General features: G+C 42.0%; 3 protein-coding genes across 16 annotated transcripts in view; all 3 read left to right on the top strand.

Annotated features, from left to right (window-relative positions):
• The window catches only part of LOC121548866 (protein enabled homolog), a 140,632-nt gene extending 126,080 nt beyond the window's left edge, over positions 1-14,552 (top strand). For 6 of the 13 annotated variants that reach the window (XM_045210151.1, XM_045210148.1, XM_045210150.1 and 3 more), the window contains 10 exons: positions 265-1,011; positions 2,915-3,219; positions 3,467-3,624; positions 3,862-3,910; positions 6,022-6,076; positions 6,353-6,419; positions 7,197-7,244; positions 10,700-10,784; positions 11,231-11,288; positions 11,652-14,552. In XM_045210151.1, coding sequence (XP_045066086.1) covers positions 265-1,011; positions 2,915-3,219; positions 3,467-3,624; positions 3,862-3,910; positions 6,022-6,076; positions 6,353-6,419; positions 7,197-7,244; positions 10,700-10,784; positions 11,231-11,288; positions 11,652-11,689 — 1,610 coding nt within the window. In that variant the 3' untranslated portion in view covers positions 11,690-14,552. The remainder of the gene's footprint in view (positions 1-264; positions 1,012-2,914; positions 3,220-3,466; positions 3,625-3,861; positions 3,911-6,021; positions 6,077-6,352; positions 6,420-7,196; positions 7,245-10,699; positions 10,785-11,230; positions 11,289-11,651) is intronic. The other 7 variants (XM_045210156.1, XM_045210157.1, XM_045210152.1 and 4 more) reach the window with 5 other exon arrangements.
• Positions 14,553-17,355: 2,803 nt separating this feature from the next.
• On the top strand, positions 17,356-30,296 carry LOC121548865 (delta(14)-sterol reductase LBR). Of its 2 annotated transcripts, none has more exons than XM_041860489.1 (14): positions 17,356-17,397; positions 20,778-20,952; positions 21,215-21,418; positions 21,742-21,807; positions 22,470-22,653; positions 22,868-23,061; positions 23,601-23,655; positions 25,459-25,653; positions 25,852-25,955; positions 27,448-27,573; positions 27,662-27,830; positions 27,956-28,036; positions 28,170-28,292; positions 28,493-30,296. In XM_041860489.1, exons 2-14 carry the CDS (start codon positions 20,782-20,784, stop codon positions 28,651-28,653), a joined length of 1,833 nt encoding a protein of 610 aa, XP_041716423.1. In that variant the 5' UTR covers positions 17,356-17,397; positions 20,778-20,781; the 3' UTR covers positions 28,654-30,296. The 2 variants fall into 2 exon arrangements, with proteins under 2 accessions (XP_041716423.1, XP_041716422.1); XM_041860488.1 differs by lacking the exon at positions 17,356-17,397 and adding an exon at positions 18,114-18,246.
• Positions 30,297-42,450: 12,154 nt separating this feature from the next.
• LOC121549346 (leucine-rich repeat-containing protein 15) lies at positions 42,451-45,785 on the top strand. Its single transcript, XM_041861203.1, has 4 exons — positions 42,451-42,750; positions 43,001-43,186; positions 43,471-44,169; positions 45,332-45,785. Exons 2-4 carry the CDS (start codon positions 43,003-43,005, stop codon positions 45,520-45,522), a joined length of 1,074 nt encoding a protein of 357 aa, XP_041717137.1. The 5' UTR covers positions 42,451-42,750; positions 43,001-43,002; the 3' UTR covers positions 45,523-45,785.
• The last annotated feature ends 26,304 nt before the right edge of the window (positions 45,786-72,089 follow it).

The following is a 72,089-nucleotide window of genomic DNA, read 5'->3' as shown; positions in this document are numbered from 1 at the left end:
TCCATGTGAACACATAATGACACATTGTTTATAGAGTCTGCCTCTGGTTTGGTCTAACCTTGTGTGCTAATAGTAGCATCCTTTCTGTCAGAGAAAGAACCAAAAAAGATTTAGGTCTGCCAGTTACCTGCTTCATTTGCCCCTTCTCTCTTCTTTCTGTTTCCCCCTTTCTCTCTCTCCTCTTCTGTGTTCTTTCCCTCTTGTGTGGCTGCACGGTGGCTGCTTCTCCCCTCCTGTCCTGTCCTGTCCATCTGATGTGTGTAGCATTTGAAAGTACCCTCTACACCCCTCCGCCTCCAGAGTACTCCTCCAAGACCTCCTCTACGTCTGTGTCTCCTACCACCCCCAACTACCCTCCGCCCACCACGTCACCCTCCTCTGCAACACCCCCCACCCCGCCTCTACGACACTCTGCCTCCCGATTCGCCACCTCTCTAGGCTCCGCCTTCCACCCGGTCCTGCCCCACTACGCCACAGTCCCCAGGCGACAGCCTGTCCCACCCACGCCCCCCGCCCCAGCCCCGGCAACCCCCACCAAGTCAGTGGTGTGGTCAGCAACCAACTTCAGCCCCCTGCCTCCCTCACCCCCCGTCATGATCAGCAGCCCGCCGGGCAAGGCCACCGGCCCTCGCCCCGTCATCGCCATCCCGGCCCCCAGCCCCCTGTCACAGAAACACCCCTCTCCCTCCCCCAATGGGCCCCCCATGTTCCCTGCTCCTTCACCTGTCACCATCGGTAACAGCAGCAACCCCACCCCGCCTCCCCCTCCCACCCCGCCTCCCCCTCCACCGCTGCCCCCTCTCTCCCTGTCGTCATCCTGCCAGCAGTCGCCCGTCGTCTCCCACATCGCTCCCCTTGTGTCCTCTCCCTCATCCCAGCCTGCTATTGTCCCTTCTCCTTCCACAGCTCCCCCTGCATCTACTGACCTCTCTGTAAACCTCTCTGTGCTGGGAGACTCCTGCTCCGCGGCTCCAGAGGCCTCTCAGCCTGCAGACCCTCTGGCCCAGCAGGGTAAGGCCTCACCTCTCAGCCTCTCTCTCTACCTCCACCTCTACCTCCACTCACCCACTAATGGGGTGCCAGGGAGCAGGGGGTCTGCCCTAACCAACTGGGCCCAACTCTGGGTGCCAATGCTGGCTGCAGCTATGACTAGCATGGCTAATGTGGCTGTGGCTGGGTTCTGTGTGGCTGCTGAGAATGGTCTGTACGTGCTTGTCAATCTATGTTGGTCAGGTGTGTCTGTCTGGCTCACCTTGGTCAGCATGCTCATACCATGCATGTCAATGCTGTTGCTCATGGTCTTGAGTTGTCTGGTGATCTCTCGTGGGTTTGAATGGAGTCTGGTTGTTGGGCCTGACATGCATGTGTGTTTGCCCTCTGATAGACAGGGGGCTCTGATCCATCTAGAGATCACTGGAAGGATCATTGTCTTGTTGTTTCTCTTTTGCTTGTTTATTTTCTCACCTCAAATTATTATTTTTCAGCAATTCACCATTTTGATGACCTTATTATTTTACCATTACTTTTCAACCTCACTTGTCATGTCAGTGTTAATCAAGCCTACTGGGTCTGGTGACAGTAGGATTGAATATGTGTTACAAATAGTAAGAGACTGACGGATGGAGAGTTGACTGACGGATGGAGAGCTGACTGAACAGTGCTTTTATTTCTGCTCCATCCATGTTCACTTGATTAGGTTTGTTATCATGACGCTACAGTACGTTTCAGGGGATGGGGAGGGTCGCTAATGCTGAGAAATTAACAGAAATGTTGGTTGTATTTCCATTATGAAATTACTTAATTGGCCAAACTCTGTGGCAGTCTTTAGAGGGTGTTTCACTGTTATCCAGGGTAAGATTAGCGGCTGGAATCAATCATGTATAAATTATAATTTCTCCCTCTGCTGAATATAATTATTAGCAGATAAATCACATCTGTGTCCTCTGCATTTGAAATGTATCATTAATTTAGTATTCAAGCCACCACTGCACTGTCTGTGTATACTGATAGAGCGTTCCTCTATTTACCAATTTGCATGTCAAATGAGGACAAGCTATTTATTATTCTCCCTAAACCTGCCCTCACGTTTATCTGATTACCTTATCAACTTTATTGGAAATAACATTTCATTCAATAGTAGTTCTTCTAAATCTTTCTGAAAACCTTTGCGGTTAGAAATTTTTCGAGTTACATAATTCAAATACTGCATTAGCATTAATTATACAATATTTTTAACTTTATAAAGTGCCATATTTTTGTGTATTACAACTTACCCTTGAGTAACTCTTTAGTAGCATTTATATGTAGATTCAGTCTATTTCTCCCACTTGGACTGATCCTCATTGACAGGAGCTCAATATGGGCACATTCCATTATGGCTTATTGATCCAATCATCTGTCTGTGTTGAGGAATCACAATGATTTTTTTTACAAGCTAATTATTAGAGTTAATACTTCTCTGTGGTTCAATGGTTTAGGGCTGCTCTTATACAGATATTGACCTAACTTAGGCTGCTAGAGTTCCTGTGTCCAATGCATTTTGCACTGTGCGTCTATGTGTTTGTGTGTACATTTTCTGCCTTGTTTATGTGTGGGATGTCTCCATTTGCTTCCGTCAAATGGATACATTTAGGCCATAACTCACTAATGTGCATGCATGTTGTATGACAAACAACAAGTGGATGTAGCATGTTCATACCATGTCTTCAAAATCAAGTTTTAAAGTATAAAGTTTACCAATAAATGGTCAAGCCTTATAATGTTAGTATTGACGGTAAATATAGAATGGGTACTTTAGGAAGCCTGAGTTTTGTATGTGAGGAGAAAACTAAACAGGAGAGAACTCCTGACTCTGCTCTTTCTGTGAGTCCCAAAGTTTGATAATGATCGTTTACTCTTCCCCCCCCCCAAACAGACACAGCATTGACTCTGGTGCTGCCCACCCCTCCTCCCCCTCCCCCCCTCCCTCCCAGCTCCACTGTGACCCACACGGCTGCTGCCCCACCAGGCCCTCCTCCCCCTCCCCCCTTACCCCCCACTCCTACCAGTGGCGGGGCCCCTCCCCCACCCGGACCTCCACCTCCCCCCGGTGGCCAGGCCCACCCTCCCCCTCCCCCAGCCCCTCCCCTGCCACCCGGCCTCTTCTCCCCGTCGGAGGACCGCCCCCTGTCCGGGCTGGCTGCTGCCCTCGCTGGAGCCAAACTGCGTAAAGTGCCAAGGGTGAGAGGCTGACCCACACAGAAACACAAACATTCCTACCCTTGCACAGACACAAACTGTTTGTCACATCCCATATCCTCATCCCAGGATAGGGGGCTTATCCAGCAACAGTCACACAAATCATGTAGCCATACTGTGCTTCACTCCTCCATATACTGTACTCCAGCATACCTGACCCCCAGTTATGTGCCTCTGTAACATGGCCTGCCACTACAACACTGTCATGTCCTTCTCTCTGTCCCCCCAGAGTGATAGTGGTGGTGATGCGGCAGCTGCTCTGGCTGTAGCCATGGCTGGTGGCTTGGCTGGCTCTGCAGGGGCCAAACCTGGAGGGAACGGTCCTCTGGGAGGAGCACCTGGAGGAGGGGGGCTGATGGAGGAGATGAGCGCCCTGCTGGCCAGAAGGTGACATTACATTACATCCCCATCTACAACATGAGAGGACAATATTGAGGATGGAGGAGGAAATGTCTTGTCACAATAAATCTTACCATATCATTGCAGACCATGTAGCTGTCGGGGTCAGCCAAATATTATTTAAAAGTCATTTGCTGTGAGAAGTTAGATTATTTTGGTTTAGGCATACAGTATAACGTGTTATGAGGTTGGGAATCTATCTTAATATTCTGTATTGTTTTTCAGGAGAAGAATTGCAGAGAAGGGATCATCGCCTGAGCCAGAGCAGCGAGCTGTGAGTATGACTGACAGACAGACAGACAGGTCAGGGAAAGGTAATCTCTGTATTTCCTGCCTGACAGCATCTACAGTGCCTTATTTCACATTTTGTTGTTACAGCCTGAATTCAAAATGTATTAAATATATATTTTATCCTACCTACACACAATACCACATTATGACAAAGTGAAAACATGTTTTAGAAATGTTTGCAAATTTATTGAAAGTTTTATACAGAAATATAAGTATTTACATAAGTATGCACACCCCTGAGACAATACGTGTTAGAATCACCTTTGACAGCAATTACAGCTGGGTACGTCTTTTTGGGTAAGTCTCTAAGAGCTTTACACACCTGGATTGTACAATATTTCCACATTATTATTTTTACAATTCTTCAAGCTCTGTCAAATTGGTTGTTGATCATTGCTAGACAGCCATTTTCAAGTCTTGCCATAGATTTTCAAGAAGATTTAAGTAAAAACTGTAACTAGACCACTCAGGAACATGCAATGTCGTCTTGGTAAGCAACTCCAGTGTATATTTGGCCTTGTGTTTTAGGATATTGTCCTGCTGAAATGTGAATTTGTCTCCCAGTGTCTGTTGGAAAGCAGACAGAACCAGGTTTTCTTCTAGGACTTTGCCTGTGCTTAGCTCTATTCCGTTTCTTTTTATCCAACAAAAATCCTATTCATTGCCGATGACAAGCATACCCATAACATGATGCAGCCACCACCATGCTTGAAAATATGAAGAGTGGTACTCAGTAAAGTGTTGTGTTGGATTTGTCCCAAATATAACTCCTTGTATTCAGAACATAAAGTAAATTGCTTTGTAATTTTTTTTGCAGTTTTACTTTAGTGCCTTATTGCAAACAGGATGCATGTTTTGGAATATTTGTATTCTGTACAGGCTTCCTTCTTTTCACACTGTCATTTAGGTTAGTATTGTGTAGTAACTACAATGTTGTTGATCCATCCTTAGTTTTCGCCCATCACAGCCATTAAACTCTGTAACTGTTTGAAAGTCACCATTGGCCTCATGGTGAAATCCCTGAGTGGTTTCCTTTCTCTCCGGCAACTGAGTTAGGAAGGATGCCTGTATCTTTATAGTGACTGGGTGTATTGATACACCATCCAAAGTGTAATTAACCATGCTCAAAGGGATATTTAATGTCTGCTTTTCTTTACCCATCTACCAATAGGTGCCCTTCTTTGCGAGGCATTGGAACACCTCCTTGGTCTTTGTGGTTAAATCTGTGTTTGAAATTCACTGCTCGACTGAGGGACCTTAGTGCACTGAGTGTACAAAACATTAGGAACACCTGCTCTTTCCATGACAGACTGACCAGGTGAAAGCTATCATCCCTTATTAATGTCACCTGTAGATGAAAGGGAGGAGACAGGTTAAAGAAGGGTTTTTAAGCTTTGAGACATTGATTGTGTATGTGTGCCATTCAGAGGGTGAATGGGCAAGACAAAAGATTTAAGTGCCTTTGAACGGGGTATGGTAGTAGGTGCCAGGCGTTACCAGTTTGAGTGTGTCAAGAACTGCAATGCTGCTGGGTTTTCCACACTCAACAGTTTCCCATGTGTATCAAAAATGGTCCACCACCCAAAGGACATCCAGCCAACTTGACACAACTGTGGGAAGCATTGGAGTCAACATGGGCCAGCATCCCTGTGGAACGCTTTCGACACCTTGTAGTCCATGCCCAGACGAGTTGAGACTGTTCTGAGGGCAAAAGGGGGTGCAACTCAATATTAGGAAGATGTTCCTAATGTTTTGTACACTCAGAATGTGTGTGGGGTACAGCGATGAGGTAGTCATTCAAAAATCATGTTAAACACTATTATTGCACACACAGTGAGTCCATGCAACTTATTATGGGACTTATATTTTACCCATCTATAATTCAGTAGCCTGGTGTTTGTTTTCCCTCTTCTGGATGTCTTTGGAGCTTCATATGTTTCTCTTTGGTGGTCATTAGTGACATTAAAGAGGACCAATGGCTCTCCTTCAGTGGATTATTAACTTAAAAATAGGTCATATTTTCTCACCTGTTTATCTGAAGCTGCCTGACCTATAACTTCTGACTTTTGAACGCCCTGTGCTTCTCTCCAATAGGATGAGAGCGGCGAGGGCACCACAACTCCCAAAGTGTCAGCCTGTAGCACACCAGGTGAGTGGTGTTAAGTCTAGTATACGGTACAGGACTGTAGTGGTCAGAGATATAAAGGACCAGAACAGCAACATGCACCTTCCACATTCAGACCACCAAGATCCTAGTCAGTATTGGCCAGAAGTTAATGTAGTTTGACAGATGTATTTGTGTCTCTAGGTTAGCTAATAGTTTTCAATCTGTGGTTTATCTGTATCTGTATTTGTTTTGTCTCCTGATAGTGGTTCAGTTCTATCACTGTAATATATCTAATGTTTTTGTTTGTTTCTTCCTCAGACATGCCCAGAAAACCTTGGGAGAGGACTAACACTCTGAATGGTAGCAAATCCCCGGTCATTGGAAGGTAAATACCAGCATTCCATCCCATAAATGGGCTTAGATTTCAATCGTGTGCTTTCATGTACAAATGTCTATATTACATAGTCTCTGAGTGTAAACCCATAATTGGGTCAAACATGACTAGGTCCAAATTTCCACTGCCTATCTGAATCACTGACTGCCTCAGCATTGCCGCTCATCATCACGTGATTAAAGAAGGAGCACAGAGCATAGCAGAGCATGTCACACTGCTGGGGTTCGACCCCTGGGCTTGCTGGTTTAGGAATGGTTAATAACATGACTAAAGCACAGGGCTGCTGCTTACCGCTAGGCTACCACTAGCTAGGCTGTCCGTAGCAGTGAGTGTTCCTGGGATGTGTCAATCAAAGCCCACAATTCCAGGTTTTAATTGCAGGGCTCTAAGTGAGGGTTTGTCGGTGAGAAAGTGTTCTGGAAATACACCTCCAGCTTCTATGTGCAAAACAGGATGCTGGCTGCCCTCCCCACAATTCCTCTGAGAATGTATGATATTTTTTAGAACTTCTTTATAAAGAGGCCAGTGTTGCATTTTAGCATATAAGCAGGAAAAGACAATTACCGGATCCCTAAAAAATTCCAATGCTTTATCAATGTAAAGTTAACTTAAAACAAATCAATATATCAATACCTGTTGTTTTTCCAGATTCCCTGGTAGCTATACTCAGTCTGCTGTCTGTAGCCTGTAGGTTTGGTGTGGGCTTGATTAGGGAGGGGACATGGGGTTACAGGACAGCCCTTTTAAAAGCTAGTCTCTCTCTCACAGACGGGACTCACTGTGGAGAAATCCGATGGGTTCTGATATCGTAAACAGGTATACAGGCCTGTAGAGTGACAAATCTCCCTTTTTACTCCTTTTGTATAATTTGCTGTGCTCGAAGTGGGTGGGGTTGGGGTGGGTTAGTGCCTTGTAATTCCCATATATCTCTATTTTGCCAACAAAGTAATCACCTGACTGCTAATGAACACTGGTTTATTATTTATACAAAAAGAACCAATTTAAGTATCTATGAATTCATGTAACCTCTTCCAGTTGCTTTACTATACACACATACTCAACACAGACTCTGTGGCTGTGTGCCACTGTATAGTGAGCAAGATAGAGACCCCTCCCAGTGCTGTGAATATTCACGTCCGTGCCAACTGTCTCAGAAGAACCCCATAGATAAGGCCACACAGCCCTGCATTGGCAGATGGGCGGAATTAATTCCTCCCCCATAAACTGGTATTCATATCTGACCTATAGAGGAGGCAAGAGGACCAGAGACCACTAGAGCAGACACACAGACGCAAACAAACACAGAGACACACACGCATACACTACAGAAAGACAGCTGTTGGGAATCGTAACAAGCTAACATTCTTGTAACCTAATGTTACACCTCTCATATTCTCTTGGCTTCCACTTCCTCCCTGGCAACCTGTTGGCTGTTCACGGAATTCATTTCCTCACTGATTTCACACTCTGATAGTGTGACATTTCCTTTAATCATTTCCTGTAGTCGTAGCCCATGGTGATTTCCTTGTTGGCAATGGTTTCCTGTCACAGCTGATCCAATAGCAGAGAAGCATGGCTGTGTGTGGCTGCTGCATTGTGTGTGCATGTTCGAACTACATCGGCCTGTTTCTGAACTCTGACTCCCAAAGTCAACTTGATTGTGTTTCAATTGGGCTGAACTACCCAATGTTAGTTGTGTGAACTCATATGGTTGGTGTGTGTAGCATGTGTACTTTGGGCTGGCTTTACCTAAGGCATTTAGCTTTTCTACTAGTGATTCCAGTCATAGGACAGTTTCCTATTAATTTACTGGTTCACTTTGCCTAAATCTACACTGAACAAAAATATAAACGCAACACGTCCCATGATTCATGAGCTGAAATAAAATATCCCAGAAATGTTCCATATGCACAAAAAGCTTATTTCTCTCAAATTTTGCACACACATTTGTTTGCATCCCTGTTAGTGAGCATTTTATTCTTTGTCAAGATAATCCATCCACCTGACAGGTGTGGCATATCAAGAAGCTGATTTAAACAGCATGATCATTACACAGGTGCACCTTGTGCTGGGGAGAGTAGAAGGCCACTCTAAAATGTGCAGTTTTGTCACACAAGACAATGCTACAGATGTCTCAAGTTTTGAGAATTTTACAATGTGTCCAACCAGCCATACAACCGCAGACCACGTGTATGGCGTTGTGTGGGCGAGCGGTTTGCTGATGTCAACGTTGTGAACAGAGTGCCCCATGGTGGCGGTGGGGTTAGGGTATGGGCAAGCATAAGCTACGGACAACGAACACAATTGCATTTCATCTGCGGCAATTTGAATGCACAGAGATACCGTGACGAGTTCCTGAGGCCCATTGTCGTGCCATTCATCTGCCGCCATCACCTCATGTTTCAGCATGATAATGCATGGCCCCATGTCGCAAGGATCTGTACACAATTCCTAGAAGCTGAAAATGTCCCAGTTCTTCCATGGCCTGCATACTCACCAGACATGTCACCCATTGAGCATGTTTGGGATGCTCTGGGATCAACGTGTACGACAGCGTGTTCCAGTTCCCGCCAATATCCAGCAACTTCGCACAGCCAGGAGTGGGACAACATTCCACAGGCCACAATCAACAGCCTGATCAACTCTAAGCGAAGGAAATGTCAAACCAAATGGTGGTCAAACCAGATACTGACTAGTTTTCTGATCCATGCTATCTTTTTTTAAGGTATCTGTGACCAACAGATGTATATCTGTATTCCTAGTCATGTGAAATCCATAGACTAGGGCTTAATGAATCCATTTCAATTGACTGATTTCCTTATATGAACTGTAACTCTGTAAAATCTTTGAAATTGTTGCATGTTGCGTATATACAGTGCATTCGGAAAGTATTCAGACCCCTTTACTTTTTCCACATTTTGTTACATTACAGCCTTATTCTAAAATGGATTAAATAGTTTTTTTCCCTCTTCAATCTACACACAATACCCCATAATGTATAAATAAAAAACTGAAATATCACATTTACATAAGTATTCAGACCCGTTACTCAGTACTTTGTTGAAGCACCTTTGGCAGCGATTACAGCCTCGATTCTTCTTGGGTATGACGGTACAAGCTTGGCACACCTGTATTTGGGGAGTTTCTCCCATTCTTCTCTGCAGATCTTCTCAAGCTCTGTCAGGTTGGATGGGGAGAGTCGCTGCACAGCTATTTTTAGGTCTCTCCAGAGATGTTTGATCGGGTTCAAGTCCGGGCTCTGGCTGGACCACTCAATGACATTCAGAGACTTGTCCCGAAGCCACTCCTGCGTTGTCTTGGCTCTGTGCTTAGTCATTGTCCTGTTGGAAGGTGAACCTTCGCCCCAGTCTGAGGTCCTGAGCGCTCTGGAGCAGGTTTTCATCAAGGATCTCTCTGTACTTTGCGCCGTCTGTCTTTTCCTTGATCCTGACTAGTCTCCCAGTCCCTGCCGCTGAAAAACATCCCCACAGCATGATGCTTCCACCACCATGCTTCACCATAGGGATGGTGCCAGGTTTCCTCCAGACGTGGCGTTTGGCATTCAGGCCAAAGAGTTCAATCTTAGTTTCATCAGACCAGAGAATCTTGTTTCACATGGTCTGAGAGTCTTAGGTGCCTTTTGGCAAACTCCAAGCGGGCTGTCATGTGCCAGAACAGTCATATTTCTGTTCACTATAGTTTCAGTTTGCTCAGAGCGTAATGATACTCTAACTAACAAATCAAGTTCATGAAAGGGCCTTATACTGTATGTGGGCAGCCAAAGGGTTAGGTACCCTGTCAAATAGGCTCAGCTGTTTAACTAGTGTAGTTATCAATTTTGACACATGGACATGAAAATCATTATGATGGTACATTATTCTCTACATTGCCAGATTAGTATATCAGTTTCACAATACTGAATTTAAAAGAATGGATGTTGGGGTATGATGACAATTTTCTCTGTGTGTTAAAATCTGTAACCTCCTATGTTTTCTGCTGTGTTTTGAAATCAAACTGTCAATTTGAATCAATTTGCACTTTCTTTCAAGTTGTTTACATTGTAGTTGTAAAAAATGCTAATGTAACTTCTTTTTTTTTTAAAGTGATTGAATTGTCTGATGAGTGAATGCAGAATGTAGAGGGGATTGATCCAGCCACAGTAGATACTTTTCTGTCTGGTTTTCTTCCAAGAGTGACTTCTGGACTCTCCCTCGACAACAGCCCCAGTTTAGGTATACTACTGTAACTTTTTCTGTTTATCTCATCTACAGACCGAAGTCCACACCCACACCGACTGGATCCCTAAGTGCCAACGGGGTGCCAACAGAAGGTCTCGACTACGACAGATTGAAACAGGTATTCAAAGGAGACACGTAAAAGATGACTGACTTGCTGTTTGCTGGCAGAACAGTGGAGCTGTAGTATTTTACACAGAAAACTACAGAGCCCTGAGAGGGTGTGTCCAATGATGGTGTCCCATGCTGGGGAAATCCCTCCCTCCTCCCCTATGAATGAGCCTGTTAGATAAGTGTAGATTCTCCATATAGCCTCCCTATCTGTGTACACAGCAACAGCCTCAGTCAGAGACAGAGCAGTAACACAGAGCAGTGACACTATGGGCTTACTAACACACATTCAGCTCTCTGGGACAGTATCTCTCACTGATGCTAAAGTCACTGTCCCCCCCCCTGCTTTAGTGCAAGTTTCAATCCATTTCACATGTCCAAAGTGCCTGTTTGAAACAAATTCTTTGTTTTTCCATTGTATTTTGTCTCAAATTTTCTTTCCAACCTTATTTTCAGGACATTCTGGATGAGATGAGGAAGGAGTTGTCGAAGCTGAAAGAGGAACTTATTGATGGTAACTGATTGCTTGATCATCCTGATGCACATACTGAGGGTGCTTATAATTGTCCTGTTTCACTGCATGTACAGGTAACCTGTACAAGTGTGAGGTGTGAATTGGAAACGTGTTTTCTCCATATCCCAACTCCCCCTGAGACGCCCTCTGAGAGTGGGGTCACGGCCAGGGCTGCTGCCGTGTAATAGGAGGTGACAGGGCGTGAAATAAGTTCCTCAAAGCACAGAAAGATATTGTGTTCAGTTGAGGCCTACTGTACCTTTGTCATCAGAGAATTAGCATCGCACCATTCATGCCACTGCATATCACACCAAAGACAACACAAAACACAATATAACTGACATGTTGTTTGTCTGTTCACAGCCATCAGGGAGGAGCTGGGAAAGTCGAGCACGGCGTAGAAGGATCTCACCTCCCTGTACATTACATCCATTACCAGACACCTGTGACAGGTCAACTTCAGATAGGACAATATTATAAAGAAACGAAAAAGGAAAACAAAAAAAGTCTAAAAAGGTGGTGACGATAACAATAATAACCGTATTAATACAGAAGAAAGCATTTTGTGAGCGGAGCAGCATCAGACACACAGCTGGGGATGAGTGAGAGTGGGAGGCGAGGGAGAGCGGGATGCGTGTAGCATGGAAGCACTGCTGGCGTCCATCTTGTGAAGCCTGGCCGTTCCCGCCATTTTCCCGCAGCCTCACCAGGAGGACAGGACACAGTCTTAAGAGGAGTGACTGTCATTATGCAAAGATTTCTCTCTTTGTCGATAACACAAGAAAACAAGGAAAATCAACAAATAAAAAATAACACTATATTGAACTGTATACTGTATTAACCATTGAAGTGTGAGAAATCAAACAGACAGCATTTACACTAAGAATTGGAACGGTTAGCGTGCACTTGTGATTTCATAGCGAAAAGGCACATTTAGTGGGTGAGTGTGAAGTTTGGAGGCAGGAGAGTGAGGGAAGTAGGACTCAGTTCCCCATAGGGCCATAGGAGGGAGCCTCTGGGTGTGAATGAAGGACTGACTGATGGACTTGGTATAGTCTACTGCTGCAGGACTCTGTAAAGCTAGTCTTCCTCAAATACTATTTTAACCTGAATATGTACAAAAGAAGAAAAAAAGATATCTACAAGTCTATCAATCATGTCTGTTTTAATGTAAACCATGGCCATATCAAGTAGCTTAATCAAATCTTTACATGATGGTCTGTCTCTTGGTCTGTTTGGTTTAGTATCCAAATATCATTCTTATTTTTTCTATAGAAACAATTGCTCTAATGAGCTACTGTAGTGCATTTCTGTGTGTTGCAGACTGATGAGACAGTCACAAAGGGTATGCCTTTCTAAACGTCAATCATTGTAGCTCTTTACCAAACAACCTCTGTCAATTAGTGATGATTAATAATGCTAAAGTCACCATGACCAGATCTGGAGATAGAGCTATTTGAAATCTCTGTACTGTTATTATGAGCTGAACCTTTTTTTCCTCTCCCTCGCAGTTTCTGTCCAATTTTTGGTGCATGTAAGGTTTTGTACGGTGAGGGTCGTGAGGCTATCACGAAATGTAATTATTGTCCGTCAGTTTATAAGCAATAAGTGTAGCATCTGGGTTGACTTTCCCACACATTATTCCTTTTAAATGTTCCTGTTCTTTTAACTCCATTCTGAACACCTGTTAAGGATGTGACTGTGACAGTATCTCCTCCTTTCCTCTACGTCCACCTCCTCCATAGATTCTAACTGTGTGAAACAGATGGGTTGAGAAAAGATGGATGGACAGACCCTCCCTGTTTATAGCCATAATGTACTTAATTTACTGAGGTATGTCATCATTTTTTCAATTCATGGTATTTTGTTTTGGGATTGAAGGCTACTGTATCTTATTATTGATATTGCAGCTAAATTCAATTTCTTCTCTTTTTTTTGCATTTGAAAGAATTAGTAATGAAAAAGGATATGAGGGACACCCCAGAAAGAAGTCTGTCTGCATGATGTATCCGTGGACATGCTTGTGGCATTAAGTGTTTCACTTGCGCTTCATGATTATTAGTAAAAAATTAAAAATAAAAGCCTTTATTTCCTCCCCTATAATATGAAGTTCTGATAATGGCACACCTTACACCCCCCACAACCCCCCTTTGTTTGACTAATTTGGTCATGGGAATGGCAACTTTTTATTGAAAATGTTGTTTCCTTTTCAAAACAAAACAGTGCCGAGTTTGCGTTCCTAAAAATCTCGATGTACAATCAACTGAGAGAAACCAAGTGAACATGAGACTAGTGTAAAAGAATGAACTGTCTTCAATGTAAAACTCTATTGCTCCTATTGCTTCTATTCTCTTGACTTGCTGGTAAGGGGATTGACTTTGATCAGGGATCTGACATGGCAACAGCTGAGGTGTGGTGGTGAGCATTATTCAAAACACTCCCCTTGTGTGTGTTTTGCTCAAACACAACTAATACCCTTCTCTCTGGATCAAAGCATAGGAAGGTTTGCACGCAAGAGTGTTTACAGCATTGATTGCACTTTATAAACCCATAGAAATTCATGATACTATGATGAACCTGCTTACAAGATGCAGCCATCGCCAATAGTGTGGCTATCGCACCAAAGGTTTCAGCTACAATCTCCTCCTACACACGTCACACTCTACTGAGTGGCCTTTTGTTTCATCATTGTCAAGAGAAGGATCTATATCGATTTCTTTGGATTGGGTGGTGAAACGTTCTGATCAAGGATCATTCATATCTACGGATAATTATGTTTGTGATCTTCATGGTTTGTGCCTTGTTCTGAATTTGCATTTAATATGTCAAAGATTTAAAGACTAGTAATAATTATAGGAACTGTCAATCTCACACATGATTTTTTTGTTGTTGCATCCTGGTATAGTTATTTTAAAGGGAGAATAAAGTTATCTTTCAAAGTACAGACATGGTGTATTTTCCTCATGCCATTTGTATGTTACAGAGCGGTTTATGTTCATGGCGCTTGGAAATCAAATTGTTGATTTAGTCCCCAAACTCAGATTTTGCCATCTCCTGATGGAACCGAAGTTGGAGGACATAATAAAAAATATTCGGGAGAAATTAAACTGAATGTCTCTGAAATTAATTTATCAGTTTCCTTTATTTGTATTATTTTATTCAAATTGTACCATACTGTTCTCATGTTAATTACAATTTTCTTACATGCTAACATTGTTTTGTTTGAGCGAATGAAATAAAAAATTGCAATACATGATCAAAAAGTACATTTGTTTTGTGTGGTCTTTAAATTAACATTGTTTTAATAACTAATTCCTACAACTTTTTAATCTGGATATTTCTCTCCTGTGGGACAGAATATGATGCACAGGATCTCTGAGACGGATTTAAAGACTTGTGCTGCATCAGCAGTTTCTCTCAGTTCTTCTCAGCCTTTGAAAATAACCTGTTTTAGATCTGCACCAAAGAGAATGTGTGGGAGAGCATACCTGTTTTACATGCGGGGCATTCATCAAATATTAAAAAGCTTGAAAACGATGATTCAGCAGAAATACTGAAATTGAGCTTAGGTGAGCACCTTGGACTCGTCTTGTCACACGGTTATTATAAGCCTTGTGTTTTACTCTTCGTTTCAGTGTTGAATACTTTGCAGATGTTGGGTATAAAGAGGTCATTACTGTATAGGGATTTGTCATAAGACTGAAGCTGCTTTACAATTCAGTCCAACTTGTTAGTCACTGCCTCAGCCACTTGTTCCTTGAGTAGGTCTAGGGAATTTCCAGCAGGCCTGTTCCTAGTGGCAGACCAATCACACTGGACGTTACATCACCTATTTCACACCCCATTAGCAGTGAATGTTTCTGCACTTCAGGTTTCGCTCTTCTACTGCCACATGTCAGCTAAAAGGAAGAGGCAGGACTAACTGAAGGCGAAGTAGAGAAATATCTCAAAAGACTTGCCTGTGCCATTTCCCCCCACACACACCCACAGTTGCTGTCTGAGCCCGAGCCCATCACAATTGCTAAGGGCAGCCAGTCATCTGCGTCTGGTCTTGCAGCTTCTTTTCACAGGGGTGACGATCTCACAGTGGGAGTCTACTACTGTGTGCATGTGTGCAGTTGTTTGCAACATTATGAACAGCATAAAGACACTTCCTGGAGGAGGGCTGAGAAGTCTCATTTGAGGTTTTGGTGTGGCAGCCGGAGTAGAGAGAGGGTTCTGCAAGGGCGGAAACTGCTGTAAGACAGGAAGACCCTAAGCGGCTGCTTTGCTTCATGACCTCAGAGGGAAAGAGAGGGCTGAGAATGCTGTAATTGGGCAGTAGTTTTTTTGAATTTTCAAAATCTTGTTTATTTCCTTACGTAGTCATGAACTGTGAATTATTTGACACCTCTGCTCAGCTGTTTTCACTCTCCATGCACAATCATTACTTCTGATGCACAAGATGTTTCATGGTAATCATCCTTCATGATCAGCCTATGTTTCAACATTACTTTGCAATGTCTGATTCCTTGAATGTGGTTTTGTAATAATTCTAAGCCTATAAAGCAACATCCAGAGTTGCAGTCAGTCAGGGCAATGTGTTGAAATTGAAGATTAATCAGAGCTTCATATAGTGAGGATAACACCAGCTGGTTTGTAATGTTGAAAGCAACTCCTGCAAAAATATGTTAATCTGAACTTGATCTCATATAAACATTATTTGGTTTCTTCTCATTTAGTTTCAGATAGATGAAATAACAAGCACAATACACTTTGGGATTTAATTAGATTAAACATCTGCTCTGGTCTAGAATGCATGAGTACAATACAAAGTTGGGAAAAAATGTGTTGGTGACCTGTGCCATCTAATGTCAAAATTGTTCAACAGGTGTTTGTTTCATGAGTAATCAACAGCCTGTAACAAAGCTACATGAGACCAATGTACAATGTATGAACAGCTATGTTCGAATACCCATACTAACATACTGTATACGACATACTTAATGAGTATATACTATTAGTTCATTTTAGTATACGGTAAACGAACGGTATTCTTTCAGGTGTTGAGCGTTCATAAATTCATCAGTTATTCTGCGCTCTGGCATAGGTACACTCAGATGAGACGAGTGCTCTGAAATCGGAGTAGATAGCCAGAGCAAATTTACGAACGCACAACGATTATACCACTTAGCTAAAGTAAGAATGACCGGAATAATCAAGTCAATAAACGTCGGGTAGTTAGTTAGATAGCATATAATTAATATACTGGCAAGTTCAACGTATTAGTAGCCAACTAACGTTAGGTAGCTAACATACTACTGCGTAGCTAACAAATTGTCAGCCAACATAACGTGTAAGGTAACTTATTTGAAAAGTCATTACTTTATTACATTGCTCAACATTTTATTAACAATTGTCATAATTAGTTAAAGCAATGAATTTGTATCCGCTCTCGTCGGACTTCGGCTACATATTTCCCGCAATTTTCTTCAAATCTGAAAACGTTGTGCAGCCACGCCTATTTCCCGAAGAATTGCATTATGGGCCCTAAAAGCGTGGAAATAGTGTCCACTGCTTGTGTTGTACGACATCCGGGAACTTTTGGCATACTAACTATATGCATACTATGACCAATAAGCATACTATACACTCAATTTAAGTCACAAATAGTATGGTTAGTATGAGTATTCGAACACAGCTAACTTTTCTTTACAGATTTCAGAATTTTCAACTGTTGATAGTTACTGTTTAAGCTCAAAATATAAAGATGTCTTGTGTGACCCACTGTTTGTATACACCAATATTTTATCACTTTAGGCAACAACTATTTGTTTTAATTATTATGATTTTTTTGTAAATGCTCTACAATTGACTACATAAATCCAGAAATGATGGTGTCTTAGTCTTCTCCATGCATACATTATGCTGCTGTCATGAACTGCACCGCTCGCAACCGCAGGGTTCTCCAGAGGGTGGTGCGGTCTGCCGATCACATTATCGAGGGCAAACTACCCGCCCTCCAAGACCACATACAGCACCCGACGTCACAGGAAGGCCAAAAAGATCATCAAGGACATCAACCACCCGAGCCACTGCCTGTTCACCCCGCTATCATCCAGAAGGCGAGGTCAGTACAGGTGCATCAAAGCTGGGACCGAGAGAATGAAAAACAGCTTCTATCTCAAGGCCATCAGACTGTTAAATAGCCATCACTAGCACATTAGAGGCTGCTGCTGCCTATTGAAATCACTGGCCACTTTAAGAAATGGAACACTAGTCACTTTAATAATGTTTACATATCTTGCACTACTCATCTCCTATGTATATACTGCATTCTATTCTATAATATTCTACTGTATCTTAGTCCATGCCGCTCCGTCATTGCTTGTTCATATATGTATATTTTCTTAAATTCCATTCCTTACTAGTTTTGTGTGTATTAGGTATAGGTTGTGAAATTGTTAGATATTACTTGTTAGATATTACTGCACTGTCGGAGCTAGAAGCACAAGCATTTCGCTACACCCGCTATAACATCTGCTAAACACGTGTATGTGACAAATAATATTTGATTTGATGAACAAAGAACTAAACACGAGTTATCATTTTTACTAGAACAAAGATTATCTCCCACACAATAAAACATAATTGCCTCCATTTTGTCCGACGCTTGTAGACATCTGACACCATAAACAAAGAAAGCGGTAGGACATGCCGGTTACTACCAATCCGCACTCTGTTAAAATCCTCTGTCGACCAATCAGAAAATTAAATACTTTTAAAAGAATAGCGTTGTAGCCAATCAGCGGGCTTCGCGCCATCATATACACTGGTGGGCTTCGCGTATGAGGGAGGGAGAACGCGCTCAACATTTAGCTGCAGTTTTTAAACATAGCTTGCGATACATTTTCGTTCCACGTTTTTAAAGGGATATCTATGTTATTTTCTTAATTGGAGTTGTACGTGCTATCTAAAGGTAAGGGTGATTAATAACATTTACAATTGAAAAAAGTATTTGCTGAGAACTTGGCTGCTTAAAGCTACAGTAGCTAATGTCTACGGTCGGTATTCTTGACAGTGTTTGGACTGCGTGGCTGTGGGATCAGCTAGCCACGGCACTGCAGCTGAGCAATTTCGCTAGTAACCTAACTGCTTATAATGAATAGGCTAGCTAGCTACCTATTTATTGTCTGCACATGTTAATGCGTCAGTGCAATGTCTACAATTGCAAAAATGTAAACATGCCCTGAAACAACGTTAGCCAGCTAACGTTATCTACGGTTTTGACTGCTCTTCCAACTCAATCCAACCGTGTTGCTAGGTAACGCGAGTTTTTTTGTTACTCAGTCACTTTCTTGTTTGCTGGTTAACGTTATATAGCTAAATATATATCCGACTATGTATGCATTTTTGCAGTTTCAATTTAATTTCCACTTATTGGTAGCCTAACGTTACACTTTAGGCTAAGTCTCCGGAATATGTTCAGCACTGACTTGCGTGCACCATAATTTAGGGCGCTTTATATATCCTGTAGCGTTTGGTACCATGATCCGCGCTATAAAGCATGTGTGAAACGCAAACGAACACTGGCTGAAACGAATCCTGGACCTGCGTGAGTAGCGCGGGTCCAAGATCCAGGACCACAGAGTACCAGGTTATTGTGACACGGCAGCGCGAGTCGCGTGGAACTTTTTTGCCCGTTGTAAGCAAGCTACTTTAGCTCGCCAACGTCATGTAGAATGTGCGTCTTGCTAATCGCATCATGAAACGGTTATTTTCAGGTCTTGTGAAAGCAAAACCTATTCTGTCATTCTCACAAACGCTCCAGGAAACCGAACCAGGGTACCGAATTTCATATGTGGGAACGCCCTTAGTCACAATCTAGTTAACTGTTAGCTAACATTTGTAAGATTTATGTAAAAAATAAAAACTGCTTCGGCGGTTGAACCATAGATAGAAAAATATTTGGTTGAAGGTCTCTAATGTACACCTGGCGGTGGCTGGGTGAACTTTCTATAAAACCAATTACAAACTCCCATTACATTATTGTAAACGATTAGCTAGGACTATTTCAATTCTTCATCATAAAGTGATTGAAACGACTTTCACTTTAAATGTATTTAAATGTCTGTGTTTGAGGTATGGCACAAAAGACGAGGGGCTGACTTTCGAAGCTCCACCCACATCATACCTCGCATCCTTCCATGTTTCCTGGAGTAGTGAACCCTGTCCGCATCGTTTACCTAGCTATACCTTTAACCATATGGAGGAATTCAACAGGGACAGCAGGGCAGAGCCTTTGGGGGTGTCGGGGTTGGCATTAATTCATGGAGATGTTATGGAATGTGCTCTACTATTACTGACTACTATGACAGATGGATTAGTGGACTCACTGTACTCTGCATCTATTTAATTTGTAATCTGTGTGGGCCATTATGAGAAGGATAAGTTACATTTTATACATTTCAGCAGCTGTGATGTACCATTTTGACTTTATTTGATGAAAAATGACACATTCCAGTGAATAGTTGCTTGTGGTCATTACAAGGACAGAGTTGGCCAAGTATGTCATGCACTTCACGTCTACAGGTTTCCCCCCTCTATTTAATATGTATTTTCATGAGGACTATGTTTTCATAGTGTGTATGTGTTGAAATGGTCTGTGGCAAGAACAGTTGTATAATCAGAGCAGGCTTTCACTTGTTGATATGACATGGGAGCACAACTTTTGTTAAACTTCTAAAATGCAGTTTCTGATGTTACCTGGACATTACTGGAATTCTGTGTACAAAGGCTATTGAGAGAGTGATAAAGGGGGCTGGAGTGGTATTGACTAGTTTAAAACTACAAACAGAGTTAACACTAGTGGGGACTGGAACGTCAGCAATTATGTGAGCTCTGCATCCCCTTCCATACTACTGACCTCACTGCTCCATTGTGTCAAGTCTTGCGCTCGTCTGTCCCCATTTACATTTTCTTAATGCACACTGTAAATGTCTCATCTAGCCTAATCCGCCCACGCCAAACTCGTGTGATTGGGGAAATGTTCTAAAGAAGAGTTGTCCCTGTCGTAGACTGTTTTGATATGCACACCCAATTCATTTCAATCGGTTAGCTGCCGAAAATACATTTGACCGCGGTTGTGTATCAGTCTATAGGTTAATTTGAATAATTTGGTGGAATTAAATTGGCTCATGTATTTTCATTAGTCATCATATTTATCACATGCGCACAGCATACAGAGCCTAGTTTGAAGAGCGGAATAGCCTATCACCCGTCAGACAGCACGAGAGCGCTCCTCAAAAAGCTGGTACTGGAGTGAAACATGTACTTTTATAAGCCCAGTCATGAAAACAGTCTCAAAACCCTCTTCTATTTTAGAGGGAGAGAGAAACCCCAGATTTGAACCCATACTGGCAGTGCTACATTATACATGTGCAGCAGTGGCTTCGACCACCCCATGCTACTCCCCTGGTTTTTGACATGTGTGCTCTCTCTCTCTGTCAGGTAAATGAGGATGCCGAGTATTAGGTTTCAGAGTGGGGACATGGTGATGGGCCGCTGGCCCGGGAGCAGCCTATTCTACGAAGTCAAGGTGCTGAGCTACGATGCCAAGAGTCAGCTCTACACCGTCATCTACAAGGACGGCACAGAGCTGGAGCTCAGAGAGGCTGACATGAAGGTAGGAGCACTATCTATCTCCATGGCAACCATGTCACTGATGATGTGTGACCCAGATGAATATCAATGTCTCAGTTGGTTGGAATTTCGTCTATCTTGACAAGGTTCAGGAATTTTGATCTTATAATTTTTTCTTTAGTGCATACTCAAATGTTGTTATCCTCTTATGATAAGTTGATTGCTCCATTGGTGCTGTCCTTTTATAATGCAGCTATGTAATAACACGTTTGTAACCTTGCTAAATGCCACAACTTATGTTCCAGAATCCAACTGGCTTTAAACCAAGCCGTCGCTCTCGTTCTCGCTCCCGCTCTCCATCGCGGCGGCGCAGTCGTTCCCGTTCTCCGGCCAGGACAACCCGGCGCTCCTCTTCACGCACCGCCAGCGGCACCTTCTCCACGGATCCGCCTGCAGTACGCAAGGTGCCCAAATTGAAAGAAGTGCTGGAGATCAGACTCAGCCCTGTGGTGAGGAACACATGTCACACTCACTGCTGGGATTTAGAATGGCTTTTTGTTTTAGATTGTTGCTCTGCTGCATGTGTTTGTGTATTCAGAATGCACTGTAAAACGTATGACCTCAGAGATAGCATTATTTGATGGTAGATCAAGCGTTGACTAATAACAGTGTAATAAACCACGTTGTGTGTGTGACCACCTGTAGAGAGAATTCAGTGGGTCCATCTTTGCATAGTAACACGTGCCTCTCTTTTTCCCTATTGTTTGTCATCACGTTCCTTTTTCCTCATGTTGACGTTTTGCTTCCCTCGCTTCATTTTCATTTACCACAGGCTAAGCCAGTTGAGAACAATGGCAACAATAAGCATGAGAATGATACTGCTAACAAAGTCAACGAGGTGAGACTTTAGATACTGTATGTATTTTTATTTTTTTACAGTTTATTTCTATCCAGAATGATGTCAATGCTCCTAGAACAAAATGTATATGTTTGTGTTGGACTGTAAGCAAGTTTGGCATTAGAATTGTAACGGAACTGTCCCTAGCTTTACTGCTTGTTTGTGAATGGGCTTTTATATGTAGGAATGTCATGATGCATGCATGTTGTACCTTCTGTGTGTTGGGAGGACTGCATGGGGGAGTCAGCCTGTACAAAGCCCCAGCAGACTCACACCACTTAGGGTCCATCAGTCAGTCACATGCTGTTTGAACATGTGCTGCCTCTTTTCTCTGCTCTCCTCAGAGGTTCTGAGAACTTCTCACTGCCGCTTATGAGGACTTTGCTCATAGTTTATGTTAAACAAATACTGAGAAAAATGCCCATATAACGCTGACAACCTTGTAGTAAAACCAAACAATGGTTTATAGTGGTATTTCCTGCTATAGCAAGTGTTCACTTTTCCTTTAAGAGATGAAAATCTAAGGATAATTTGTGTGGCAAATAGAATGGCTGTGCATTATCTTCCCTATAAGCTTAAGTCACTGTGGGTTAGCCATGTCTGTTTAAATGAATACCACCACTCAGCCTGACCAATGTGTGTCTAACCATGTCTACTTCCAGAAACCTGCAGAGACGGAGCCAGAGAAGAAGGTATTAGAGAGCCGCTACAACCTGAGACGCAGGAAGGACGACGGTGACGCCAAGCCAGCCGAGCAGACGGAGGACAAGGAGAAGGAAGCTGAGCAGAAGCCTGCAGCAGCCACAGCCCCCATCACCACTGAGCTGGAGTTTGGAGGGAGGCTAGGTGAGAGGAGGAACAGAGAAATGTGGCTGCTGGGGGGGGAAGAATGGTGCTAGTCTGCAAACGGTTATGCCAATCAAATTGCACTAGGGTGCTAGTCTGCACATTGTTTGACAAGAATGCATTTCGGGAGGGACTGTAACGGGTTAAAAAATAAGGACCAGACTGACTTCCTTTGGCTCCAGTCACTCAGTGTCTTTTCCCCCTGTGATTGCAGGAGTGTCCTGCATGATGCTGCTCCTGCCTGTGACAGTGTTGGGACTGATGGTGATTTGCAGTCAGGAGGATGCTAGCCTGATGAGCTCCCCCCCTCTACCTGCCCTGGACTCCTTGCTGGACCCACATGTGTTTGGCATCGTGGTCCTCTGGTTCCTCTTCCAGGCCCTGCTCTACGTGCTGCCTGTCGGAAAGGTAACATGATCACCTTAGATGATCGTCTAGTGGGTCAGCTGCATTCTCAGAATTCTACTCCCACCCCTATTGAAGACTGTACACACACACACACACATACACACACACACTAACCCCCCTTAGAGTACAGGCCATACACATTACACCCATCTGTCACCTGGACAGAGCACATGACTGGCTCTCACGTCTCATTTCTGCTCATTAGCTGGAGCAGAGGGCAGAAATTAGATTAATCAGCAGGAGTAGGCTACGGTCCACGCTGGAACACTACAGGGAAGAAGGGGAGGTTTTGTTGGGATTTTCCTCTCCTTCTCATCTGCCTTATGAAAACGGTTGAAGCACACGTGCCTTTTTGAGAATGTATAAAACTTTCATCATATGGCTCCAATGAAATCATATGGTCTGGTTTACATTAGTGAAAGGGGATAATGTAAGCTTTTAACATGTACAAAAAGTCACCTATCCTAGCTATATTATCCCTCTCATAACGTATTTCCTGTAAGGTTGAATGACAGTCCAAGCTGTGTTTTTGTCCCCAGGTTGTGGAAGGAATGCCCCTGAAGAATGGAGACTGGCTGAAGTACAGAATGAACAGTGAGTCATTCTTCTGTTTTTCATGTCTTGTTTGTCATTTTGAAGGAATTAACTGGGACTAACTAGTCAGTTACCCCCAGCACGTTGAGATCTGTAGTAAAGCACTATGCCAATGTATTTCATTAACATACAGTTGAAGTCGGAAGTTTACATACACTTAGGTTGGAGTCATTAAAACTCTTTTTTTCAACCACTCCAAAAATGTCTTGCCAAAACTATATAGTTTGTTAACAAGTCGGTTAGGACTTACTTTGTGCATGACACAAGTAATTTTTCCAACAATTGTTTACAGACAGATTATTTCACTTATAATTCACTGTATCACATTTCCAGTGGGTCAGAAGTTTACATACACTAAGTTGACTGTGCCTTTTAAACAGCTTGGAAAATCCCAGAAAATGTCATGGCTTTAGAAGCTTCTGATAGGCTAATTGACATCATTTGAGTCAATTGGAGGTGTACCTGTGGATGTATTTCAAGGCCTACCGTCAAACTCAGTGTCTCTTTGCTTGACATCATGGGAAAATCAAAATAAATCTACCAAGACCTCAGATAAAGAATAGTAGACCTCCACAAGTCTGGTTCATCCTTGGGAGCAATTTCCAAACGCCTGAAGGTACCACGTTCATCTGTACAAACAATAGTACGCAAGTATAAACACCATGGGACCACGCAGCCGTCATACCGCTCAGGAAGGAGACGCGTTCTGCCTCCTAGAGATGAACGTACTTTGGTGCGAAAAGTGCAAATCAATCCCAGAACAACAGTAAAGGACCTTGTGAAGATGCTGGAGGAAACCGGTACAAAAGTATCTATATCCACAGTAAAACGAGTCCTATATCGACATAACCTGAAAGGCCGCTCAGCAAGGAAGAAGCCACTGCTCCAAAACTGCCATAAAAAACCCAGACTACGGTTTGCAACTGCACATGGGGACAAAGATCGTACTTTTTGGAGAAATGTCCTCAGGTCTGATGAAACAAAAATAGAACTGTTTGGCCATAATGACCATCGTTATGTTTGGAGGAAAAAGGGGGTGGCTTGCAAGCCAAGAACACCATCCCAACCGTGAAGCACAGGGGTGGCAGCATCATGCTGTGGGGGTGCACTTAACAAAATAGATGGCATCATGAAGAAGGAAAATTATGTGGATATATTGAAGCAACATCTCAAGACATCAGTCAGGAAGTTAAAGCTTGGTCGCAAATGGGTCTTCCAAATGGAAAATGACCCCAAGCATACTTCCAAAGTTGTGGCAAAATGGCTTAAGGACAACAAAGTCAAGGTATTGGAGTGGCCATCACAAAGCTCTGACCTCAATCCTATAGAACATTTGTGGGCAGAACTGAACTGAAGCGTGTGCGAGCAAGGAGGCCTACAAACCTGACCAGCTCTGTCAGGAGGAATTCATCCAACTTATTGTGGGAAGCTTGTGGAAGGCTACCCGAAACGTTTGACCCAAGTTAAACAATTTAAAGGCAATGCTACCAAATACTAATTGAGTGTATGTAAACTTCTGACCCACTGGGAATGTGATGAAAGAAATAAAAGCTGAAATAAATCATTCTCTCTATTATTCTGACATTTCCCATTCTTAAAATAAAGTGGTGATCCTAACTGACCTAAGACAGGGAATTTTTACTAGGATTAAATGTCAGGAATTGTGAAAAACTGAGTTTAAATGTATTTGGCTAAGGTGTATGTAAACTTCCGACTTCAACTGTATAAGTCATGTAAGGAAAGACCCTTTGGTTGAGGAACTTCCTGTGTATTAACCCTGTATGTCTCCTCCTCCACCACTAGCCCTCCATGCCTTTGTGCTGACGGTGGCTGTCCTGGGGGCTGCAGTGCATCAGGGGGTGGACCTCAGCTACATCCACAGCCACTTCCTCCAGCTGGCTGTGTCTTCCCTGCTCTTCTCTGTCCTGCTCAGTGTCTACCTGTACGTCCGCTCTCGCTGGGCACCCCAGGACCAGCTCGCCCCCGGCGGAAACTCTGGTGAGTGGGTGTGTTTGTGTAGTTGTCACTGGTAGAGAAACGCTTCTACAATCTGGGTCTGATTGATTCCATGATATGGGTATATTATGGCATGGGCCTGCATAAGGTTAAGGGCAAAGATTGCTATACTGCTAATTGGCATGATGCCTCACAAATGGTCAACGTAATATGATTAATTTGTTCTTCTCACCTCCTCAGGGAGTGTGATTTATGACTTCTTTATGGGAAGTGAACTCAACCCCCGGATCAAAGGCTTTGATCTCAAATACTTCTGTGAGCTGCGCCCAGGATTGATGGGTTGGGTAAGTTTCTAGTGTACTGAAATATGTTCCCATTAAAGTACTTTTCAGCTGTACCGTATATTAGAGCCATTTGGTGTAGATTAAGCTGATTATTTCCTCACACACAAATGCAAAAAAAATGAGCTCAGTGTCCCATTAGATTTATTCATTAATCCCTCTAGTGGTAAACTACATAGAATAAATCCTAAAATGATACTACAGTACATTTCGGAGCTAGTTTGTCTATGTCTGAGGTACACTATATATACAAAAGTATGTGGACACCCCTTCAAATTAGTGGATTTGGCTATCTCAGCCACACCCATTGCTGACAGGTGTATAAAATCGAGCACACAGCCATCCAATCTACATAGACAAACATTGGCAGTAGAATGGCCTTACTGAAGCGCTCAGTGACTTAACGTGGCACTGTCATAGGATGCCACCTTTCCAACAGTCAGTTCGTCAAATTTCTGCCCTGCTAGAGGTGCCCCGGTCAACTGTAAGTGCTGTTATTGTGAAGTGGAAACGTCTAGGAGCAACAATGCTCACAGAACGGGACTGCCGAGTGCTGTAGTGCGTAAAAATCGTCATATTCTCGGTTGCCACTGTCAATACCAAGTTTTAAACTGCCTCTGAAAGCAACGTCAGCACAAGAACTGTTCGTCGGGAACATCATGAAATGGGTTTCCATGGCTGAGCAGCCGCACACAAGCCTAAGATCACCATGCGCAATGCCAAGCGTCGGCTGGACTGGTGTAAAGCTCGCCGCCATTGGACTCTGGAGCAGTGGAAACGCGTTCTCTGGAGTGATGAATCATGCTTCAACATCCGGCAGTCCGACGGACGAATCGTGGTTTGGCGGATGACAGGAGAACGCTACCTGCATCGTTCCCACTGTAAAGTTGGGTGGAGGAGGAATAATTGTCTGGGGCTGTTTTTTCATGGTTTGGGCTAGGCCCATTGGTTCCAGTGAAGGGAAATCTTAACGCTACAGCATACAATTGCTTTCTACACGATTATGTGCTTCCAACTTTGTGGCAACAGTTTGGGGAAGGCCCTTTCCTGTTTCAGCATGACAATGCCCCTGTGCACAAAGCAAGGTCCATACAGAAATGGTTTGTCGAGATTGGTGTGGAAGAACTTGACTGGCCTGCACAGAACCCTGACCTCAACCCCATCGAACACCTTTGGGATGAATTGGAACGCCAACTGCGAGCCAGGCCTAATCGCCCAACATCAGTGCCCGGCTTCACTATGGTCTTGTGGCTGAATGGAAGCAAGTCCCCGCAGCGATGTTCCAACATCTAGTGGAAAGCCTTCCCAGAAGAGTGGAGGCTGTTATAGCAGCAAAGGGGGGACCATCTCCATATTAATGCACATGATTTTGGAATGCGATATTCGATAAGCAGGTGTCCACATACTTTTGGTCATGTTGTGTATGGATTGTTTGAGTTTTGCTGTCTGTTCAATGACTGTTTAATCAGACCTGTGACGTCTGTGTTCTGTCCAGCTGGTGATCAACGCTGCCATGGCTCTGGCTGAGATGAAACTCCATAACCTGGACTACCCCTCACCAGCCATGATCCTGGTCAACTGCTTCCACCTGTTTTATGTGCTCGATACCTACTGGCATGAGGTAAAGATAAACCTGCCTTTGATGCCTAATGTTTTATTTAGTCTCTATTTATTTGGTTGTAATCTAATGGTTGAATGTTGCTCCCCAGGAGGGTGTCCTGAGCTATATGGATATAACCCATGATGGTTTTGGCTTCATGCTGGTGTTTGGAGACTTGATGTGGGTTCCCTTCACCTTCAGTCTCCAGGCCTACTACCTGGTCCACCACCCCAACCACCTCTCTCTGCCCTGGATCGTAGGCATTGTCACTCTCAATGGTTAGTCAGTACTGGGACCTTTTTTAGTATTGGCATATGTTCATATAAGTCCTACATGTAATCTGTGATATACCTTTTGTTGATTGAATACCAGTATGACACTTTCTTTACATAATGTGTTACAGTCATTGGATTTTGCGTCTTCCATAAAGCAAACTCGCAGAAAAACGCCTTCAGAAGAAATCCTTCAGACCCCACGTTATCCCGTAAGTCCTCAATCCCAGTACGTCTTATTCATGTAAAAACATTAGCCATTTGCAGGCCCCCTGCCTTGATAAAGGGATGGAGTTATTCTCTGTCATGTTGTTGAAGGACTCACTGTAACACGGTGTTTTCCAGATCTGAAGACTATCCCTACTGCCACGGGGAAGAGTCTCCTGGTGTCTGGTCTGTGGGGGCTCGTCCGTCACCCCAATTACCTGGGGGACCTCATCATGGCTCTGGCATGGTCCCTACCCTGTGGTGAGTGACTGCTTGTTCAGTTAGTTAATCACTTAGTCATAGCTAGTTAGTTACCAGGTGCTAGTTCATTTAGTTTGATGTATTTTTCTGACCTGTGCTGACGATGCTCCCAGTAAAGCTAGACATGTCTTGATATGTGTATAGTGATATGAGGAGAAGCTGTAATGTATGTTGAGGTGTTGTCTGTGGTCGTCCTGTAGGGTTCACCCACATCCTGCCATACTTCTATGTGATCTACCTAACCACCCTGCTGGTCCATCGGGAGGCCCGGGACGAAGCCCACTGCAGGAGGAAGTACGGCTCGGCGTGGGACAACTACTGCCGAGAGGTCCGCTACCGCATCATCCCCAGAGTCTACTGAGGCCTACGCCACCCCTACCTCCAACCAACGCAGCACAACGCCCTCCAGTTCTGCAAGCTCACAACTCATCATATGGCTACATGAGTTCGAAGAAACAACAAGTTGTTTGGAAATTAGAATTGGAAGACATTGGGACACTTGAATTTCGAAAAGGGGGAAACTTGATTCTTAGATGTACCGCAGGAGCAGCTTTCTTTGAAGTTTGGTTTTATGAAGGTACACACTAATTGGCTGACTGAATTTGATAAATGCCTTTTAAGAAAAAAGGTTTCAAAATCGAAGAAAAAATAAGCCTCAGTCTGTGGAAGGGATGTATATATTTTTGTACATATGTTTTTTTTTTTTTTGTACTCCAAGATACCTGTTAACATAACATTGCATATTTGATCTGTTTTGAAGTTATTTTCACTCCCATATTCAATTACAATATTTTCTTGGCTTTAATTTGGAAGTATTTTGTAATGATACCTTTGGTATACATTGCTTTTTGTGTATATTGTCAATGATGGGATTTAAATGCTCTTATTTGTACAGTTGAAATGGGATTAACGATCTCCCTCAGGACCAGGACATTCACAAAATAGCATTTAGACATCATTTTTTTGGTCTTAATTTGTGTATATTTTTATAGCCTAGTGTTAACTGAGTGTACAAAAACAGTGGTTGTTTTAAATGCACTATGAAAGATTGTATTTTATACCCAAAGTCTATGATTTGGCTTTGCTAACTCCGGTTCACTGTCAAAGTCCTCCCCAGTCCTCTGGATGGTAGTATTGTTTAGTTAAGCTCCTGTGATTAGTCACAGTCCCTTTTCCAGAGGGAAGACAACCCGTCTGTTGATCAAATCCACAGTATCTTATTTAAAACCATTACAATCTGCAAGGGCACTTACAGACAGTATCCATGTAAGCACCTTAAGTTATTCAAGACCTTACTTTTCAAAAAAGGCATCACAACCATATACTTTTTTTGTTCATTTAGCTTTAACGTTAGAGTTAGTATGACTGTTTTCACCAAGTTTATACTGTGAAATTCTGCACAGTGCTGTGTCGTAGCCACCTGGCAACAGTGTTTTATCCTCTGCATCCACAAACCCAAACAAGTATTTTCTGACCCAGCTGTAGATTAGCAGTATAGCGGCAATACATTAACTAGAATAGCTGCCATTTTATGCGACTGATTGCAATGTAAATATTATAGATTTGTTTTGTCATGTACAAAATATACAAGTGATGCTAGATCTTGTTTTACAAGTAGATATTTAAAGTTGCATTTCATTTCAACTGTTTGTTTTTAAGTTAATTGCCTGAATTACCACTAGCCATTTTTGTTTACAGCTGCCGTTCCCTATCTAGACAATATTGCCATGTCATCTTAGAAGGTTACTCGTGATTTGTTATGAACTATTTCTCATTGAGCCCCATTCTGTACTCAACCTGTGTTTCTGATCGGTAACAGTTTCCTGTTTGGGTCAGCTGGCTGTTTGTCAAAGCTAAAACAAGTTGGATGTAACTAGAACAATGGAAGAAGACCCAATGTTCATGAATTGTTCAATTCCGTTGGAGACGGACAAACGTGTGACAGTGGCTGGAAAGCTCGCATTGTACAAACTTTTTGGCAAAAAATAAAGGTTTACACTTACAGTATCATTCATGTTATTCAGAGGTGTCTAACGATTCAACAGAGAATGCACTGTAAGAATAGTCTCCTAGAAAGAGAAGACAAGTCAAAGCGAAACAAAACAATGGAAGGTCAAGCAAGCAATTCAACACTTCTGAGATGCAGCCAGAGGTCAGTCCGAGGGGATGGGGCTCACTGCCTGCTGGGCTGCAGATCTGAATGGGACCAGAGATTATTCCCCAGCCCCCTGCTGCAGACACACTGGGAATTAATTTGAGATGCTCTAAATCATGTGACCATCACACTGCAATGGGAAGAGTAGATCCCCCAAATAATAATGTAGTGTCTTTTGCTCTCAGCACATGACACCAGAAAAATGTACATGTAAAAGTCATCTCTGCAGGTGTTTGGTAGCCTGGTCAAAGGTCTCCTTTTACTCTTGCCAACTCCATTGCTCATTGTCAAGCCAAACATCACAAGGAGTTTGCATGATAGGAATCAGAATGGCACTCAGGCTAGGTGTTTGGTTATACTGTACCTTATTTATATTCTAGCTAGAAGATAATACATTGGAGTTTCACAGGACTTTATAAAAGGTATTCCTGCAGCACTCTACAACTGCTTTCAGTTTTTCAATTTCCACGTTTAAATATTGTCTGCAATCTCTGCTTTTTAGTTAGTGGTATATTTTCATTCCAGATCCTAGGATTGTAGAGAGATCATTATGGTATGTTAATGAACCTGTAAATAATTTAGACAATGCCATTTGAATAATTGCATGAACGTAGAGAATGGGATGATAATGGAATCACATAAACAACACTCGTAAGCACCTGGAAGCTCCTATCCCCTTTTTAAACTTTAAACCTACCCTGCATTATGGTAAAGGACCTGTGCAGTCTTGCTATAAGACCAATGCATGAAGAAGATGTGTGTATTGTATATATGCCTGGTTACATTATTATATGCCTGTATATGCCTGGTTCCTCTCTAGGTTTCTTCCTAGGTTTTGGCCTTTCTAGGGAGTTTTTCCTAGCCACCGTGCTTCTACACCTGCATTACTAGCTGTTTGGGGTTTTAGGCTGGGTTTCTGTACAGCACTTCGAGATATTAGCTGATGTACGAAGGGCTATATAAAAAAAAATAAAAAAAATTTGATTGATATTGTCCTTGCAGACATCCTTCAAGTCCAAGCCCGCCTGACTGTACTCTTAGACATTTAATTATATCGCTGAAGCTAATTCCTATTGAATCCCATTCCCGCCACCAAATTTTTTTAAAATGTCGATACTATCGCAAAATGTTGAGATATGTAAGTCAAAAGATCATATAGGTTTCTTCATTTGTAGCATTGTGTGGCAATTTCTATATATCCACGTTGCAGAGATCAATCAGCACAGCAGGGCAAAAGTGTGGTGAGCTGGCATTTGCCCCAGTACTTTAACTATTTTTTTTTTTTTTTATAAAAACTATTGACAAAAGCATTGAAAAGAGGGACAAAGTACTGTTGTTCTTCGTATTGTTATTTTTTCAACGTTACAGTGTGAACAATGGTTGAAATACAGTATATTGCACATCATTTTATACATTCAAATATAACATGGGAACATGTTTTTTAGAGGTAGGAATGTATATGCCCATACACAGACACAGGTCAAACGTTTTCTGTAAGTCTTCACAAGGTTTTCACACACTGTTGCTGGTATTTTGGCCCATTCCTCCATGCAGATCTCCTCTAGAGCAGTGATGTTTTGGGGCTGTCGCTGGGCAACACGGACTTTCAACTCCCTCCAAAGATTTTCTATGGGGTTGAGATCTGGAGACTGGCTAGGCCACTCCAGGACCTTGAAATGCTTCTTACGAAGCCACTCCTTCGTTGCCCGGGCGGGTGTGTTTGGGATCATTGTCATGCTGAAAGACCCAGCCACGTTTCATCTTCAATGCCCTTGCTGATGGAAGGAGGTTTTCACTCAAAATCTCACGATACATGGCCCCATTCATTCTTTCCTTTACACGGATCAGTCGTCCTGGTACCTTTGCAGAAAAACAGCCCCAAAGCATGATGTTTCCACCCCCCATGCTTCACAGTAGGTATGGTGTTCTTTGGATGCAACTCAGCATTCTTTGTCCTCCAAACACGACGAGTTGAGTTTTTACCAAAAAGTTCTATTTTGGTTTGATCTGACCATATGACATTCTCCCAATCCTCTTCTGGATCATCCAAATGCACTCTAGCAAACTTCAGACGGGCCTGGACATGTACTGGCCTAAGCAGGGGGACACGTCTGGCACTGCAGGATTTGAGTCACTGGCGGCGTAGTGTGTTACTGATGGTAGGCTTTGTTACTTTGGTCCCAGCTCTCTGCAGGTCATTCACTAGGTCCCCCCGTGTGGTTCTGGGATTTTTGCTCACCGTTCTTGTGATCATTTTGACCCCACTGGGTGAGATCTTGCGTGGAGCCCCAGATTGAGGGAGATTATCAGTGGTCTTGTATGTCTTCCATTTCCTAATAATTGCTCCCACAGTTGATTTCTTCAAACCAAGCTGCTTACCTATTGCAGATTCAGTCTTCCCAGCCTGGTACAGGTCTACAATTTTGTTTCTGGTGTCCTTTGACAGCTCTTTGGTCTTGGCCATAGTGGAGTTTGGAGTGTGACTGTTTGAGGTTGTGGACAGGTGTCTTTTATACTGATAACAAGTTCAAACAGGTGCCATTAATACAGGTAATGAGTGGAGGACAGAGGAGCCTCTTAAAGAAGAAGTTACAGGTCTGTGAGAGCCAGAAATCTTGCTTGTTTGTAGGTGACAAATACTTATTTTCCACCATAATTTGCAAATAAATTCATTAAAAATCCTACAATGTGATTTTCTGGATTTATTTTTCTGGATTTGTCTGGCATAGTTGACGTGTACCTATTATGAAAATTACAGGCCTCTCATCTTTTTCAGTGGGAGAATTTGCACAATTGGTGGCTGACTAAATACTTTTTTCCCCCACTGTATTCAACCCCTTTGTTATGGCAAGCCTAAATATGTTCAGGAGTAAAAATGTGCTTAACAAGTCACATAATAAATTGCATGGACTCACTCTGTGTGCAATAATAGCGTTTAACATGATTTTTGAATGACTACCTCATCTCTGTACCCCACACATAAAATTATCTGTAAGGTCCCTCAGTCGAGCAGTGAATTTCAAATACAGATTCAACCACAAAGACCAGGGAGGTTTTCCAATTCCTTCCAAAGAAGGGCACATATTGGTAGATGAACAGACATTGAATATCCCTTTGAGCATGGTGAAGTTATTAAAATACACTTTGGATGGTGTATCAATACACCCAGTCACCACAAAGATACAGGCGTCCTTCCTAACTCAGTTGCTGGACAGGAAGGGAACCCCTCAGGAATTTCACCATGAGGCCAATGGTTAGGCCTACTTGAAAATCTATGGGAATACTTAAAAATGGTTTTCTAGCAATGATCAACAACCAATTTGAGATAGCTTGGAGAATTTTGTAAAGAATATTGGGCCCGCATGCATGCTGACTTCGGTCGGCAGTTGTACGGTGTTTCCTCTAACACATTGGTGCGGCTGGCTTCCAGATTAAGCGAGCAGTGTGTCAAGAAGCAGTGCGGCTTGACAGGGTCATGTTTCGGAGGACGCATGGCTCTCGAACTTCACCTCTCCCGAGTCCGTAATGGAGTTGCAGCGATGGGACAAGACGAACTACCAATTGGATATCATGAAATTGGGGAGCAAAAGGGGTCAAATAAAATAAAAAATAAAAATGAATATTGGGCAATGGTTGCACAATCTAGGTATGGAAAGCTCTTAGAGACTTACCCAGCAAGACTCACAGCTGTAATCGCTGCCAAAGGTGCTTCTACAAAGTATTTACTCAGTGGTGTGAATATTTATGTAAATTATATATTTCTGTATTTCATTTTCAATACATTTGCAAAAATTCCTAAAAACATGTTTTCACTTTGTCATTATGGGGTGTTGTTTGCAAATAGGTGAGAGAAAAAAATACTTTCTGAAGGCACTGTATGTGGGATATCTGCACGGACCCAGTACTGAATTACATGGAAGTTAGCAGCCCAATAATAGAACTGGAAATTAGGTAGGACCATGCCCCCTAAAGGTTTAGGCCTTTGCAGGTACACCTTGCGGATCCTTGGACTTGTTTTATTCCAAATGAAGTCTGAGATAATCCATCAAGTTTGCAGAAAAAATATTTGGGAATGAAAATAGGTAGGAGAATGTAGGAATGGTATTCATTTTAACAGAGTTAATTTGACCAGCTAATGATAGCAGGAGTAGTGACCATCGTTCAAAATCTTGCTCCACTGTAGTAAAGAGAGTAGTAAAATTAGCCTTTAAAAGGTTATCAAGTTTGTCCGTAACATGCACCCCCAAGTATGTACATTTGTTGAGAACTACTCTGAAAGGCTGCAGCATTTAAAGGGAAAAGCTAGCTCTTATTCAGATTTAACTTTTAACCAGAGACTAGAGCAAATGCATTAAAAACAGACAGATGCAAGTGGAGAGGTGTATAGTAACTTGAGCCAAGCAATAGATTTTTTGCCAAAGCCAAATGTCTCTAAAGTATGAAAAAGGTAGCCCCACTCCACTATCAAAAGCCTTCTCAGTATCTAAATAGATTAGAATGATTATACATAACATTAAAGAGTCGTCTAATATTTGAGAAAGAATGTCTATTTTTTATAAAACCTGTCTGGTCAGAGGAAATAACAGATGGTCAAACCGACTCCAAACGCATAGTTAATAGTTTAGCTAAAAGCTTAACATACACATTGAGCAGTGAGATTGGGCGATAGGACCCGCAGGAGAGAGGATCTTTATTATTTTTCAATATCAATGAAATGGAGGCAAAAGTACTGTTGTTTTGACAAATTTGCCTCATGATTTGTCAACTCGTGCACAATTAATCTGTGCTTCAGTCTGATCAACTGTAGCCTACTGATTGACAACCACAGCTGCAGATAGGCTTCTCTAGGCTATGTGCTCTGATCCTATCTGGGCCAGGGGAAACAAAACAATAACGTCATGTATTTAAAGCCTAAAATAGGCCCAGTTATTTGTGTTAAAAGAAAATGTGAATGTGATCAAATTTGGTTTATATTCAAACTTCGGGTGGCTAGGCTACCTAGGCCTTTTAAAATAAAATATTAGTGACTGGAATTAATCAATCAACACAATAGTGATGACATACTGTGTGAGTAACTTTTTAATTACAGATGCAAAGGCCTACATGATGTACCCCTGGTTGGATGGTTGGATCAGAATAGCTGTTATAATCATTGGCCAGTACGGAGAATTAAGTAAAACCACAAGTCCAAATCCCTATCTCCATCCATGGCTAATTTAGGAAAGGGGTGATTACGACGCAACAATTCATATATAAAAATAATAATAATTGTTCTGCTTTTGATGTGATGTGATTGGTGTGAATCCAAATCCAAACTGGCTTCCCTTTACACTTTTTTTTGCGGCAGGACCATTGCGCCAGGACCATTCACAGTTGAGCTCACTCAGTTTGGCTATTATTTTATTTAACAAATGTATCAAGGGAGGCCAAATGCTCGCTGGCTTCCCTTGCATTCAATGCTATGGGCGACAACAATGTCATACTCTTTTTGACCAGACAGCATCAGATAGGTGGGCTACACATACTGAGAATAAGGGGCGCTGTTTCGATTGCTCTGATGCTTTCTCTGGTGAGAACATTATGAACTACAGAGAGACGAAAAATACGTTATTTTATATATTTTTTTCTTGGTCCATTTTTGGGTGAAGCCTGGCTTCCCTTGGCATCCATGAGTACACACCACTGGCCATCAGTGAAACACCAGGAGTGAGGGAATGGGAGGCCCCTAGTAAACGGTCAATTTGTTCCTAAGGCAACACGTTTCCTGTGCATATATGGAAGTCCCCAGACAAATCTAATGTGTGCCGCATAGCATCAGCGATTTACTCACTTTTTTAAAAAAATGACTTTGATATTCAGTAAAGGTTAGCCTCATTATGTTGCCCAATAGTATTTTATAACATCAAAGTAAAGCATCACTGCTTTGCATTCAGCTGTGTTTACTCAGAATCACAACATGGAGGTCAAGGTTTGTGGAATACAGCAGGGAGAAACTTCCGCTAGAACACAGAAAGGATGTTATTTTGACAAGGCTAATTGATTCTAAGAACACTTCGAAGTGAGAAATAATCATAAAACTTTTTTCTCCTTACATTTACATTTTACATTTTAGTCATTTAGCAGACGCTCTTATCCAGAGCGACTTACAGTTAGTGAGTGCATACATTATATATATATATATATATATATTTTTTCATACTGGCCCCCCCCCGTGGGAATCGAACCCACAACCCTGGCGTTGCAAACGCCATGCTCTACCAACATCCCCTGCCGGCCATTCTCTCCCCTACCCTGGACGACGCTGGGCCAATTGTGCGCCGCCCCATGGGTCTCCCGGTCGCGGCCGGCTACGACAGAGCCTGGATTCGAACCAGGATCTCTAGTGGCACAGCTAGCTAGCACTGCGATGCAGTGCCTTAGACCACTGCGCCACTCGGGAGGCAGGACACTGTTTGTTCTTCCCTTACATAAAATACTTTTATTAATTTTTTTCCTGGCTGCTGCCAATTTTCAGCAGAGCCTTCACTAGTGATGATAAAGAGTAAAACATGATTTTATGAAAAGGACTGGAGTTACTGTAATGTTTGTGGAATATATATAAAAAAATCACCTTTATAATAAAGTATTTGCAGGCTAAGAATAAAATAAAATTCCTAATGTGATGAGTAGCCTAAGCATAAGATAAGATTCGGTAACAGTAGTCACTGCAGCCTAAAGTAAATTTAAATAAATGTGCCTAAATTATATAATTACTCCTGTCTATACAGAAATAAATCAAATCATTCAAAATACTTCACCAGAGAGCATGACTTAGCCACAGAGAATCGTTAGCTTCTTTTAAAGTTGTGGATTGTTTCAAATCACAAGTGTGTAGGCCTATAAGCCTATGCCTGGTTGGAAAGCCCACAATTTGGGCAGTCTGTGTGGCAATAAGCCTTGCTGATTATTCAGATGCAGCTGTCAGTGAAAAGTAATGCATCTAAAATATGTGTGAACATAATGTATCTTCAGTATAATTTGAAATGTTGAGACAAGAAGAAGGGGAGGGGGGTGTATGGCGAAGATATTTGCATGTCTCTCTCCAGAATGTGCTGAGCTGCCTGTCTCCCGCCAATTCTTGCACATTAATTGTTTTATTGTGTTAATTGTTTGCCCTTTGATTTTTTAAATCAATTCCCCATTACATGTCACTAGTAGTAAATATACTGTTTATCCCCTTCATTTGGTTACATTCATTTCTGTTAATGCATGGATTAATTAGGCCTACAGTCATTTACTGTGAAGTTTACTGTGAAGTTGGAGTGGAGCAGCAAAGGGGGGACCAACTCCATATTAATGCCCATGATTTTGGAATGAGATGTTCGACGAGCAGGCGTCCACATACTTTTGGTCATGTAGTGTACATGTTTGACATGGCAGGAGCAGGCCTTCGAGTCCAGGGCGAGAGAATGCCATGTTCCTTATTTGATATGGTTCCCATTCCCTTTTCGCCAAGTTTAGAATTGTAAACTAATAGAAAATATAAGTGACGTAATTGCGAGCACTGCTACACATCACTTGGGAGAGAAGAGAAAAGGGAAAGAGAGAGGGGAGAGGGAGAGAGACCAAATTTAAACCAACTAAACACTCTATTGTACAACAGAGCGCGTACGACTGAATAGATATGAACTGAGTAGATAAGAGCATATCATGAGCACACCGCTTTCAAAACAGAGCTGAGAGCTCTCCATGCAGAATGGGCCCCATATATAAATATCCCATGTTTTTTTCTCCCCCCTACCCCTGCCCCAATCCCATGATCATTTATATAAAAAATTCAAAAGAAAAAGTGTTTAACAGTTTGTTATTGCAACAACACTAATTCTTACAGTTTTACCATCTCACCAGCAGGGGGTGCTGCAGCACTTTCAGCACCCGTACTTCCAGCGGCTATGGCCTGTGGTGTGATATGTGGCGCTATCAGCACTAAATAAAGCAAATAGAATATTCATGATATATTAAAGGGTTGAAATAATGAACATTTCAGGCTTTAGTTGCTGATGTCTCTTTGTAGTCTGTAACAAGTCACCCAAATCAGGTTTAAATTAATCTAGACCACCTATCTCTGTTGAAATAATTGACAATTGAGTGTTCCATTACTCCTGACTTAGTACAATGTTTGGAAGTGGCCTCTCTGAAGCCATTCTTATAAAAGCATAGATTGTGTTAGTATAGGCTCACATGATGACGAGAGAAAACAATAGAAAGAGAGAAAGAGAGAGCAAAATAAAGAAGAATCCAGTTAAAATCCCTTTCTATTCGACCACAAGCTGCAAGTCCTCTAAATTCACTCCAAACATCCTTCTGCTACTGAGCAGGGTCAGAAATACTTAAACAACCAGCTATGTATCTATTAACAGCAGGAAGCTTAATCCAAACAAGGTCAAGGCCAAGAATACAGTTCTCCAGGAGGAAAATTATAGGTAGGGCCAGGCATCTTTAAAAATAATTATCATTATTTCTTTTTTACCCTGCATTTCGATTATCCGACCTCAAGAGGCCGATAAAGCACCTTCTCACACCCCATGTGAATTAATTGTCACTCGTATATACCATGATCATCTAATATAATTATCCAATTAGTCCAAAATAAATTCCCAACCATGTGGATTGACTTCAAATTAAATATTTATCTTAAGGACATTATCAACATAAATATTTAACGTATTGTCTGTTATCAACATTATATGGGAATAATCGGCATTTTATCTAAGCAAATGTAGCCTATTTATGAACAAAGTAGCCATTTTCATTTGCTATAGAAATACATGTAAAAACGTAAATGCTGAGGATATGGCTTTTGCAAGCGCCAACAACACCTCTCGAAAAGGTTGACAATCCCAAAATGCGCGCATTCCTTAAAACACGTCCTAAAGAACTGAGCACATTCACTAGTTTGTTTGTAAACAATTAACAAGGTAATTAGCTAACAGGTGTTCTTGTCAAACTGTCAACAGAGTAGCTAGCACAAGATATGCCAAATAAGTCTTAAACCACTTGAGGGCAGATTTGACCATTCAGACACAAGTCACATGGCCAGGAATCAGATTTGTATCTGACTTGAAATATCCAATTAAATGTGATTTTTGGCTGTTCAGCCTGCAGGGAAAAGAACAGATTTGAATCGGATATGCAAAAAAAATAGTATTTGAGTCACTTCAAACTGCCAATGTGAAAATGGTGGCGATGATCAGGTTGAGCAAAGTGAGGTGCAGAGTCACTGATCTACAAATAGTATTCCTTGCCAAATAAAAGGCTTTGTGCAATTAAGATTAATATGCTATGCCTCCCCTGGTTTAATCGATCCCCCCACCAAACACTCACCCACTGCCAGGCATTGAATGATTGATTGGAGACAGCTTGTTCCAATTAAAGAGCCTTTCCTAGTATTTTCTGCCTGCAGCAAACCAAGTGGATAATACTGGAAATACCGGTCAAAGAAACCCCCCACAAAAAACAAACAAAACGCCTGGCCCTAATAACAGTAGGGTATAGGACGGTTCTGAGTGACTGTAGTAATATAATGCTATAGTGATAATACACTTAACCACCAGGTGATGCAAGTGGGCCACAATAACTCCTGAGCTCCAGAAGGTTACATTGCCATGGTAATTGTATTCAATAGGGGTCCTATATCAGATCCAGGGGACTCAAATTGCAGAGCGAAAGATAACCTGAACTTGAGCATGTGAGTAGTAAGGAGGATAATGAGGAAGATCCATTAGTGATAGCAGCACTTGATTTCTCTGTTAAGTAGACAATGGTTGACTCTCTCAGCCATCTAAATGTTGTACATAGGGATAAGGGCTGCCACGCTTAAGTGAGTATCATTAGACACAACAGCTGTCTGCTGAGAACCTAAAGAGCTGTCATTAGGAAAGTAATCTCACATATTTTAATAGGAGAACACGTTTGGCTTTCAAGTATCAACAGGAAGACGATAACAATAATGAACTCAGATGTATCACACCTCACTTTTAGCACAATGCATATTTCATGCAAATAGTGAGAATAGTCCAATGGCCTCTTAGACTTCTACTTCTCAGACTCCTACTGCTATGTCGGGTGAAATAAAATGAAGCGTTTGACAGTGAAGAGTGGTTTGGAGCATGTTGCTGAGTGTTCTTTATTATGTATTGCATTTTGTGACAAACTGCTTTTCACTGTAGTTTGTAAGAGAGCAGAGCTCTCTCAGAGCTAGTGTGAAGGATGGCATTACCTTCGAGACACAAAGGGGTTTAGGGCAATCTATAATAAAACCATGAACAAACAGTGATTTATTTTATGAAGTAAAACTTGAACAGAACCTTTAGTGCACTGCGACAAAGTCATGAGCAAGATGACAAAGAAGAATGTTTTAAGAATTGCTTTGATATTGTGAAATCTGGTTGGTTAAACCCTCAAGCTGAAACCAGCAGTGAAAACAATCATTTTCTGAGATGTTTGAAGTGTGGGTCTATCCAAACAGAAGGCATTATTATATGTGCATTAGAGCCTACAGCTGTGCAGTGCAGAATAAATACAGTCAGAGTATTTTATACTTTATATGGAGCTAACTATAAGAGCAACATGGAAATGGGAGAGAAATCAATGCCACTCCATTAATTGGATGTAAAGACAGCTAGCTTTCTTGTTCAATAGAGACTTCTCACATCTACGCCTTTACAAGACCTTATACATGGCTGTTAACATCTTCCTCCTGTCAGCATGTATTAGAAACAGAGCTGGGCCACTTGATAGAAACAGCATTTGATCACAATTGGCTGTGATTGGGATACTTCAGGCATTGATTTCAGCCATGCCAAGTGATTGCCCAGCCCAGCCCACCACATTGAGTTGAGTAGAGTTTGTGAATGACATCATATTGCAGTAAAAGTTATTGTGTGTTAGCTGGGCTTCTCTCTCTCCTCCAGTGAAGAGGAGCTGAGTGGTGTGGCTGCTCATCTGAGCCTTCAGTCAGAACAAATTAATTATGCTGCTACAGATGGCTTCTGTTGTTGTTGGCCAGGCTTGAAAAGAGCTTCATCTTTATCATACAATAAAATCGTCTCACTCAGCAGACGTGTCAATCTGAAGCTATTCTTAACACGTGTGTCGTGTATTAGGATTATGCCTTTGTTAAATGTTTTTCATGAAGAAATTGAATGTTGTTTATGTTAGGTCAAATGTGGCGTTTGTGGGGTGACGCCCCAGGGGAGACGGGTGATTGGACAGCAGAGTCTCTGTAATCCCTCATCACTACTGAGGGAGCTTGGCCTGTCCATATCTCTCTCTCTCTCTCTCTCTCTCTCTCTCTCTCTCTCTCTCTCTCTCTCTCTCTCTCTCTCTCTCTCTCTCAGGGTTTCCCAACTCGGTCCTGGCCCCCCCAGGTGCATGTTTAGATTTTTGCCCTAGTACTACACAGCTGATTCAAATAATCAAAGCTTGATGATGAGTTGGTTATTTTAATCAGCGGTGTAGTGCTAGGACAAAAAACTAAACATGCACCAGGACCGACTTTGGGAAATCCTGCTCTATCGCTGCTCTCCCCCTCCCTCTCTCTCAGCACTGGGCCCTGTGTATCAGAGAGTGACATGGGTGATGGCTCCTCTCCTCTCTCCCCTCATAAGGAATTACAGTTGAGAGAGTGACTTATTTTCTGTTTGTGTGCTGCTGCTGGGCTCCTCACGAGTCACATAACCTCAGTTTAATCTCCATGAAGATGGCTGTCACGGTGGCAGGGAGCCATGCCTTCTGAGGTACCCACCATCCTCTCTCTATGTCTTTGACACTCCAGAAGCTCCATGACATCAATCTGTGCGTATTTCACATATTATTCCTCTTGGCACCCCGGCCAAGTCAAACACACTTTACACTAGGCCCATGACTCTTCACAAACACAAACACGCCCACACACAAATGCAAACACGCACACAAATACAAACACACTGGCACACAGACTCACTGGCACATAGTGACTGGGGCATAGAGGAGTTCACTTGGCGGAGACTTCTCCGTTTGTGTGAGGTGGCTCGGATCCATAATCTGTGGATGCCATCTTTCTCCAGGGACTGTGACATTGCAGAGGTGTTGAGCTGGGAGTTTTACAGGCTGGCTGCTGTAGCTGGTGGGCAGACGTCTGGGCTAATTCACTCTGACTAGCAGGTAGTTACACGACAGCAGAACAGGCAGTTTAAGAAAATCTGACACTCGCTTTGAGAGGCAAAACAAAGTAGACGTCTTAAAGAAGAGGTTTTACTCTGACAAGTCGCACCAACTGTTCAGGTATGTACTGTTGAGAAAATATTGATCGGTCTCTAATAGCTAACATTAACTGTAGGCGTGTAGCAGTTCACTCTGCACTTGGATATTTTTTAGAGCATGCCTGCAAGATGTTAATTCTTAATACTCTCATCTAATTTAAATGGGATTATCTTAAATTGAATTTCTAATCATCCTTCCAACACAAACTAAATCGTCAAACTTAATCACTCTGCAAGTGCTGAAGACTTTATTTTCCCTGTGGGGGCAGTAGGCATGCAGCTGGTAGCCTGCTTAGCGGTGCTGGTGCTCTGGGTGGCAGAGGCTGTAGAGAATTGTCCCGATGTCTGTAAATGCACCAAGCAAACCAGCCCTGAAAGGTCAGAGGTCAACTGCCATAAGAAGGGGATGAGGAAGTTCCCCTCCAAACTGCCCCCAGATTCCTGGATTCTTAAAATGGGTGAGTCCACTGTTTGCAATTGTGGGAAAACCACCTTCCCACAAGCCTTGTTAAAAATAGGCTAAAGGATTGAAACTGAATCTCTCATTGAAATGTGATCAATATGCCCCTGATGGTGTTTTGCCAATAACCTGAAACTAAATATAAACTTTTTAAAGTATGTGCCAGCTATTTGTCTCGGAATCGATAGGCTCTTTTATTGACATAACCACAAGAAAGAGGCTGGTCTTACCATTTTCTGTTGTGATTTCTTTCTCATACTATTTCTGTGGTCGATGTCCCAGGCGAGAACAGAATGGTAGACCTCCCGCCAAACGTTCTGAAACCTATCCCCAAGATCGAAAGCATCAACTTGGAACGCAACGTCATCAAATCAATACACCCCCAGGCCTTTTCCGGAGCCCGGAGGCTGATGCTGCTCAACCTGTATGGGAATCAGATCAACAAACTCCCCCTGAAGGGCTTCCAGGACCTGCTCAACCTCCGCTTCCTCATGCTGGGCCAGAACCAGATCTCCAGTGTCAAAGCAGACATGTTCACAGGCATGAGGAACCTCTCAGACTTGGACCTGCCTCTCAACTCTCTGACTGCCCTCCCTTCCAACGCCTTCAAGCCCTTGATTGCCCTCAAGGTCCTGGACCTGGCCCTCAACCGCATCCAGAGAATCTCCACCAAGGGCTTTGTGGGCCTGACGGAGCTGCTGTTCCTCAACCTGGACAACAACAGCCTGAAGAGCATCCCGGCTGGGACCTTCAAGCCTCTGGCCTCCCTGGAGATGCTGGTGCTGGATAACAACCTGATGTCCACGCTGACCTCAGCCACTCTGGAGGGCCTGTCCAACCTGCAGGAGCTCTACCTCAGGAACAATGAGCTGGAGAGGCTGCCCCAAGACCTGTTCAGACACACACCCAAGCTTTCCCAGCTGGCCCTCAGTGGGAACAGGCTGAAGACTGTGGACGGAAACATGTTCACCCAGCTGTCTGGTAAGAGACTGATACTGTTCATCAAACTATTCTATATAGCCTTTTTTATTATATTTGTGAAATATATATGATGTGTCATATGTGTACTTTGTGCGTACCATAGAGAGTTAAAGGTCCAATGCAGCCGTTTTTTTTCTCAATATCAAATAATTTCTGGGTAACAATAAAGTACCTTACTGGGATTGTTTTCAATTAAAATGGTCAAAAAGAAACAAAAATAGCTTCTTAGCAAAGGGCAATTTCTCAATCAAGAATTTTGCTAAAACTGTCTGGGAGTGGTCTCAGTGGGGAGGAGAAAACTGAAAATGAGCTGTTATTGGCAGAGAGGTTTGGAACTCTCTTTCTTATTGGTCTATTAACTAATTTACCGCATCGTGATGCCACCATGGAAGGCCAAAACTCCATCCCACCAAAACAGGCTGAAACAGCTCTTACACTAAAAGGGCATTATGATAATTTTCACAATTTCACAGTATTATTCCAACCTCATAGTGTGGAAATATATAGGCAACTGCCAAAATAAAGGAAACACCAACATAAAGTGTCTTAATAGGGTGTTGGGCCTCCACGAGCCAGAACAGCTTCAATGCACCTTGGCATAGATTGTACAAGTGTCTGGAACTCTATTAGAGGGATGCAACACCATTCTTCCAAGATAAATTCCATAATTTGGTGTTTTGTTGATGGTGGTGGAAAATGCGGTCTCAGGCGCCGCTCCACAATCTCCCATCAGTGTTCAATTGGGTTGAGATCTGGTGACTGATTCAGCCATGGCATATGGTTTACATCGTTTTCATGCTCATGCCCTGTGGATGGGGGAATTGTCATCCTATGGGGGCATAGCCATGGTAGCCAAAATAATGGCCAGAATAATGGCCTGCCCAGCATTTTTATACATGACCCTAACATGATGGGATGTTAATTGCTTAATTAACTCAGGAACCACACTTGTGTGGAAGCACCTGCTTTCAATATACTTTGTATCCCTCACTTACTCAAGTGTGTCCATAATTTTGTTACCTGTATATAAAATGCAGAAAAATTACAGTTCTGACTGCACTGGGCCTTTTAGTTACATTTGGTAATACAAAGTCTTATCCATTTGGATTATGCATCTAATCTGCATCTAATCTGACTGTGATTCTGCGCTGCCTCCTACCAGGCCTGAAGGTGGTGTATCTCCATGACAATCCCTGGACATGTGACTGCAACATCAACGGCCTGGTGCGCTGGATGTCCCAGACCAAGGCCAACCTCTCCCCTTTGGAGTCCCTGAGGTGTGTTTCCCCGGCAGGTTACCGCGACAAAGCCCTCAATAGCCTCAAAGACCAGAATCTACGCTGCCGGGCCTAGACTGAAGCCACACCAACCCTTACAATGTGCTGCAATGCCTGCACTAGAGCCACACCAATCTTTAGTCTGTGCTGCCAAGACTAGAGCCAAACCAACCTTTACTCTACACCAGCATCCTGCATTAGCCACGGTCCTGCTACAGAGTTACCTGTTATACATCACTACTCTACTCAGTTATGGTCCAACGACAGCACAGTTACCCATTTCTGTACAACACCTACACTCTTAGAAAAAAGGGTTGCAAAGGGTTTCTTTGAGGAGGGATAGGGTTCTACCAATAACCGTTTTGATCTGAAGAACCCTTTTGGAAGACAAGGGTTCTTTGTAAGGCAAAGGGTTCTACCTAGAACCTTTAACATCATAAGAACCGTTTTTGGAAGAAAGGGTTCTTTGATAATTATTTGGAAGGCAAGAAGGGTTCTTTGGAAAGCAAGAAGGGTTATACATAGAACCATATATCATATTTCCCACCATGCTCTATTGCAGGGTGATTTTCAGAATTGTTTTAATATCTGTGTTTTTGCATGTACATTGATTGATTGATTAATGTTATGCTACACAAAGATAAATAGCATACATTTTTTTAAAACAAATCTAATCTGTTAGTAGTTGGACTTATTTCACCCGTTACTGAGATGGTTGTTCCAGTTTAGATGATTGAGGTAGTCTCAGTATTCAAACTTCCCTACCCTGGCAGTCATTTTGAATGCAGGTTGAGGGTGAAAAAAAATCCACTTGTTGGATATCCTAACTCTGGCTGGATTCCAATAGGAATTAAACATCACTGCAAGCCAGCATAATGTGACTTGCAGGCCTGATGTGGCCTGTAAACCAGGAGTTTCCTAACACCACTGTTAGGGTATAACTAGGCCCTCAAAGAAAGGCCTTATGATATACAGTGGGGAGAACAAGTATTTGATACACTGCCGATTTTGCAGGTCTTCCTACTTACAAAGCATGTAGAGGTCCAGAAAATCACATTGTATGATTTTTAAGTAATTAATTTGCATTTTATTGCATGACATAAGTATTTGATACATCAGAAAAGCAGAACTTAATATTTGGTACAGAAACCTTTGTTTGCAATTACAGAGATCATACGTTTCCTGTAGGTCTTGACCAGGTTTGCACATACTGCAGCAGGGATTTTGGCCCACTCCTCCATACAGACCTTCTCCAGATCCTTCAGGTTTCAGGGCTGTCGCTGGGCAATACGGACTTTCAGCTCCCTCCAAAGATTTTCTATTGGGTTCAGGTCTGGAGACTGGCTAGGCCACTCCAGGACCTTGAGATGCTTCTTACGGAGCCACTCCTTAGTTGCCCTGGCTGTGTGTTTCGGGTCGTTGTCATGCTGGAAGACCCAGCCACGACCCATCTTCAATGCTCTTACTGAGGGAAGGAGGTTGTTGGCCAAGATCTCGCAATACATGGCCCCATCCATCCTCCCCTCAATACGGTGCAGTCGTCCTGGCCCCTTTGCAGAAAAGCATCCCCAAAGAATGATGTTTCCACCTCCATGCTTCACGGTTGGGATGGTGTTCTTGGGGTTGTACTCATCCTTCTTCTTCCTCCAAACACGGCGAGTGGAGTTTAGACCAAAAAGCTCTATTTTTGTCTCATCAGACGACATTACCTTCTCCCATTCCTCCTCTGGATCATCCAGATGGTCATTGGCAAACTTCAGACGGGCCTGGACATGCGCTGGCTTGAGCAGGGGGACCTTACGTGCGCTGCAGGATTTTAATCCATGACGGCGTAGTGTGTTACTAATGGTTTTCTTTGAGACTGTGGTCCCAGCTCTCTTCAGGTCATTGACCAGGTCCTGCCGTGTAGTTCTGGGCTGATCCCTCACCTTCCTCATGATCATTGATGCCCCACAAGGTGAGAGCTTGCATGAAGCCCCAGACCGAGGGTGATTGACCGTCATCTTGAACTTCTTCCATTTTCTAATAATTGCGCCAACAGTTGTTGCCTTCTCACCAAGCTGCTTGCCTATTGTCCTGTAGCCCATCCCAGCCTTGTGCAGGTCTACAATTTTATCCCTGATGTCCTTACACAGCTCTCTGGTCTTGGCCATTGGGAGAGGTTGGAGTCTGTTTGATTGAGTGTGTGGACAGGTGTCTTTTATACAGGTAACGAGTTCAAACAGGTGCAGTTAATACAGGTAATGAGTGGAGAACAGGAGGGCTTCTTAAAGAAAAACTAACAGGTCTGTGAGAGCCGGAATTCTTACTGGTTGGTAGGTGATCAAATACTTCTGTCATGCAATAAAATGCAAATTAATTACTTAAAAATCATACAATATGATTTTCTGGATTTTTGTTTTAGATTCCGTCTCTCACAGTTGAAGTGTACTTATGATAAAAATTACAGACCTCTACATGCTTTGTAAGTAGGAAAACCTGCAAAATCGGCAGTGTATCAAATGCTTGTTCTCCCCACTGTATGTAATGTATTGTCATAAATAAGTTAATTTTAAAGGCTAATAAGGCTGGTGGAACCGTTTGTAGAGGGTTCTAGGAAGAACCCTCCAAAGATAAAAGGGTTCTCAGTAGAACCTTTCATAGAGGGTTCTAGGTAAAACCAAACAGGGGGTTCTATGAAGAACCCTACATAAAGGGTTACAGGGAGAAGCCTCTGCAAAAAGGGTTCCTAGCACCAAAAAGGGTTCCCTTATGGGGACAAACAGAAGAACCCTATATGGTTCTACTTAGCACCTTTTTTTCTAAGAGTGTACTGCAGCCATCGTCCAACAACACTGTTGCCTTTTGCTGTGCAACACCCACACTAGCCATGGTCCAGCCACAGACTTACCTGTCATTGTGCAACACCTACGCAGCCACGGCCCAACAACTGACAACTGTACAGTTAGCTATTACAGTACAACCATAAGCCAAAGATATTATAACTGTATAAGCGAAAGAGAAAGAAGAACAAAAAGGGATATGTAATAGCTTACCCTGAGCTTTCTGTAATTGAGGCGTTCAACTTTCCATCAACCCCAAACATATAATTTACATCTTCGTTAAACTTGCTATTATTGAGGCACGTTGAGAAACATGCTTCTGTAATATCCTCTGTAATATTGCATTCATCTGTGCTCCTGTTTTAGTTTCTTAATCTTGCATATTTTATATTATCTGAAGTAAATTAATTTCTAGTGTTTCTTTACAGTAATATCCTATGCTGATATCATCATAACATAAGCTTGTTTTCATGACTCAATATGTATATAAGGCAATTATATTATTCCACAGATATGCAATCATTTTATGCTTATTAGTTTGATATCTTTGACGATTTGCCTATGTTTCTGAGCTGGTCACTGTAGATTGTAGTTAGTTGATCTCCTAATCTAAACATACAGTATCTCATTGTTTCCATTGAGTGAAACATATGCTATTGCATTAGTACAATCCTAAAACAGCATTTACTCAGTCTGTTGTCTAATTGATTTCATACTGTATGTACATTTTGAAATAAAGGCCATTGTGCAATGAACAGCATGTCAACCCTCACAGTGACTGTAGTGCAGTGGTTCTTGTTTATACACATTATTTCATCACATCAAGAGTTATTCAAGCCTTTATACCAACTGCAACATTTTTCAGAAGTTCAGAAAAAGCAGCTATTTTCCGCTCCAACCATTTTTTGGAGAGCAGTGCTGCTTCAAAGAGGGAAAGTAGGTTAAAACGTGTGACGGTAAACTCCCATTACCACCTGAGAAGGAATTCCTCATTGGATTGTTACAGCTGAATAAGCTTCCATAGAAATCCTAGTTCCACCTCCACATTCCAGAGTCAGACAGACTGCTGAGGCAGCACAGACCTGAGCGTCCAGGCAGGCCCTACAACATGGCACAGTTCTGTTTCAAACTGACACTAAACGGCTTTACCTTTACATGGCTGCCTTTCTATATTAGCAGCAACAACATAAGGTAGTGGTATAGTAGGCCTATAGTACATGGTGAAAATAGGCTATTATGTAACTGGCATTCTACAGCTCAGAATTATACTGTACATCAAAGTATTTTTGGATCATCTGTATTGGTATAGAAAATGACAACTAAAAACAAACCAATTATGAACAGTGATGCATAAGAAATAATAAATACATGTCATTTACTAGCTCCAAAAGTATATATGGCTGAATCCTGGTTGTCCATCATCTCACAGTGCTGATAGAGTAAACCATCAGATGGTGTTGGAAGGAACAGTTGTAAAACCCTGCTAGCCAGGTGCCAACAGGTAAGCTTTCTAATGATGCTTACTCACCTGACCAATCCCAACCACATGCTCCACATTTTGGCATAGGATAGAATCGGTAACATAATCAAGAGCAGAAATACACTGTAGAATATGGGGAATAACAGTGTAGGCTATAATGACCAATATATGGTGTAAATGACCAATATATGGTGCAGTAGTACAGTAAATATGTCATACATGTGGATGGGTATGGCCACTGGTTATATAAGTGTTTTGAAGAAAAACACAAAGTTGGCTGCTCAGAAGTCAGAAAAACGATCCACTAAAATGTGCAGTTTATGCTTAAACAGTAACTTTATAAGAGGTTTTAAAAATAGGTTATATTTGACTCAACGTTCCATGATGTAGAGTAAGGCATTGCTGTAGGCAGAATAGATGGATGCAGTTCAATGCATGATTAATATAATTCACCAATACATTTCTTGGTAGTCCAAAAAATATTGCTACATTGTTTGCTGCCTCCACCCATTCGGGATGCACTGTTTCAGTTTCAATGACTCAATATTTTTGACAAAAACGGATGACTGTAACTAAGGCTGGGAATGTCAATACAATCAAACGAGCAAGGGCAATGATCACAAGTCAGTCATAGGCTAATAGGCTAGTGCACGTGTCAAACACAAGGCCCGTGGGCCGAATAGGATTCACAAGCGAGTATAAATAAGTCAACAGTTGAGTCATCTACTTTATGAAATTACAGCCTGATGCGCTTGCATCGATTAATTCAACTTCAACTGCCCTGCTTTCTTCAATTGCGCTGCTTTCGTGTGTCTCGTTTACAGCGCGCAGCAGAGGGAAAGTGTACAGACAGATGCCACAGTCCTAGCTACACTACTAAAATGTTGCAATCTGGCTTCGGTTTTTCAATCTTGACAATGAATAACCAAAATAATAAACCTGCAACAAAACACCTTTCAAAGGAGAAACATGTAGGCCTATTACAGCAATATTTGAGCATTAGGCTGGCTACTCAATTACAATATATTTTGAGTGCACCATACAGCAATGCTGCATTCAACCACGCCAGTGATCCATGCGGTGCAAAAAAATGTAAAACACGTTTTAAGTTTAAATGTTACAACAACCTATAGCTACGTATTTGTTATTTGGAGTTATTCAATACTTTTTGATTAGGGTCACAGCATATTATGCACATCTGCAAGCAAAGCAGCAATGGCTGGACAAATATTATTTATCTCTTCTTTAGTTTTAATATGTTAAAATGCTCTACAGTGCCTTGCAAAAGTATTCATCCCCCTTGGCGTTTTTCCTATTTTGTTACATTACAACCTGTAATTTAAATTGATTTTTATTTGTATTTCATGTAATGGACATACACAAAATAGTCAAAATTGGTGAAGTGAAATAAATAACTTGTTTCAGAAAATTATACAAAATAAATAACGGAAAAGTGGTGCGTGCATATGTATTCACCCCCTTTGCTATGAAGCCCCTAAATAAGATCTGGTGCAACCAATTACCTTCAGAGTGTCACATGATCTGTCACATGATCTCAGTATATATACACCTGTTCTGAAAGGGCCCAGAGTCTGCAACACCACTAAGCAAGGGGCACCACCAAGCAAGTGGCATCATGAAGTTTAAGGAGCTCTTCAAACAGGTCAGGGACAAAGTTGTGGAGAAGTACAGATCAGGGATGGGTTATAAAAAAATATCTAAAACTTTGAACATCCCACGGAGAACCATTAAATCCATTATTAAAAAATGGAAAGAATATGGCAGCACAACAAATCTGCCAAAACCAAAACTCACGGACCAGGCAAGGAGGGCATTAATCAGAGAGGCAACAAAGAGACCAAAGATAACCCTGAAGGAGCTGCAAAGCTCCACAGCAGAGACTGGAGTATCTATCCATAGGACCACTTTAAGCTGTACACTCCACAGAGCTGGGCTTTACAGAAGAGTGGCCAGAAAAAAGCCATTGCTTAAAGAAAAAAATAAGCAAACACGTTTGATGTTCACCAAATGCCATGTGGGAGACTCCCCAAACATATGGAAGAAGGTATTCTGGTCAGATGAGACTAAATTTGAGCTTTTTGGCCATCAAGGAAAACGCTATGTCTGGCACAAACCCAACACCTCTCATCACCCCGAGAACACCATCCCCACAGTGAAGCATGGTGGTGGCAGCATCATGCTTTGGGGATGTTTTTCATCATTTAAATTTTTAAATTTTTAGTCATTTAGCAGACTGGCAGGGAGTGGGAAACTCGTCAGAATTGAAGGAATGATGGATGGCGCTAAATACAGGGACATCCTTGAGGGAAACCTGTTTCAGTCTTCCAGAGATTTGAGACTGGGACAGAGGTTCACCTTCCAGCAGGACACTGACCCTAAGCATACTGCTAAAGCAACACTCGAATGGTTTAATGGGAAACATTGAAATGTATTGGAATGGCCTAGTCAAAGCCCAGACCTCAATCCAATTGAGAATCTGTGGTATGACTTAAAGATTGCTGTACACAAGCGGAACCACTCCAACTTGAAGGAGAGAGAATGAGAGTGAGAGAGACAGTAGTAGAGAATGAAACATAGTAGTAGAGGAGGAAGACAACTAGAAAGGACACAGTAGCCTAGTAGAGAGAGGAGACAGCAGTAGCACTTGGCTAGCTACATTTGTGTTTTGTTTTTACATACTGGTAACCAGAGTAGTTCAAGGGAATTCGGGACATGGGTGACTAGTTAATGTTAGCTTGGCTCTCTCTGTGTGTTCGTGCCGTGGGAGGACGGGTTTCTTCGTAGGCAGAAAGCAATGGCTAGCTAGTATGCTAACTATTCTAGCTAACTAACTGGCTGAATAAGTTGACGACGGACTCGCTCAAGCTGTCGGGACTAACCCACAACGTTAGACATGGACACGAATGATCTGCTTGGCGTGTTGACACACTGGTGGTTTGTTGTGGCCGAGTATTGGTGCTAAACCGTGTTGTTGGAGTCCGGCATGCTAGTTGGCTGTGGCGTCCTATGACCAGGTGCCCTGGACGGTTTTCACGGAAGAATACTGTACCAAGTTAGCTAGCTGAATAAACTAAGTTAGTATATTCCTAGAAAACATTGAACCGCTGTAGTTTACAACAATTATAGTTTCTGAGGTGGAAGTTGGGAGAGTTATATTTGGGTGTTTCAGTGAAATGTAAGTGAGGGAGGCCCCGCTCTCTCGCTTTCCCAGATGGTTAGTTCATTTCATTCCGATCTCCTTTGCATTATTGTAGCCATTTTCTGTAGCCTGTCAACTATGCCTCTGTCTATCCCTGTTCTCTCCTCTCCGCACAGGCTATACAAACGCCTCACACCGCGTGGCTGCTGCCTCTCTAACCTGGTGGTCCCTGCACGCACGACCCACGTGGAGTTCTAGGTCTCCGGCAGCCTCAGGAACTGCCGTTCTGCGGCCAACAAGGCAGAGTTCATCTCAGCCTATGCTACCCTCCAGTCCCTCGACTTCTTGGCGCTGGCGGAAACATGGATTACCACTGAAAACACTGCTACTCCTACTGCTCTCTCCTCGTCTGACCATGTGTTCTCAAATACCCCGAGAGCATCTGGTCAGAGGGGTGGTGGCACAGGAATCCTAATCTCTCCCAAGTGGACATTCTCTCTTTTTCCCCTGACCCATCTGTCTATCTCCTCATTTGAATTCCATGCTGTCACAGTCACTAGCCCATTCAAGCTTAACATCCTTGTCATTTATCGCCCTCCAGGTTCCCTTGGAGAGTTCATCAATGAGCTTGACGCCTTGATAAGTTCCTTTCCTGAGGATGGCTCACCCCTCACAGTTCTGGGTGACTTCAACCTCCCTACGTCTACCTTTGACTCATTTCTCTCTGCCTCCTTCTTTCCACTCCTCTCCTCTTTTGACCTCACCCTCTCACCGTCCCCCTACTCACAAGGCAGGCAATACGCTTGACCTCATCTTTACTAGATGCTGTTCTTCTACTAATCTCACTGCAACTCCCCTCCATGTCTCCGACCACTACTTTGTATCCTTTTCTCTCTCGCTCTCCTCCAACACTACTCACTCTGCCCCTACTCAGATGGCAATGCGCCGTCGCAACCTTTGCTCTCTCTCTCCCGCTACTCTCTCCTCTTCCATCCTATCATCTCTTCCCTCTGCTCAATCCTTCTCCCTCCAATCTCCTGATTCTGCCTCCTCAACCCTCCTCTCCTCCCTTTCTGCATCCTTTGACTCTCTATGTCCCTTATCCTCCCGGCCGGCTCGGTCCTCCCCACCTGCTCCGTGGCTTGACGACTCATTGCGAGCTCACAGAACAGGGCTCCGGGCAGCCGAGCGGAAATGGAGGAAAACTAGACTCCCTGCGGACCTGGCATCTTTTCACTCCCTCCTCTCTACATTTTCTTCATCTGTTTCTGCTGCTAAAGCCACTCTACCACTCTAAATTCCAAGCATCTGCCTCTAACCCTAGGAAGCTCTTTGCCACCTTCTCCTCCCTGCTGAATCCTCCTCCACCCCCCACTCCCTCTCTGTGGATGACTTCGTCAACCATTTTGAAAAGAAGGTTGATGACATCCGATCCTCGTTTGTTAAGTCAAATGACACTGCTGGTCCTGCTCACACTGCCCTACCCTTTGCTTTGACTTCTTTCTCCCCTCTCTCTCCAGATGAAATCTTGCGACTTGTGACGGCCAGCCGCCCAACAACCTGCCCGCTTGACCCTATCCCCTCCTCTCTTCTCCAGACCATCTCCGGTGACCTTCTCCCTTACCTCACCTCGCTCATCAACTCATCCTTGACCGCTGGCTATGTCCCTTCCATCTTCAAGAGAGCGAGAGTTGCACCGCTTCTCAAAAAACCAACACTCGATCCCTCTGATGTCAACAACTACAGACCAGTATCCCTTCTTTCTTTTCTCTCCAAAACTCTTGAGCGTGCTGTCTCTAGCCAACTCTCTTGCTATCTCTCTCAGATTGACCTTCTTGATCCAAACCAGTCAGGTTTCAAGACTGGTCATTCAACTGAGACTGCTCTTCTCTGTGTCACGGAGGCTCTCCGCACTGCTAAAGCTAACTCTCTCTCCTCTGCTCTTTTCCTTCTAGACCTGTCTGCTGCCTTTGATACTGTGAACCATCAGATCCTCCTCTCCACCCTCTCCGAGTTGGGCATCTCCGGTGCGGCTCACTCTTGGATTGCGTCCTACCTGACCGGTCGCTCCTACCAAGTGGCGTGGCGAGAATCTGTCTCCACACCACGTGCTCTCACCATGGTGTCCCCCAGGGCTCAGTTCTAGGCCCTCTCCTATTCTCGCTATACACCAAGTCACTTGGCTCTGTCATATCCTCACATGGCCTCTCCTATCATTGCTACGCAGACGACACACAACATCTTTCCCCCTTCTGATAACCAGGTGGCGAATCGCATCTCTGCATGTCTGGCAGACATATCAGTGTGGATGACGGATCACCACCTCAAGCTGAACCTCGGCAAGACGGAGCTGCTCTTCCTCCCGGGGAAGGACTGCCCGTTCCATGATCTCGCCATCACAGTTGACAACTCCGTTGTGTCCTCCTCCCAGAGTGCGAAGAGCCTTGGCGTGACCCTGGACAACACCCTGTCGTTCTCCGCTAACATCAAGGCGGTGACCCGATCCTGTAGGTTCATGCTCTACAACATTTGGAGAGTACGACCCTGCCTTACACAGGAAGCGGCACAGGTCCTAATCCAGGAACTTGTCATCTCCCGTCTGGATTACTGCAACTTGCTGTTGGCTGGGCTCCCTGTCTGTGCCATTAAACCCCTACAACTCATCCAGAATGCCGCAGCCCGTCTGGTGTTCAACCTTCCCAAGTTCTCTCACGTCACCCCGCTCCTCCGCACACTCCACTGGCTTCCAGTTGAAGCTCGCATCTGCTACAAGACCAAGGTGCTTGCCTACGGAGCTGTGAGGGGAACGGCACCTCCATATATTCAGGCTCTGATCAGTCCCTACACCCAAACGAGGGCATTGCGTTCATCCACATCTGGCCTGCTGCCCCCCTTACCTCTGCGGAAGCACAGTTCCCGCTCAGCCCAGTCAAAACGGTTCGCTGCTCTGGCACCCCAATGGTGGAACAAGCTCCCTCACAACGCTAGGACAGCGGAGTCACTCACCACCTTCCGGAGACACTTGAAACCCCACCTCTTTAAGGAATACCTTATTCTCCCGAGTGGCGCAGTGGTCTAAGGCACTGCATCGCAGTGCTAGCTGTGCCACTAGAGATCCTGGTTCGAATCCAGGCTCTGTCATAGCCGGCCGTGACCGGGAGACCCATGGGGTGACGCACAATTGGCCCAGCGTCGTCCAGGGTAGGGGAGGGAATGGCCGGCAGGGTTGTGGGTTTGTTTCCCACGGGGGGCCAGTATGAAAAAAATAAATAATAATAATAATAATGTTTGCACTCACTAACTGTAAGTCGCTCTGGATAAGAGCGTCTGCTAAATGACGTAAATGTAAATGTAAGGAGCTGGACAAAAATCCCAGTGGCTTGATGTGCCAAGCTTATAGAGACATACCCCAAGATACTTGCAGCTGTAATTGCTGCAAAAGGTGGCTCTACAAAGTATTGACTTTGGGGGGGGTGAATAGTTATGCACGCTCAAGTTTTCTGTTTCACCCAAAAAAAAAATTTTGCATCTTCAAAGTGGTAGGCATGTTGTGTAAATCAAATGATACAAACCCCCCAAAAATCAATTTTAATTCCAGGTTGTAAGGCAACAAAATAGGAAAAATGCCAAAGGGGGTGAATACTTTCGCAAGCCACTGTATGTACATAAGTGGACATTATAAAGGGCCATATTCCTTCTAACAGAACAATGGCCATATGTCTGACCTGCACATATTTTCAATATGGCCTGTGCGCTGATTGATTTTGACACCCCTGGGCTAGCATATCTATGTATGTAGCTAGCTATTTATTTGGCAGAATCTTCACAAATTGCTTACTATACGTCATTCCCAAACATTCCATGAATTCATGAAAATGTGAAAATGACCATATCTAAGTGCTCTCTTGTCAGAAAATGTAAAAACAAAATCATATTCTTCCTGGGGGATGTATATGAACAGATTTTAATAAGATTTCATGTTGCTAAAAAGCTGTCAGTTCCACTTTAAAGTCAAGAGAGCTACTGCTCCAAATCACTTTGACACATTGAATCTAGAACATAAAGCTTTATGACGTGGTTTACTCTCAACCCCATAACAAACTAGAGGTGTCAAACAGAATATGTTGTTGTCACATTGTAGCCAAAGGCACATTGCACACAAAGCTGTACATTTCTTCAACCAAGAACACAAGAGACACATCGCACTGTGCTGCAAATCCTTCTGTACAAGATGCATCTGTAACATCCCATTTTCCACATGGTTACCATGGAAACCCTTACTTATGGATGCGACTCCCATGGTTGGGCTGCTTTTTTATGCTTCTCCTGCATAGCTGGCTGTCAGTTGTTTAACCTTCCTTCAACTACCTCTCATAAATCTATACATGCATTGGAAAATCATTGTTGAAGTGGTGGGAAATACAACACTATTACTATATGAATTCAAATAAACCAGTCAACTGAATTGACGAAACATGCTTAACATCAAAAGGGTTTGTAAGGTAATTTCAAACCTTTATAGGACAAACACGGTTGAATAAAATATTGTATTCTACACTCTTAGAAAAAAGGGATCCAAAAGGGTTATTCGGCTGTCCCCATAGGATAACCCTTTTTGTTCCAGGTAGAACCCTTTTTGGTTACAGGTAGAACTCTTTTGGATTCCATGTAGAACCCTCTGTGGAAAGGGCTCTACATGGAACCAAAAAGGGATCTTCAAAGGGTTCTCCTTTGCACCTTTTTAATAGTGTACTGTACGTAGAATTGGGCTGCAGACAACAGCCCATGGGCCATGTTGTAATATCTGTTGTCTGATATACTTCACAACCCACTCTCACATTCCCATCATGATGGATCAGGCCAGGGACAGCTGACAGGGTTGGAGAGGCAGCTCAAAACTCATAAAGATAAATAAACAAGTTAATTACATTTGGGTTAATGCGTGGATGTTGCAAAATCAGCGGCCGCAATTCTAAATTGTGTGGCAAGCTGCACTTGGATAGAACAGATCACAGAGAGGGGAAAGCTGTAGAAAGACTTGGTTGATAAACTATGTTGATGTAAAATACTACTGTAGCAGGCCTGAGGACAACACACTGTTATTGTGACAGCATTTTAAATAATATGTATGTCCTTGTGATACCATTATGATCCTGTCAGTATGGTTCAAATGTTATAATTTTGTATCTCCCACCCCCTACTACTTCCTCTCATAAATGGTTTATTTAAATTAAGTAAAAATCTGCATTAATTCTCTGAAATGTTCCTCTGGAGGGTTCATTTTGATGACTGAAACATTAAAAACGCTGAATTCATGGTACTTAATGAGCTTGATGATTAAATTGACTGGTGAGTACAGAGAGTGTAAGGGTTGGTGTGAGGTGTGACCCAGGTGCGGTGCAGGATAGACAGTAAGCAGTAGGCAAGGATGGTGAAACAAGGATCTTTACTGGTGGTCCAAAAGCCAGGATACAAAACAACGGACTATTCACGAAACAAATGAGGAGCACATAGGTCTCCAAAAAACAGGTTGACAGCAAGCAATACAAAATACTAACTCTGACTGGAAAAACACAATGACACAGGGAGAACACTTCTCGAGTACCTGTAACTCCGTCACGTGATCCGACACTGATACGTACTGCTTGACATCAAGGAACTAGCAGAGAAAACTGAGCAAGGGAACACAGGGAAGTGAGGGCAAAAATACACAGGTGAATCAGATAGCCACAGGTGACACCAATAGGCATATAATTAGTCCCGACTGTGAGTGAGGAGGTGCCTATGGTCAGAGGGTGACACCTAGTGGGTCGCTCCGGAACTGCGACCCACTCCTGTAACAAGAGTGTGTTTAACTACCAGCAAACGCTCTCTGATAGTTCAAGGGCATGCCAGAACACTTCCCTCTTTGTACATGGAGGAGTGTTCAGGTTCACACTTCAATGCTTTCACGAATTTAAAACATGCTGATAGCCCCCGTTGTGGGATTCTGAATTAATGAAATGTAGACTTTTCTTAATAGTCAAAAGTTGACAGTTGAATGTTACCACATACCGTTCAGCAGTAAGTACCTGTACGTCAGTAGGTTGTTCTGCTTCAGTGTAAGAGTGTAAAAATTCAACTTTTTAGTAATTAATTTAGGCCTGTAAATTTGAGAGACACATGAGCTTAAGGAAAGGATGTTGAGGGTTGCTTTAGCTCTTCTTGTGCCAAAACTTCAACCCAAACGTACAGAAGGAAACATCAAGCTTGTCATATTGATTTGAAACACGTAGAATCATATTAATCTAACATGCTTATTACTGATTTAACATGACTACATAATGCAGGAGAACACAACACTTAAACTGGGGATGCTCAGGACTGAGAAGCACAGTATTTAGGAAGTCTTCATGGCTACACATAAAGTATTTGGCTAGTAATAACACAATGGTGTCTTGAAAATGTGCATTATTTGTCCTTCCACTAAAAATCACTTTTAGCATGAATATTTTTTGGGTCTGATCTCCCTTGACTTTAATGCATGATTAAAGGGTTTAGAAAACACAATAAAAGTCGACAAATTGCGGAGATATAGCCCCGGATGCCAGATTACGTTCAAGTTATATCTACATCTCACTGTGAGATGAATTATGAAACATTTCATTCCCACACAAAGCTATTCAATATTAAATGAACATTAAAGAACTTGTAAATGGGATTGCAAGGGTTGGCAGACCCACAACAGGGACACACTTATGACCAGGGCATCTCACCATGCAGTAAGAGATTGTAGAAGAGCAGACATAAAACAAACCCAAAACAGTAGAAAATGTGTCTACCACTACAATCCTATAGTCTAGGTCTAGGAAGTCTAGAGTTATCTTAGAAAACTTAATTTCAGTTCTCTCCAAGCAAAAGTCTCAGTCTGGCACCAAGGATACAGCATCATTACAAGGCCAGTTTGGGTTTGAAATTTGTTCAACCCCTGAATGTTTGTCCAATTACTTGAATTTCTCTCAGAATTTCTCATGGATAGAGTGGTTCCTCTCCAATGGTCAGGTAATCTAGATCCTAGCATCTCAGACGATTAGATCTGGCCTTAGATGTAGTTGGACCAATTCTCCAGTTAATATACTGTACTAATACTCCAGTACTAAAGCCAAGTTGTTTCTGGATGGAGTACTGTTAAACAGAGTCTCTGTTGTCTCTAAAGTATGAGAATTGCACTTTTTGAACACAAGCTACTCGAAAATTCAATGTTCTTAGTAAATGATTCATGCTCCTAATATATTTATAGATGCATCCGTGCATTCAACGATGATTGACATGGATTAAATTAATTTAGAGTGATTAGATACAGTTAGATAACGTCTGCAGATTACCTTCTTAAAATGCTATGAAAAATGAATTAGTGACGATGAAAGAATTGCATTTATGCCAATCATGATTGTCACTGTAAATTATTAATAACACTATTGTTACTCCCAAGACACATTTTGTATGATGATGGTGATGCCTGTTACCTGCTAAGTGATTAATATTCATACACAGATTAATAATACCTGCTTTGCCCCACCTGTAACAACATCACACATCTCTCCCTTGTATTGCCTGTATCATGAGCTGATATTTAATTGAGGAAATTCTTTCATCAAACCAGGCTTTCTGAGAAAACTGGAGCAGAATAATACTGAACTAGGGATTATTTTGGTCTCTTAGCTAACTACTAAACATATCTGCATGTGTCAGCAATTTATTCTAATCTCCTTCTACTATTCTGACGCTCACACTAAAGCCATGAATGGAATCAGGAGGCGATCAAGGGAGGAAATCTACAGATGAAAGGACTGAGCCAAAACACAGGGAGGAAGAGGTCAATCAGTAAGTTAGTTAGTGACTTATACAACAGAGTCATTCCTGTCCATTAGGCCAGTCCACTTCAACATACTTACCTTCTTATTCTTATGATTTAGCGTAGGGCTCATTTCAGTTCATGGTGAGATCTCCTCACTACTCAGAATGGGATGGAGAGATTGAAGAAGATTGATTGATGGAGAGATTGTGGAGAGGGCTGTAAACACTGTTTGTCTTCAGCACTAGAAGGCAATTCTTCTCTGCTCTGGTAGCACTTATTCGCTTGAAATCACAAAATAATAACTTTGTGCTGTGAGGGATTAAAACCATGTTAATGGCCTGTTGTCCTTTCATTGCTGGGGTTAGCTACATTACGAGCTGGCAGGCACACCAGTGGGATTTTTCACATTGAAAAGCCATTGCTAAAAGATGTCAGTCAGCTTTTTTTCCAGCAGGTGCAGCAGATAACATATCCAGGAAGCGAATGGGAGCTGATGTAGCAGCAGAAGAAAGAGAGGCTGTCTCAGAACGGTCTCCCATAATGAATCCAGTGGGAGGTGATTACAGAGCAGAAAATAAAACCCTGTTACGTTTCCCATGCAGTGCCTCTCCTCTCCTCTCCTTCCCAAACATTTTCTACTGCTACTGGGAGATCTGCCTCTAATAACATGGTTTGCCTTATAGGTGTGTGGATTGATATGCTGGAGACGTGTCCCACACACACACAGTCATATTGGCAAGCTGACCTGGAGTTCACAGTCAAGTGAAGATAATGACAATTGAGTGGTATTTGGCGGTCAGGGTAGACTAATTTTGTACAGTGATGCCAGAGCCTCATTAAATGAATGGTTGCTTTTCAACACCCACAGGGAATATGCACAGTCATTCATACAGAGCATGGAATGTGTGAAAAATAAGGGGCTTGTTTTTGTGTGCAATTTCCCAAATTTGACATCTTGACAACCATTTCTATTTTTGTGAGGTCTTATGAATATGCTCACAGAAGCATCAACAGCGGTCTTACTGAGCATGACAATAGTGATAAGAGAGGGGGAAATCAGGGGGGAGAGAGAGAAGGAGAGAGGTAGAGAGAAGAGAGTGAGAGAGGGAGAAAGAAATGGACAGAGAGATAAATCAGGAGAGAGAGAAAATCAGGGGGGAGGGGAAGAGAGAAAGAGACAGAGAGAGGCGAGAAAGAGACTTAACATCTAACGAACTAAGAAGCCAAATTCGAGAGGGTAAAATGGCGGACTGAACACAGCGGTGCAGATCGCCTCAAGATAAAATCGTAATATTCAATATCTGTAAGTTAGACTAAATATTAGCACTTAACATACTCGTGGGTAATAACCTTCAATCTGGATAACAACACAAAACAAATCATAAGGCTAGAGAAATGTATCGACAAATATTACGTAAACAAGCAACACACAAACATGACGGAGAGTAAACAAGGAGAACCAATCTCCAAAAGAAAACGCGTCTCCTCAACAGACACAGACGATTTATGCTTTTCACCACCGGGAATGGTAAGGGTGGAAACTGATCTGTTAAAATCGATACATGACAAACTGGGCATACTTGAATTAGTCAGTAAAGATATAGAGGAGTTGAAGGACTCGAGATGAGTGACGAAAATGCCGCGACAATGGAGAAAGAAACAAACAAGATAAAAGGCACAGTCAATAAGATTGGATGTTAATGAACTTAAAAATAACATATTTCTGAGAGAAGCCATACTTGACATTCAGACTAGATCTATGAAAGAAAATCTGGTACTTACTGGTATCCAAGAAAAAGTATGGTGAAGGAATTCCTTCTTACAGCGCTTCAAATCCCACTCGACAAAATCCAACTTGAAGGTGTACACCGTTTCAGACAGAAAGGACAGAGATATGAGCGCCCAATCGTTGCCAAATTTGCTTTCTTTAAAGATAAAACAATGGTTAAAAGCCTGGGTAAGACTCGCTGGCACGACAATAGGCATGAATGAGTAGTTCCCGAAATAAATTGCTGAACGGCCCAAATGTTTGTACCCAATCTTCAAGGAGAATAGATTAAAAGGGAAACGTGTAGCTCTCATAGTCGATAAACTGTATATTGATAACCAAATGTTCAGAGACACAAAGACTACTCCATGGCTATTCTAAATATTACAAAGTTCCCAATACTAGCCATGGTAGGGATTGTAATAAAAAATACATATATAGAAAAGCAATACAATACAACAATTATATATATTTTAAAAAAAATTTTGGGGGGGTAGATCAGCTTAATATTGCAGATAGATTGTAACTTCCATCAATGTAATTGTCTGCATCACTTCCAATCCCCCATGTTTTTTTATATACAGTGGGGAGAACAAGTATTTGATACACTGCCGATTTTGCAGGTTTTCCTACTTACAAAGCATGTAGAGGTCTGTAAAACAAAAATCCAGAAAATCACATTGTATGATTTTTAAGTAATTAATTTGCATTTTATTGCATGACATAAGTATTTGATACATCAGAAAAGCAGAACTTAATATTTGGTACAGAAACCTTTGTTTGCAATTACAGAGATCATACGTTTCCTGTAGGTCTTGACCAGGTTTGCACACACTGCAGCAGGGATTTTGGCCCACTCCTCCATACAGACCTTCTCCAGATCCTTCAGGTTTCGGGGCTGTCGCTGGGCAATACGGACTTTCAGCTCCCTCCAAAGATGTTCTATTGGGTTCAGGTCTGGAGACTGGCTAGGCCACTCCAGGACCTTGAGATGCTTCTTACGGAGCCACTCCTTAGTTGCCCTGGCTGTGTGTTTCGGGTCGTTGTCATGCTGGAAGACCCAGCCACGACCCATCTTCACTGCTCTTACTGAGGGAAGGAGGTTGTTGGCCAAGATCTTGCGATACATGGCCCCATCCATCCTTCCCTCAATACGGTGCAGTCGTCCTGTCCCCTTTGCAGAAAAGCATCCCCAAAGAATGATGTTTCCACCACCATGCTTCATGGTTGGGATGGTGTTCTTGGGGTTGTACTCATCCTTCTTCTTCCTCCAAACACGGTGAGTGGAGTTTAGACCAAAAAGCTCTATTTTTGTCTCATCAGACCACATGACCTTCTCCCATTCCTCCTCTGGATCATCCAGGTGGTCATTGGCAAACTTCAGACGGTCCTGGACATGCACTGGCTTGAGCAGGGGGACCTTGCGTGCGCTGCAGGATTTTAATCCATGACGGCGTAGTGTGTTACTAATGGTTTTCTTTGAGACTGTGGTCCCAGCTCTCTTCAGGTCATTGACCAGGTCCTGCCGTGTAGTTCTGGGCAGATCCCTCACCTTCCTCATGATCATTGATGCCCCACGAGGTGAGATCTTGCATGGAGCCCCAGACCGAGGGGTGATTGACCGTCATCTTGAACTTCTTCCATTTTCTAATAATTGCGCCAACAGTTGTTGCCTTCTCACCAAGCTGCTTGCCTATTGTCCTGTAGCCCATCCCAGCCTTGTGCAGGTCTACAATTTTATCCCTGATGTCCTTACACAGCTCTCTGGTCTTGGCCATTGTGGAGAGGTTGGAGTCTGTTTGATTGAGTGTGTGGACAGGTGTCTTTTATACAGGTAACAAGTTCAAACAGGTGCAGTTAATACAGGTAATGAGTGGAGAACAGGAGGGCTTCTTAAAGAAAAACTAACAGGTCTGTGAGAGCCGGAATTCTTACTAGTTGGTAGGTGATCAAATACTAATGTCATGCAATAAAATGCAAATTAATTACTTAAAACTCATACAATGTGATTTTCTGGATTTTGTTTTAGATTCCGTCTCTCACAGTTGAAGTGTACCTATGATAAAAATTACAGACCTCTACATGCTTTGTAAGTAGGAAAACCTGCAAAATCGGCAGTGTATCAAATACTTGTTCTCCCCACTGTATATATATACATATATACATATATATATATATATATATATATACATATATACATATATACATACATACATACATACATACACAAATACATACATACATATATATATATATATATATATATATATATATATATATATATATATATATATATATATATATATATATACATACATACACCTACACATACATACACATATACACACATACAAAAACACATACATACATACATACATACATACATACATACATACATACATACATACATACATACATACTGTACACATACATATCCTTTTAAAAAATATATATATTCCTCTTTATTACTTTCCAACCCCGCCACCCTTTCCCCACTTGGAGTAAACTAGTGAACAACAACGCCTAGGCCTCTACTTCCAGCCCATACCCACTATCTACATTTTATGGACAATTTTACAGTAATTACATTTTGTTTGTTCTTTCTCCTGAACTTCTTCTACTCTCAACCTCTCCGATCATTTTCATGATGTCCATCCGGTTTGCTTCTATATGCCATATCTTTCTAACTGTGCTCCTTCAAAAAAGCTCCCAACCTACAACCCATACACTTATTATGGACACAGCGTGCCTACATTATTAGTTATCTTGTTTGTTGTTAGTTGTTATTAGTCCCATCCTTCAATTCCATTCAACACCTCCCATCTATCTTTTAACACCATCCATATAGGATTTCTATTTGCCATATATATTTCAACTGTACTGTGATGTCTTACAAAAGTTCTGAACCTTTCTATTCTCATTGTTTCTACAGATTGTGAATTGAAAATAAACATTTTTGCTAATAGTATTATTATGTTATTGATCGATTGACTATGACTTTTCAGATCACCCAGTAGTGCTATCTGCAGGGTTAGCTCCAGGTAAATATTGCAGTCCTTTAGCCATTCCTGGACCTGTGTCCAAAAACAAGCTACAAATGGACAGTACCAAAACAAATGATCTAATGATTCTGTCTCTTTGCAGCAAAATCTGTAGAGCTGGGAAGATTGTATCCCCCATATAAAAAACATTCTATTGGTAGCAATAATTTTATATAATAATTTAAATTGAAAGATTCTATGTTTTGAATCCGGTGTCATTTTGCGTATCAGTTCATAAACACTATGCCATGGGATCAGTACGTCAAAAATCTCTGTCGTTTCTGGAGGATTAAATTGAAATTGCAACCAACTTTCTATGGATTGTTTTAGAAGTAGTGATATCTGGGAGTTGATTTCCTTTTCAAATAACTGAAAGTGAGTGGTTGTAATCTGAATAAAGGGAAAAAAGCCATTCTTGAACATTGGGTCAGTCTTACTAATTTGCTAGAGAACCAGTTCGGATTGAAGTATAACTTTTGTATGACTGAAGCTTTTAGTGATAGGTCTAATGCTTTAATATTTAATAATTTCTGTCCTCCGAATTCATATTCATTATATAAATAGGCCTGTTTAATTTTGTCTTGCTTGCCGTTCCAAATAAAATTGAATATTTTTTTCTCATATAATTTAAAAACTGTTCGCTAGGCGTAGGCAAGGCCATAAGCAAATAGGTAAACTGGGATAATACTAAAGAGTTAATCAGGGTGATTTTTCCACAAATTGACAGGCACCCATGGTAGCAAGATCTTATCTAATTTTGCTAACTTTCTATTATAATTTATTGAAGTTTCCTTTGGGATATGTATTCCGAGTATATCCACATCAGACCATTTTATTGGTAAACTACATGGCAATATAAAAATTGTATTTTTTATTGATCCAATACGTAATATAGTACATTTGTCATAATTTGGTTGTAATCCAGAGAGGTTAGAACATGTATCTACAATACAACAATTGTTAAATAAATAAACTACAACTAAACTGTAAAATTCTAGATAGAGAATGTTGGAAAATAATTAGTATTAGACTTTCCATTTATAGTATTTTATAAACAGATAAGACCGCATTAGAAGAAAGGATAATTAGTGAAATAATACATATTCAAATATAAGGAACAGGAACACAAATGTACTCAATCAACATGGTAGAGATAAAACACAGCAAACAGAGGCCATAGAAAGCACAGTATGTGGGTATGTGCGGATGTATTGTGATGGAAGGTGAGTGTGTGTTTTTGTGTTTGGAAAAGTGTGGAGTTAAGTGAGTCAAAAAGGAAAATGGTTGCAGATCCCGGAGCCCATGTGTGTTTGTGAGCAGGGGTTGTGAGAGAGAGCTTTCAATTTTGTGCAGATATGGGATATACATTTTAAAATAAATTATAAACATAGTTTATTTATTTATTGTCCTATCATGATGGAACGGTCCCCAACCCTATACCCTAGACACCCACCTGAGTGACCCATACACTAAGGAGAAGTCCTTATCTGTTTTATGGGCCTACTGTAAGTAGCCTATACGCAGCCAAATCAGAAAGATGAGTGCAGTCAGAGACCCACTAAAGCAGCACCGCCCCCTCAAGATTCTGAGCCTGCCTGGCAGGGTTGGTCCTACAAAGCCAAAGCCCCCTGATGGGTGAGCATAATATACAAGGAAATTCTCAAAGCTGCTAATGAGAACCTTGACGACCTTGTACCTAGCCGGTGGGCACTAGCTGCAGTAACCCATGGGGAGGGGTTCACACTCGGACAATCAGAGAGGGGGCATATTATTGTCGCCCCAGTGGCACAAAATAATCAAAGGTCTGACTGCACAGAGATGCTTGGGAAAATGGTCACAACGGGGGACCAGCGTGTGTGTGTTTCAGGGGAATTGACAATGGTTAATCAAATCTCCCCATTTCTGCTCAATTTTGCATGCCTTTTCAAACAGCTGCAACTGTATTTGCATTCGTAAATCAAGTCCTTTCTTGAGTTGGGCTCAGGGATGGAACAACTGTTAAGCATCTGAGTTTATGGTTGCTTGTGGGGGATAGGGGTTGAGTGTGTATGAGTGTGTTCTTTATTACTACTATTTTAAAGAGTGTGCAAAGCTGTAATCAAGGCTAAGGGTGGCTATTAGAAGAATCTCAAATATAAAATATATTTTGATTTGTTTAACACTTTTTTGGTTACTACATGATTCCATGCACTTACGGAAATCACAAATGTCATGAATATATTAGAACTAGTAGATATGTGGAGGCTTAAATATCCTGATCTAGTGAGGTTTACATGGTGGAGGCTCAATCAAGCCAGTCGTCTTGACTACTTTCTTATGTCATTCTCTCTGGCACCAAAAGTTTAAAAAGTGTTGATAGGGGACAGAATGCGGTCGGACCATCAAATAATTGGCATATATATTGCTCTTGCAGAATTTCTACGTGTGCGAGGATATTGGAAATTTAATCAAAGCCTATTGGATGATAATTGTTTTAACTAACACAGAAGAATTTATAACTTACTTTTTTCAGACATAACATACTGTAGGTACAGCAGATCACCTTATTGTATGGGACACTTTTAAATGTGCCCTTAGAGGCCATGCAATTTAGTACTCATCTCTAAAACTAAAGCAATTTAGGTCAAAAGAGTCCATATTAACAAAGAAAATGGAAGGACTAACAGTACAGATAGATAGCAATAAAAACTGTACCATAGAGGCTCAGAATAAGTTAGAGGAAAAACAAAAATAAATGGAGGAACTTATTCATGAAAGATCAAATGTAATATATTATAAAATATAAAGCGAACTGGATGGAATATGGGGAAAAATGCACCAAATTCTTTAAAAATCTTCAACATAGAAATGCTACCAAAAATAATTTACTGAAACTGGTTACAAATGACGTAGTCACCCATGATTCACCAAACAATATTTTGAAAGAGGAAGTAAAGTACTTTAAGCATACGTTTTAGTTTTAGTCTCCTCCATCTCCACTAACTGAAGTTAATTGTATGGATTTTTTTTCTATTAATAATGTAAAATTAACAGCTGTACAGAAAGACTCATGTGAAGGCCAAATTACAGAGGAAGAACTTCTTGATGAAATTAAAGCCTATAAATCCGGGAAAAATCCAGGGCTGGATGGCATACCAAACCTTTTTTGATATACTCAGAGGAAAGTTATTAGCATTTTTTAACCACTCCTATATAAATGGTAGATTATCAGACACTCAACAAGAAGGTCTGATTTAATTATTACTGAAACAGGATCCAAGTGGTAAATATAAATATCCAGTCCATTAAAAAAATTGGAGGCCTCTTACAATTCAGTGTTGTGATGCAAAAATTCTAGCAAAATGCATAGCGCATAGAATTAAAAAGGTTTTGTCGGATATCATTCATCCTAATCAGACAGGTTTTTTACATGGACGATACATTGGAGATAATATAAGACAAGTACTGGAAACAATAGAACACTATGAAAAATCTGGTAAACCAGGCCTGGTATTCATAGCTGACTTTGAAAAGGCATTTGTTTATAGTTTATATATAAATGCCTGTAATATTTCAACTTTGGAGAATCTCTTCTAAAATGGGTTAAAGTTATGTATAGTAACCCTAGGTGTGAAATAGTAAATAATGGCTACTTCTGAGAAAGTTTTAAACTGTCAAGAGGAGTAAAACAAGGTTGTCCACTATCGGCATATCTATTTATTATTGCCATCGAAATGTTAGCTGTTAAAATCAGATCCAACAATAATATCAAGGGGTTAGAAATTCAGTGCTTAAAAAACAAAGGTGTCATTGTACGCTGATGATTCATGTTTTCTTTTAAATCCACAATTTGGATCTAGAGGATCTAGATACTTTTTCTAATCTTTCTGGATTACAACCAAATTAAGATAAATGTACTATATTACATATGGGATCACAAAAAAATTAAACGTTTACATTACCGTGTAGTTTACCAATAAAATGGTCTGACGGTGATGTGGACATACATATCCCGAAATAAATAAATGATCTCACTACAATACATTTTAATAAACAGTTAGCAACAATAGATAAGATCTTGCTACCAGGGAAAGGAAAATTCCTGTCTATTTGTGGAAAAATCACCCGGATTAACTCTTTAGTCATATCCCAGTTTACCTATTTGCTTATGGTTTTGCATATACCTAGCGACCTGTTTTTTAAATTATATGAGCAAAAAATATTCAATTTAATTTGGAATGGCAAGCCAGACAAAATTAAAAGGGCCTATTTATATAATGAATATGAATTCGGAGGGCAGAAATGATTAAATATTAAAGCATTAGACCTCTCACTAAAGGCGTCAGTCATACAAAAGTTATACTTAAATCCGAACTGGTTCTCTAGCAAATTAGTAAGAATGTCTTACCCCATGTTCAAGAATGGCATTTTTCCCTTTATTCAGATTACAACCTATCACTTTCGGTTATTTTAAAATGAAATAATCTCTATCACAATTTTTAAAATAAGCCATAGAAAGTTGATTGCAATTTCAGTTTAATCCACCAGAAAAGACAGAACAAATAATACAACAAATATTGTGGTTAAACTCAAATATACTAACTGATAAAAAACCATTATTGTTCAATAAAATGTTTAAAAAAGGTATAATCTTTGTAAATTATATCATAAATAGGACTGGTGGAGTTGTGTCACACATGCAGCTAACGAAAATATTTGGAAATGTCTGCTCTACCCAAAATTACAACCAACTAATTGCAGCATTACCGCAAAAATAGTCCCCTGTAGCTCAGTTGGTAGAGCATGGTGCTTGCAACGCCAGGGTTGTGGGTTCGTTTCCCATGGGGGCCAGTATGAAAATGCATGCACTCACTAACTGTAAGTCGCTCTGGATAATGTAAAAAAATTACTAAATGACTAAAATGTAAAAAAAAAAAAAAAATGGAAGGGGGAAAAGTAATCTGTAAAGTCTGTAATTTTTATCATAGGTACACTTCAACTGTGAGAGACAGAATCTAAAACAAAAATCCAGAAAATCACATTGTATGATTTTTAAGTAATTAATTAGCATTTTATTGCATGACAGAAGTATTTGATCACCTACCAACCAGTAAGAATTCCGGCTCTCACAGACCTGTTAGTTTTTCTTTAAGAAGCCCTCCTGTTCTCTACTCATTACCTGTATTAACTGCACCTGTTTGAACCTCGTTACCTGTATAAAAGACACCTGTCCACACACTCAATCAAACAGACTCCAACCTCTCCACAATGGCCAAGACCAGAGAGCTGTGTAAGGACATCAGGGATAAAATTGTAGACCTGCACAAGGCTGGGATGGGCTACAGGACAATAGGCAAGCAGCTTGGTGAGAAGGCAACAACTGTTGGCGCAATTATTAGAAAATGGAAGAAGTTCAAGATGACGGTCAATCACCCTTGGTCTGGGGCTCCATGCAAGATCTCACCTCGTGGGGCATCAATGATCATGAGGAAGGTGAGGGATCAGCCCAGAACTACACGGCAGGACCTGGTCAATGACCTGAAGAGAGCTGGGACCACAGTCTCAAAGAAAACCATTAGTAACACACTACGCCGTCATGGATTAAAATCCTGCAGCGCACGCAAGGTCCCCCTGCTCAAGCCAGCGCATGTCCAGTCCCGTCTGAAGTTTGCCAATGACCATCTGGATGATCCAGAGGAGGAATGGGAGATGGTAATGTGGTCTGATGAGACAAAAATAGAGCTTTTTGGTCTAAACTCCACTCGCCGTGTTTGGAGGAAGAAGAAGGATGAGTACAACCCCAAGAACACCATCCCAATCATGAAGCATGGAGGTGGAAACATCATTCTTTGGGGATGCTTTTCTGCAAAGGGGACAGGACGACTGCACCATATTGAGGGGAGGATGGATGGGGCCATGTATCGCGAGATCTTGGCCAACAACCTCCTTCCCTCAGTAAGAGCATTGAAGATGGGTCGTGGCTGGGTCTTCCAGCATGACAACAACCCGAAACACACAGCCAGGGCAACTAAGGAGTGGCTCCGTAAAAAGCATCTCAAGATCCTGGAGTGGCCTAGCCAGTCTCCAGACCTGAACCCAATAGAAAATCTTTGGAGGGAGCTGAAAGTCCGTATTGCCCAGCGACAGCCCCGAAACCTGAAGGATCTGGAGAAGGTCTGTATGGAGGAGTGGGCCAAAATCCCTGCTGCAGTGTGTGCAAACCTGGTCAAGACCTACAGGAAACGTATGATTGCAAACAAAGGTTTCTGTACCAAATATTAAGTTCTGCTTTTCTGATGTATCAAATACTTATGTCATGCAATAAAATGCAAATTAATTACTTAAAAATCATACAATGTGATTTTCTGGATTTTTGTTTTAGATTCCGTCTCTCACAGTTGAAGTGACCCTATGATAAAAATTACAGACCTCTACATGCTTTGTATGTAGGAAAACCTGCAAAATCGGCAGTGTATCAAATACTTGTTCTCCCCACTGTATATACCCCATAATGACAAAGCGAAAACAGGTTTTTAGACATTTTTGCAAATTTATG

The sequence above is a fragment of the Coregonus clupeaformis genome, chromosome 33 (genome assembly GCF_020615455.1).
Source record: "Coregonus clupeaformis isolate EN_2021a chromosome 33, ASM2061545v1, whole genome shotgun sequence".
Classification (NCBI taxonomy): Eukaryota; Metazoa; Chordata; class Actinopteri; order Salmoniformes; family Salmonidae; genus Coregonus; species Coregonus clupeaformis.
The sequence above is the reverse complement of the archived record's forward strand: the minus strand, read 5'-3'. Positions and strand labels throughout refer to the sequence as shown.

Bases quoted from the DNA above. Each gene is read 5' to 3' on its own strand.
- LOC121548865 (XM_041860489.1), top strand. From the start codon at position 20,782: ATGAGGATGCCGAGTATTAGGTTTCAGAGTGGGGACATGGTGATGGGC. The intron at 25,654-25,851 runs GTGAGTGGGTGT...TCACCTCCTCAG, and splicing joins CGCCCCCGGCGGAAACTCTG to GGAGTGTGATTTATGACTTC. The intron at 25,956-27,447 runs GTAAGTTTCTAG...TGTTCTGTCCAG, and splicing joins GCCCAGGATTGATGGGTTGG to CTGGTGATCAACGCTGCCAT.
- LOC121549346 (XM_041861203.1), top strand. From the start codon at position 43,003: ATGCAGCTGGTAGCCTGCTTAGCGGTGCTGGTGCTCTGGGTGGCAGAG. The intron at 43,187-43,470 runs GTGAGTCCACTG...TCGATGTCCCAG, and splicing joins TTCCTGGATTCTTAAAATGG to GCGAGAACAGAATGGTAGAC. The intron at 44,170-45,331 runs GTAAGAGACTGA...GCCTCCTACCAG, and splicing joins CATGTTCACCCAGCTGTCTG to GCCTGAAGGTGGTGTATCTC.